At 46.1% G+C, this 72,089-nt stretch overlaps 1 protein-coding gene across 1 annotated transcript; it reads left to right on the plus strand.

Moving 5' to 3' along the window:
* The first annotated feature begins 3,748 nt into the window (after nt 1-3,748).
* On the plus strand, nt 3,749-26,639 carry trim105 (tripartite motif containing 105). The gene is made up of 6 exons (XM_067995953.1): nt 3,749-4,155; nt 11,800-11,895; nt 14,613-14,846; nt 19,442-19,461; nt 22,420-22,529; nt 25,317-26,639. The coding sequence occupies exons 1-6, from the start codon at nt 3,886-3,888 to the stop codon at nt 25,859-25,861; spliced, it is 1,275 nt and encodes a 424-aa protein (XP_067852054.1). The 5' UTR covers nt 3,749-3,885; the 3' UTR covers nt 25,862-26,639.
* Nucleotides 26,640-72,089: the final 45,450 nt, after the last annotated feature.

A 72,089-nucleotide genomic window follows, 5' to 3' on the forward strand; every position in this document is an offset into this window, starting at 1 on the left:
TTACAGGGGGTCACCGGGAGTGTGTCAGTATTTACAGGGGGTCCCCGGGAGTGTGTCAGTATTTATTGGGGATACCTGGGAGTATGTCAGTATTCACAGGGGGTCTCGGGGAGAGTGTCAGTATTTACAGAGGTTATCTGGGAGTGTGTCAGTATTTACAAGGGGTCCCTGGGTGTGTGTCAGTAATTACAGGGGGTCTCAGGGAGTCTGTCAGTAATTACAGGGGGTCCCCGGGAATGTGTCAGTATTTACAGGGGTTCCCTGGGAGTGTGTCAGTATTTACAGGGGTCCCCGGGAGTGTGTCAGTATTTATAGGGGGTCTCGGAGAATGTGTCAGTGTTTACAGGGGGTCCCTGGGAGTGTGTCAGTAATTACAGGGGGTCCCCGGGAATGTGTCAGTATTTACAGGGGTTCCCTGGGAGTGTGTCAGTAATTACAAGGGGTCCCCGGGAGTGTGTCAATATTTACAGGGGGTCCCCGGGAGTGTGTCAATATTTACAGGGGGTGCCCGGGAGTGTGTCAGTATTTACAGGGGGTCCCCGGGAGTGTGTCAGTATTTACAGGGGGTTCCCAGGAGTGTGTCAATATTTACAGGGGGTGCCCGGGAGTGTGTCAGTATTTACAGGGGGTCCCCGGGAGTGTGTCAGTAATTACAGGGGGTCTCAGGGAGTCTGTCAGTGTTTACAGGGGTTCCCTGGGAGTGTGTCTGTATTTACAGGGGTTCCCTGGGAGTCTGTCAGTGTTTACAGGGGTTCCCTGGGAGTGTGTCTGTATTTACAGGGGGTCCCCGGGAGTGTGTCAGTGTTTACAGGGGGTCCCCGGGAGTGTGTCAGTATTTACAGGGGGTCCCTGGGAGTGTGTCAGTGTTTACAGGGGTTCCCTGGGAGTGTGTCAGTATTTACAGGGGGTCCCTGGGAGTGTGTCAGTGTTTACAGGGGGTCCCCGGGAGTGTGTCAGTATTTACAGGGGGTCCCTGGGAGTGTGTCAGTATTTACAGGGGGTCCCCGGGAGTGTGTCAGTATTTACAGGGGGTCCCCGGGAGTGTGTCAGTGTTTACAGGGGGTCCCCGGGAGTGTGTCAGTATTTACAGGGGGTCCCTGGGAGTGTGTCAGTGTTTACAGGGGTTCCCTGGGAGTGTGTCAGTATTTACAGGGGGTCCCTGGGAGTGTGTCAGTGTTTACAGGGGGTCCCCGGGAGTGTGTCAGTATTTACAGGGGGTCCCTGGGAGTGTGTCAGTATTTACAGGGGGTCCCCGGGAGTGTGTCAGTATTTACAGGGGGTCCCGGGAGTGTGTCATTATTTACAGGGGGTCCCCGGGAGTGTGTCAGTATTTACAGGGGGTCCCTGGGAGTGTGTCAGTATTTACAGGGGTTCCCTGGGAGTGTGTCAGTATTTACAGGGGGTCCCCGGGAGTGTGTCAGTATTTACAGGGGGTCCCCGGGAGTGTGTCAGTATTTACAGGGGGTCTCGGGGAGAGTGTCAGTATTTACAGGGGATCCCTGGGAATGGGTCAGTATTTACAGGGGGTACCCGGGAATGTGTCAGTATTTACAGGGGGTCTCGGAGAATGTGTCAGTGTTTACAGGGGGTCCCTGGGATTGTGTCAGTATTTACAGGGGGTCCCTGGGAGTGCTTCAGTATTTATCGGGGTCCCCGGGAGTGTGTCAGTATTTACAGGGGGTCCCCGGGAGTGTGTCAGTATTCACAGGGGGTATCTGCGAGTGTGTCAGTACATATGCAGGGTCCCCGGGAATGTGTCAATATTTACACGGGGTCCCCGGGAGTATGTCAGTATTCACAGGGGGTCTCGGGGAGAGTGTCAGTATTTACAGGGAGTCCCCGGGAGTGTGCCAGTATCTACAAGGTGTCCCCGGGAGTGTGTCAGTAATTACAGGGGGTCTTGGGGAGTGCGTCAGTATTTACAGGGGGTCCCTGGGAGTGTGGCAGTAATTACAGGGGGTCCCTGGGAGTGTGGCAGTATTTACAGGGGTTCTCGGGGAGTGTGTCAGTATGTACATGGGGTCCCCAGGAGTGTGTCAGTATTTACACGGGATCCCCGGGAGTGTGCCAGTAGTTGCAGGGGGTCTTGGGGAGTGTGTCAGTAATTACAGGGGGTCCCCGGGAGTGTGTCACTAATTACAGGGGGTCTCTGCGAGTGTGTCAGTATTTTCAGGGGGTCTCAGGGAGTGTGTCAGTGTTTACATGGGGTCTCCGGGAGTGTGTCAGTATTTGCAGGAGGTCTCGGAGAGTGCGTCAGTTTTTACAGGGGGTCCCCGGGTGTGTGTCACTAATTACAGGGGGTCTCTGAGAGTGTGTCAGTATTTTCAGGGGGTCTCGGAGAGTGTCAGTATTTACAGGGGGTCTCGGGGAGTGCGTCAGTATTTACAGGGGGTCCCTGGGAGTGTGTCAGTAATTACAGGGGGTCCCTGGGAGTGGGTCAGTATTTACAGGGGGTCTCGGGGAGTGTGTCAGTATGTACATGGGGTCCCCAGGAGTGTGTCAGTATTTACACGGGATCCCCGGGAGTGTGCCAGTAATTACAGGGGGTCTTGGGGAGTGCGTCAGTATTTACAGGGGGTCCCTGGGAGTGTGGCAGTAATTACAGGGGGTCCCTGGGAGTGTGGCAGTATTTACAGGGGTTCTCGGGGAGTGTGTCAGTATGTACATGGGGTCCCCAGGAGTGTGTCAGTATTTACACGGGATCCCCGGGAGTGTGCCAGTAATTGCAGGGGGTCTTGGGGAGTGTGTCAGTAATTACAGGGGGTCCCCGGGAGTGTGTCACTAATTACAGGGGGTCTCTGCGAGTGTGTCAGTATTTTCAGGGGGTCTCAGGGAGTGTGTCAGTGTTTACATGGGGTCTCCGGGAGTGTGTCAGTATTTGCAGGAGGTCTCGGAGAGTGCGTCAGTTTTTACAGGGGGTCCCCGGGTGTGTGTCACTAATTACAGGGGGTCTCTGAGAGTGTGTCAGTATTTTCAGGGGGTCTCGGAGAGTGTCAGTATTTACAGGGGGTCTCGGGGAGTGCGTCAGTATTTACAGGGGGTCCCTGGGAGTGTGTCAGTAATTACAGGGGGTCCCTGGGAGTGGGTCAGTATTTACAGGGGGTCTCGGGGAGTGTGTCAGTATGTACATGGGGTCCCCAGGAGTGTGTCAGTATTTACACGGGATCCCCGGGAGTGTGCCAGTAATTACAGGGGGTCTTGGGGAGTGTGTCAGTAATTACAGGGGTTCTCGGGGAGTGTGTCAGTATTTACAGGGGGTCCCCGGGAGTGTGTCACTAATTACAGGGGGTCTCTGCGAGTGTGTCAGTATTTTCAGGGGGTCTCGGAGAGTGCGTCAGTTTTTACAGGGGGTCCCCGGGAGTGTGTCAGTATTTACAGGGGGTCTCGGGGAGTGTGTCAGTATTTACAGGGGGTCCCCGGGAGTGTGTCAGTATTTACAGGGGGTCCCCGGGAGTGTGTGAGTATTTACAGGGGGTCTCGGGCTGGGGGGGTTCAGTATTTCCAGAGGGGGTTTTTCACATCGAATGATGATAAACTCCTGCCCTGAGATCTCCTTCCCCTCACATGTTGATCTTCCCCTGGGTTTGAGCTCCGGTCTCTGGGCCGGGAGACCCCCCACTCTCCCATCGGGAATCCTCGCCAGACCCGCCGGCTGGTTTTTGGAGAGGCGGCGACATGTTCAGGGGGCGGGGGGCGGTGAGAATTGATTGGTTGAAGAGTGAGAAGAGAGAGAGGAAGTGATGGTGAGAGGGGAAGTGGCGGGTGGAGTTTTGGGAGAAATCGAAAGTCGTTGAGCGATAAACGGAGTGAAAAAAAAAGTTTTTGAAAGTTTGTGAAGTTGGAGGGAAGTTTTTTTTGAAGGTGGAGGGAAGTGAGTGTTTGAGGATGGAGGGGGTTGTGGAGGGTGGTCTGAGGGATGAGTTGACCTGCTGTATCTGTTGTGAGATGTTTGAGGAGCCGGTGATGTTGGACTGTATGCACCATTTCTGTAAGAAGTGTATCCTGAGATTGTGGCGCGGCCCGCGGACCCCCGTCTCCTGCCCCCAGTGTCGCCGCCAGTTCGGCTCCAAGAATTTCCGCACCAATTACCTGGTGGCCGGGGTGGTGGAGAGGGTGAGAGGGGCGAGTACCCAGGATTTCCGCCTCAAGCTGCAGGTGAGTGAGGGTGAGGAGGGAGGAGGTGGGGGTGGGTGAGGGACAGGAGGGAGGAGGTGGGGGTGGGTGAGGGACAGGAGGGAGGAGGTGGGGGTGGGTGAGGGACAGGGACAGGAGGGAGGAGGTGGGGGTGGGTGAGGGACAGGAGGGAGGAGGTGGGTGAGGGTGAGGAGGGGGGAGGAGGGTGAGGGACAGGAGGGAGGAGGAGGGTGAGGGACAGGAGGGGGAGGAGGGAGGGGGTGGGTGAGGAGGGGGGAGGTGGGGGTGGGTGAGGGACAGGAGGGAGGGGGTGGGTGAGGGACAGGAGGGAGGGGGTGGGTGAGGGACAGGAGGGAGGGGGTGGGTGAGGGACAGGAGGGAGGGGGTGGGTGAGGGACAGGAGGGTGAGGAGGTGGGTGAGGGTGAGGAGGAGGGTGAGGAGGGAGGAGGTGGGTGAGGGACAGGAGGGAGGAGGAGGGTGAGGGACAGGAGGGAGGGGGTGGGTGAGGGACAGGAGGGTGAGGGGGGAGGGAGGTGAGTGAGGTGCGGAGCCCTCAATTAATGCCCCGAGCCACAGCTCAAAGGTCTGTTCCAGTGAACTGTGCAGACGGAGAGTCTCCCAACTCCTTTCCTTATAGTTTCCCACCCCCCCCATGTGCATTTCACCCACCCCAGAATTTTAATGAACTCCTAATTTAATTTAAATTAATCCTAATGTAACCTCAGCTGTGACTCAGTGGGAAGCCCCCCCTCTCACTTCTGAGTCAGGAGGTCCTTGGTTCAGGTTCCACTCCAGAGACTTGAGCACAAAATCCACTCTTTCAGGTTGCTGCATTTGCCTTTGTGACTGAATTTCAAAATAATTAGTCTATTCTTAATCAGAATCAAGCAATGTTGAATTATCTGATGATTCAAAATCATGAGGGGTTTTGATAGAGTAAATGAGGAGAAACTGTTTCCAGTGGCAGGAGGGTCGGTGACCAGAGGACACAGATTTAAGGTAATTGGATGAAAGAACCAGAGGGGAGATGAGAACCTTTTTTTACGCAGCGAGTTGTTCTGATCTGGAACGCGCTGCCTGAAAGGGCGGTGGAAGCAGATTCAATAATAACTTTCAAAAGGGAATTGGATAAATACTTGAAGGGGAAAAATTTGCAGGGCTACGGGGAAAGGGCAGGGGGAGTGGGACTAATTGGACAGCTCTTTCAAAGAGCCGGCACAGGCACGATGGGCCGAATGGCCTCCTCCTGTGCTTTATCACACTATGATTCACTAAAATCCTGTTTTGCTATGTTATTTATGTTGCTTAACTCAAATGATTGGATAATTCTTTTAATTGTGGTAAGTGACTTTGAATTATGAGGCGGAGACTCCGACTGTTTGTAGTGGGCTGTGAGGTGGCATAAGTGTGATTTTATGAATCCAAATCTTTCTGTCAATTCTCTTGTAGAAACTCAACTCCAAAACTGATTATTTTTTGGCACAAATTATTTACAATCTGACCTATGACCTTGTGTTTAAGGGTTGTACTCGTTCTTTTTTTTAATAAATTGGCCAATAATAAAACTGGAAGACTGTTTTTCAAATCAATCTGCAGCCTTGATGAGTAGGCCGGAGTCAGTTCAATTCTTTGCCCCACCATTACCTCATCCTCGTGCTCGTACTCGGTGTGAAACCTGATTTATGGGATTGTTTTGAAGGAAAATTCCCTCTTGTATTGTGTTTTTTAAAAAAAACAATTAAGATTAAACTTTGGTTTTGTTTAAGGATGAGGCACAAGTGGCTCATTGGCTGTGGGCCTGAGCTGCGTCCACCCCTGGGTAGGCCCCAGTCAGCTGACCTCAGTTGGGACAGGAGTTGGGGGGCTGGGGGTGTGTGTGTCGGTGCGTGTGCGTGTGTGTGTGTGCACATACATGGACATCGCGTGTGGAGAGGATTGGTCTTGGCCATGATTACTGCCACTTCCCTCAGTTACCCGAGTGCCTGTTCACACTCGCTTGTCTAGTCTTGCGTGTCGGGGGGGAAATGGCCACTTGGGTGAAGTTGTATAGGAACTGGTGCCAGTGAAGTTACCCCAAGAGCGACGAGAGAGAGAGAGAGAGAGAGAGAGAAGTTGGGCGTGAAGTTAAACGGTGGAAGCTGAGATTTTGAGGCGCAAGGAAGTTGATTTCTCCCAATCCCTGACTGCCTGCGGTCCTGATGTCTGACGCTGGTGCTCAGTGAATGTTTTGCACACGGTGCAGAGAAGGGGCCTCCTCTTCCTGTAGTGGGCACTTGTTTGTGTCTTGTGTCACTCAGCAGCCTCTTAATCCAGCGACTAACAGCTGCTGATGTGTTTTGTTGTAAGGAAGTGCTACAGTGCAGCAGATCCCTCCCCTCGTCCCGGCCGCTGTTACTTTCAGTATTACCTGGAGCTGGCTGCATAGTTCCCTTTTTTGTTATTGAGTTTGTCTCCGTACAGCTGCTCACGTGGACAGTCCCCCTTGGATTGTGCAATAAGCAAATATTTCCACAATTGGTACATATTAACTCCTTGCCTCTGGGAGAGAGGGGAGACATAAGAACAGGAGGAGGCCGTTCAGCCCCTCGAGCCTGTTCTGCCATTCAGACAGATCGTGGCTGCTCCGTATCGTTGGGACAAGATTCCTGGCATCAGGAATTTACGATCTGAGAGTTTGAGGAGAGCTAATAATTCGGAGAACTCGAGTTCAAATCCCGCCGTTGGCAGTTTGAAAATTTGGATTCAGTTTTTAAAACAAAATGAACAATCTGGGAATAAAAATCTGGTCTCAGTAAAAGTGACCGTGGAACTGTCGGATTGTCTTAAAACCCAACTGGTTCACTGATGTCCTTTAGGGAAGGAAACCTGCCGTCCTTACCCGGTCTGGGCCTATATGTGACTCCAGTCCCACACCAACGTGGTTGACTCTTAACTGCTCAGCAAGAAACTCAGTTTGTATCAAACCGTTACCAGTGGTTCAAGAAGACGGCCCAGCACCACCTTCTCAGGGCAACTAGGGATGGGCAATAAATGCCGGCCTTGCCAGCGACGCCCACATCCTGAGAATGAATTTTTAAAAATAATCCAGTGAGCCTGGTGAAAACACTGAGATTGGGCGGCCTTCAGCCCAGATTGGCGTTATCACCTGTGTAGATCACTAGTCGCAATCAACGTGTCGAAGCATCGTCCCAGCGCCCCCCTCATCTTCTCTCACCAGTCGTCCCTGAGCTGGATTCTCAGCTCAGCTCAGCTCAGCTCCAGGGTGGTTTTACTCTGTGGGGTCTGTTTGTTCCGAGATGAGGTTCTCCAGATGATTTTCGCTTCTCCTCTCTCTTGCGCTCTCCAGTGTTGCAATCTGCTCATGGGACAGGCTGACGGAAAGTGCCAGACGTGGAACCCAGGCCCCAGGACCTGCCTGAAGAGAAGGTTCTCACCGACCTCCATGGGCAGCTGCCAACAAGCGGAACATCTGTTCTGGGTGCTGGTGGGCGGAGGTTGTCCTGTCCAGCTGTTAAGGCCAATGGTGGGCAATGATGTGGGCGTTGTTGGCAATGATTTGGGCATTTATCGCCCATCCCTAATTGCCCCTTGAGAAGGTGGTGGTGAGCCGCCTTATTGAACCGCTGCAGTCCGTGTGGTGAAGGTTCTCCCACAGTGCTGTTAGGAAGGGAGTTCCAGGACTTTGACCCAGCGACGATGAAGGAACGGCCGATATATTTCCAAGTCGGGATGGTGTGTGACTTGGAGGGGAACGTGCAGGTGGTGTTGCTCCCATGTGCCTGCTGCCTTTGTCCTTCTAGGTGGTAGAGGTGGCGGGTTTGGGAGGTGCTGTTGAAGAAGCCTTGGCGAGTTGCTGCAGTGCATCCTGTGGATGGTACACACTGCAGCCACTGTGCGCCGGTGGTGAAGGGAGTGGGTGTTGAGTTCAGTGGCAGGGGCACCGATTTGAAATGAAGTGCTTGGTCCCGGGCAGTGTCAAGATTCTTGTGTCGTGGTGAGTTTTCCATCACACTCCTCGCTTGAGGTTTGTAGGCGGTGGAGGGGCTTTGAGGGGGGTCAGGGAGTGAGCCACAGGGAACCCAGCCTCTGTCCTGCTCTTGCAGCCCTGGCTGGTCCAGCTCCGTTTTTGTTTGTTGGTGACCCCTGAGATGTTGATGCTGTTGAGGATCAGGGAGATGGCTGGGCTCTCTCTTGTCGGAGGTCTCCGTTAACCTGCCATTTCTCTGGTGTGGATGCTTCCTGCCACTTGTCAGCCCAAAGCCTGAATATTGGCCAGATGCTGCTGTAGGCAGTCAAGGGCTGCAGCATTATTGGAAGAATTGTGAATGGAGCTGAACACTGTGGAATCGTCAGCCCCGCTCCTGACCTTGTGACGGAGGGAAGGTCATTGGTGAAGCAGCTGAAGATGGATTGGACCAAGGATCCTCCTCGGAGTTTCACTCTGGTTGGTCCATGCAGACTCTGCCCAGATATCCGGGAAGGTGCAGACTCACAGCAACTTGCATTTATATAGCGCCTTTAACTTAGTAGAAATGTCCCAAGGCGCTTCACAGGAGCGATTATCAAACAAGAATTGACACCGAGCCAAAGAACTGGTGGCAGTGGCCTCGGTTAATTTCTATGATTCTAGGATGTCAGTTGTAACTAGAAATTAATGGTGGAAACAGCTTCCAAATGTGTGTGTAAATATACTTATCAGGAACAATTGAGCAGGCTGGAGCTCTTTTCTCTAGAAAAGAGAAGACTGAGGGGTGACCTTGCCTTTAAGATTATGAAAGGGTTTGATGGGCCGAATGGCCTGTTTCTGTGCCGTAGCTTTGATGTAAATGCCAATGGGGCAGGTCTCCCTGCCATGTGCAAGCCTGGGCAGTGAGTGCTGGCTGGCTGCTCAGCTGTGGAGGGCGTCACAGTTCACCTCAATCCTGCCCTAGTCCAAAGTCCACAGTCACATGCACGTTCCAGTAAGGATGACAGGAGCAGGGACCCTGGCTGATTCACTGCTGTCTTCACCCACTGCCTCCACCCACCTTCCCAACCCAGGGACCCTCAACCCAATACTCTGTCTGCAATCCCAGCCTGGTTGCTGCAGCTCTGCACAGGCCAGCGATGCAACTTGGCATCTTTCTGCCCAGAAACAAGCTTTGTAACAGCTGCAGACGGAGCCTTGCATTACCTCCTTGTGAGGGAACTGTTTAGGAGACTCCAAACAAGGCTTGACTGCACTGAGTTGCTGCGTTTCAGCCGTGTCTCAGTGGGTAGCACTCTCATCTGAGAGATTTACTGAGGATGAGACGTTAATCTGAGGCCCTGTCTGCCCTCTCGGGTGGATGTGAAAGATCCCACGGCCACTATTTCGAAGAAGAGCCGGGGGGAGTTCTCCCCGGTGTCCTGGGGCCAATATTTATCCCTCAACCAACATCAGTAAAAAACAGATGATCTGGTCTTTATCACATTGCTGTTTGTGGGATCTTGCTGTGCGCAAATTGGCTGCTGCGTTTCCCAGATTACAACAGTGACTGCATTTCAAAAAGTACTTCATTGGCTGTGAAGCGCTTTGAGACGTCCTGAGGGTGTGAAAGGCGCGATATAAATGCAAGTCTTTCTTTCACACAGAGAGCCAGGACAGCTGATTAGCTCCGAGTATCCAGTTCAGGAGAGCCTGTTTTCGCTCCTCACTGTCCATCCCAGTGTGATACTGATCCACACTGACCAACTGCCTTACACGTCCCATCCACGTCCTGTGCTGAGTCAGCCAATCTGAGGGTTAGGGTAATAATTGAGCTCAGCACCTCTGGGGTAGGGAACGGGCAGGGGAGGTCGGAGTGCGGGGTGGTTAGGGTGGGGGCAGAATCAGCCTGGCGTGACTGTCCTGTGACCCCCACCCCCCCACCCCGCCGGCTGCAAAGTGCAGGTGCGAGCGTCAGTCCTCGGCCACTCCGCAGCGCCGGCTTCAGTGGTCCAATAGCCTGTTTGACACTCCCAACCATCCGGTCACTCGGTCGAGGTACCAGAACCCGTGTCACTGAACCCGAGCAAGAGTCCTGATCCCCACCCCCACCCCCCCCAGAACTGGAGCAGGAGAAACTGAATTGATCTGGAGTGGGTCACACCATCCCATCATAACAGGAGGCGTTAACCAAACGATTCTGGGTGAGTGGGTTGAAGGGTCACGGGCGGGTTCCAATTGACGCAATCCGATGATGTAGAACTAGCATCACCCAATCGTGTAACTTGCAGTCTCTGGTCACATCACGGGGTTCAGGAGCTGACGCTGTGGAATTAAACTATTGTGTTATACTGTCTCCGAGACAATGCATCCTGTGCTTTTTGGTCTATGGTTGTCCATATATCTCGTGTAAAACTCGCCCTGTGGGGCTCGCACTGAGCAGCAACCTTTCACTGCGTGTGAGCTGGATACAAACACATAGAGTAGAATTTTATTCCATCAGTCTCAAAGAGCCCAGCGTGAAATGAGTTTGGCCGGTCGCAGCCTCATCTCCAGTTTCAGGGCCCACGCCCCATCTCATTCAGAGGAACCCCAGCATATTTGGGAGAAATGTCACACGGGTGCAAATGGGGACTCGCTACTGAAGTTGGGAATAAGGAACATTTTTGGGACAGTGTAGAGGGAGCTTTACTCTGTATCTAACCCCGTGCTGTACCTGTCCTGGGAGTGTTTGATGGGACAGTGTAGAGGGAGCTTTACTCTGTATCTAACCCGTGCTGTACCTGCCCTGGGAGTGTTTGATGGGACAGTGTAGAGGGAGCTTCACTCTGTATCTAACCAGTGCTGTACCTGCCCTGGGAGTGTTTGATGGGACAGTGTAGAGGGAGCTTTACTCTGTATCTAACCCTGTACCTGCCCTGAGAGTGTTTGATGGGACAGTGTAGAGGGAGCTTTACTCTGTATCTAACCCGTGCTGTACCTGTCCTGGGAGTGTTTGATGGGACGGTGTAGAGGGAGCTTTACTCTGTATCTAACCCCGTGCTGTACCTGTCCTGGGAGTGTTTGACGGGACAGTGTAGAGGGAGCTTTACTCTGTATCTAACCCTGTACCTGCCCTGGGAGTGTTTGATGGGACAGTGTAGAAGGAGCTTTACTCTGTATCTAACCCTGTACCTGCCCTGGGAGTGTTTGATGGGACGGTGTAGAGGGAGCTTTACTCTGTATCTAACCCTGTACCTGCCCTGGGAGTGTTTGATGGGACGGTGTAGAGGGAGCTTTACTCTGTATCTCACCCTGTACCTGCCCTGGGAGTGTTTGATGGGACAGTGTAGAGGGAGCTTTACTCTGTATCTAACCCTGTACCTGCCCTGGGAGTGTTTGATGGGACAGTGTAGAAGGAGCTTTACTCTGTATCTAACCCTGTACCTGCCCTGGGAGTGTTTGATGGGACGGTGTAGAGGGAGCTTTACTCTGTATCTAACCCTGTACCTGCCCTGGGAGTGTTTGATGGGACAGTGTAGAGGGAGCTTTACTCTGTATCTAACCTGTGTCGTCCCCGACTAGAATCAGTGTCCAAATTCAAGTCTTCTGATCTCAGCGCTTGGAACATCCGACTTTTGAGCACAAAAATTGTTCGAGAAACCTATTGATCTCTTTGCCTGTTTTGGTTCGACCGGAATGTTCTATACTGAGCCTCTCCCTCATCGGTATATTTCAGAAACAGCTGGGCGATGTCCTGCGATCTCACCGGGACCAACTGGATAAGTTTGTGAACATGATGAAACGGGACGAAGAAAAGATTGTGGGAATTAAGGTAACTTTCCATTAGGATCGACCTTTGACTCCTAGTCCGTGCCGTGAGCTGATTGGTATACGGGTTAGGGGGAAAATGAAAAAGAAATCATTCGTGGCTTTCAATAGTAATTTTCCAAAGGGAATTGGATAAATATTTGAAGGGGAAAAGTTTACAGGGCTATGGGGAAAGAGCAGGGGAGTGGGACTCATTGGATAGCTCTTTCAAAGAGCCGGTACAGGCATGATGGGCCGAATGGTCTCGTTATCCTGACTGATTTCCAACAGTGGACAGTGTATTTGGACGGAGATAGGATGAGGCTCGAGTGTGACGGTTAATGCAGTCAAATAGCCTGCCCACAATCATTGTTTAGAATGGCCATTGCAGCAAAATGATGCAAGGTGTCGTCGACAGTGCTATCAAGCGGCACTTACTCACCAATAACCTGCTCACCGATGCTCAGTTTGGGTTCCGCCAGGACCACTCGGCTCCAGACCTCATTACAGCCTTGGTCCAAACATGGACAAAAGAGCTGAATTCCAGAGGTGAGAGTGACTGCCCTTGACATCAAGGCAGCATTTGACCGAGTGTGGCACCAAGGAGCCCGAGCAAAATTGAAATCAATGGGAATCGGGGGAAAACTCTCCAGTGGCTGGAGTCATACCGAGCACAAAGGAAGATGGTAGTGGTTGTTGGAGGCCAATCATCTCAGCCCCAGGACGTTGCTGCAGGAGTTCCTCAGGGCAGTGTCCTAGGCCCAACCATCTTCAGCTGCTTCATCAATGACCTTCCCTCCATCATAAGGTCAGAAATGGGGATGTTTGTTGATGATTGCACAGTGTTCAGTTCCATTTGCAACCCCTCAGATAATGAAGCAGCCCGAGCCCGCATGCAGCAAGACCTGGACAACATCCAGGCTTGGGCTGATAAGTGGCAAGTAACATTCGTGCCAGGTAATGACCATCTCCAACAAGAGAGTCTAACCACCTCCCCTTGACATTCAACGGCATTACCATCGCCGAATCCCCCACCATCAACATCCTGGGGGTCACCATTGACCAGAAACTTAACTGGACCAGCCATATAAATACTGTGGCTACAAGAGCAGGTCAGTGACTCACCTCCTGACTACCCAAAGCCTTTCCACCATCTACATAGAAACATAGAAAATAGGAGCAGGAGTAGGCCATTCAGCCCTTCGAACCTGCTCCGCCATTCAATATGATCATGGCTGATCCTCTATCTGAATACCATATTCCCGCTCTCTCCCCATACCCCTTGATGCCTTTTGTGTCTAGAAATCTATCCAGCTCCTTCTTAAATATATTCAGTGACTTGGCCTCCACAGCCTTCTGTGGTAGACAATTCCACAGGTTCACCACCCTCTGAGGGAAGAACTTTCTCCTCATCTCAGTCCTAAATGTCCTACCCCGTATCCTGAGACTGTGACCCCTCGTTCTGGACCCCCCAGCCAGGGGAAACATCCTCCCTGCATCCAGTCTGTCTAGCCCTGTCAGAATTTTATACATTTCAATGAGATCCCCTCTCATTCTTCTAAACTCGAGTGAATACAGGCCGAGTCGACCCAATCTCTCCTCATACGACAAGGCACAAGTCAGGAGTGTGATGGAATACTCTCCACTTGCCTGGATGAGTGCAGCTCCAACAACACTCGAGAAGCTCAACACCATCCAGGACAAAGCAGCCCGCTTGATTGTCACCCCATCCACCACCCTAAACATTCACTCCCTTCACCACCGGCGCACCGTGGCTGCAGTGTGTACCATCCACAGGATGCACTGCAGCAACTCACCAAGGCTTCTTCAACAGCACCTCCCAAACCCGCGACCTCTACCACCTAGAAGGACAAGAGCAGCAGGTACATGGGAACAACACCACCTGCACGTTCCCCTCCAAGTCACACACCATCCCGACTTGGAAATATATCGCCGTTCCTTCATCGTCGCTGGGTCAAAATCCTGGAACTCCCTTCCTAACTGTAAACAATTTTACAACACCAAGTTACAGTCCAGCAATTTTATTTTAAATTCACAAGCTTTCGGAGGCTTCCTCCTTCGTCAGGTGAACGATGTGAAAAGGAGGAAGCCTCCGAAAGCTTGTGAATTTAAAATAAAATTGCTGGACTATAACTTGGTGTTGTAAAATTGTTTACAATTGTCAACCCCAGTCCATCACCGGCATCTCCACATCATCCCTTCCGAACAGCACTGTGGGAGAACCTTCACCACACGGACTGCAGCGGTTCAAGAAGGCGGCTCACCACCACCTTCTCAAGGGCAATTAGGGATGGGCAATAAATGCCGGCCTCGCCAGCGATGCCCACATCCCATGACCGAATATAAAAAAAGAGTAACTGTTTCCAGTGGCAGAAGGATCCGTGACCAGAGGACACAGATTTAAGATAATTGGCAAAAGAAGCAGGGTTGAGATGAGGAGAATGTTTTTTACACAGCGAGTTGTTCTGATCTGGAATGCGCTGCCTGAAAGGGCGGTGGAAGCAGATTCAATAATAACTTTCAAAAGGGAATTGGATAAATACTTGAAAAGGAAAAATTTGCAGGGCTATGGGGAAAGGGCAGGGGGAGTGGGACTAATTGGATAGCTCTTTCAAAGAGCCGGCACAGGCACGATGGGCCGAATGGCCTCCTCCTGTTGCTGTACCATACTATGAATCGATGTTGGGATTGTTTTCTGAGAATGGCTGGTTCTTTTTGCAGAGAGAAGCGGGCGATCTCCAGCGGAGGGTGAGAGGCGACTTTGAGAAAATGCACCAGATCCTGTGGAAGGAGGAGAGCCGTCTGATTGCTCAGCTCCAGCAGGACGAGGCCTCGGCCCTGGACAAGCTGCAGGAGCACGTGCAGCAGCTGAGAGCGGGGCTCGAGGAACTGGAGCAGCTTGTCAGCAGCACCCAGGGGCGCCTGGAGCAGCTCAAGAGTACGGTGCTGATCGAGGTAAACGGGCAGGGTGATTCCCGAGGCACGTTCAGCCCCCTGGGGGTGTGACTGGAGTGGCCTTGCCGGGGTGGGGGGCTGGCGGGTGCGGGGGGAGGTGGGATCTGGTGATTACCGAGCACACTGCCCTCCAGTGGGTGGAGTGTCTCTGGAGGCCGGATAAAGCGACAGGGACCCTCGGCCTAAAGCCAGAAACATTCATCAGCAGAACCGAATCGTTCTGATATTGATCGAAGATGATCGACTTTCAAGGGAGGGTTTGCTGATAGGGTCGGGGAAGGAGGGGGCAAAGGCCATGTGTCGGGGAGGAGGACGGTGGTAGGTATCGGTTCTCACTGGGGTACAGTTCCACAGACACTGACTCTCGCCGGGGGACAGTTCCACAGACACTGACTCTCACTGGGGTACAGTTCCACAGACACTGACTCTCACTGGGGTACAGTTCCACAGACATTGACTCTCACTGGGGTACAGTTCCACAGACACTGACTCTCACTGGGGTACAGTTCCACAGACACTGACTCTCACTGGGGTACAGTTCCACAGACACTGACTCTCACTGGGGTACAGTTCCACAGACACTGACTCTCACTGGGGTACAGTTCCACAGACACTGACTCTCACTGGGGTACAGTTCCACAGACACTGACTCTCACTGGGGTACAGTTCCACAGACACTGACTCTCACTGGGGTACAGTTCCACAGACACTGACTCTCACTGGGGTACAGTTCCACAGACACTGACTCTCACTGGGGTACAGTTCCACAGACACTGACTCTCACTGGGGTACAGTTCCACAGACACTGACTCTCACTGGGGTACAGTTCCACAGACACTGACTCTCACTGGGGTACAGTTCCACAGACACTGACTCTCACTGGGGTACAGTTCCACAGACACTGACTCTCACTGGGGTACAGTTCCACAGACACTGACTCTCACTGGGGTACAGTTCCACAGACACTGACTCTCACTGGGGTACAGTTCCACAGACACTGACTCTCACTGGGGTACAGTTCCACAGACACTGACTCTCACTGGGGTACAGTTCCACAGACACTGACTCTCACCGGGGTACAGTTCCACAGACACTGACTCTCACCGGGGTACAGTTCCACAGACACTGACTCTCACCGGGGTACAGTTCCACAGGCACTGACTCTCGCCGGGGTACAGTTCCACAGGCACTGACTCTCGCCGGGGTACAGTTCCACAGGCACTGACTCTCGCCGGGGTACAGTTCCACAGACACTGACTCTCACTGGGGTACAGTTCCACAGACACTGACTCTCACTGGGATACAGTTCCACAGACACTGACTCTCACTGGGATACAGTTCCACAGGCACTGACTCTCACTGGGGTACAGTTCCACAGACACTGACTCTCACTGGGATACAGTTCCACAGACACTGACTCTCACTGGGATACAGTTCCACAGACACTGACTCTCACTGGGGTACAGTTCCACAGACACTGACTCTCACTGGGGTACAGTTCCACAGACACTGACTCTCACTGGGATACAGTTCCACAGGCACTGACTCTCACTGGGGGATAGTTCCACAGACACTGACCCTCACTGGGATACAGTTCCACAGACACTGACCCTCACTGGGATACAGTTCCACAGACACTGACTCTCACCGGGGGACAGTTCCACAGACACTGACTCTCGCCGGGGGACAGTTCCACAGACACTGACTCTCACTGGGGTACAGTTCCACAGACACTGACTCTCACTGGGGTACAGTTCCACAGACACTGACTCTCACTGGGGTACAGTTCCACAGACACTGACTCTCACTGGGGTACAGTTCCACAGACACTGACTCTCACTGGGGTACAGTTCCACAGACACTGACTCTCACTGGGGTACAGTTCCACAGACACTGACTCTCACTGGGGTACAGTTCCACAGACACTGACTCTCACCGGGGTACAGTTCCACAGACACTGACTCTCACCGGGGTACAGTTCCACAGGCACTGACTCTCGCCGGGGTACAGTTCCACAGGCACTGACTCTCGCCGGGGGACAGTTCCACAGACACTGACTCTCGCCGGGGTACAGTTCCACAGACACTGACTCTCGCCGGGGTACAGTTCCACAGACACTGACTCTCGCCGGGGTACAGTTCCACAGACACTGACTCTCACTGGGGTACAGTTCCACAGACACTGACTCTCACTGGGGTACAGTTCCACAGGCACTGACCCTCACTGGGGTACAGTCCCACAGACACTGACTCTCACTGGGGTACAGTTCCACAGGCACTGACTCTCACTGGGGTACAGTTCCACAGGCACTGACTCTCACTGGGGTACAGTTCCACAGGCACTGACTCTCACTGGGGTACAGTCCCACATTGTGCTCCAGTTTAATGCTGTAGTAGAACTTCAAACCTCTGGTTGTAATTTTTTTTAAAAAGTCTGTCAAAACATGTTATAATGAACCTTTATAAATCACTGGTTCTGCCACAACTGGAGTATTGTGTCCAGTTCTGGGCACCGCACTTTAGAAAAGATGTGAAGGCCTTAGAGAGGGTGCAGAAGAGATTTACTGGAATGATTCCAGGGATGAGGGACTTCAGCTACGTGGATAGACTGGAGAAGCTGGTTGTTTTCCTTGGAACAGAGACGGTTGTGAGGAGATTTGATCGAGGTATTCAAAATCATGAAGGGTCTGGACAGAGTAGAGAGAAACTGTTCCCATTGGCGGAAGGGTCAAGAACCAGAGGACTTAGATTTAAGGTGATTGGCAAATGAGGATAAACTTTTTTACACAGCGAGTGGTTAGGATCTGGAATGCACTGCCCGAGGGGGTGGTGGAGGCAGATTCAATCATGGCCTTCAAAAGGGAACTGGATAGTTCTTGAAAGGAAAAAATTTGCAGGGCTGCGGGGATAGAGCGGGGGAGTGGGACTAGCTGGATTGCTCTTGCATACCGCCGGCACGGACTCGATGGGCCGAATGGCCTCCTTCCATGCTGTAACCTTTCTACGATTCTTTGAAAACCTGGGCTCTGATCTCTGTTATGTTTGGGCTCAGCTTCATATTTTCTTATTCTTAATTATTATTAGGGATGGGCAATAAATGCCGGCTTCGCCAGCGACGCCCACATCCCATGAACAAATAAAAAAAAAAATTCTGTGTACACGCCAGATGTTTGAGGTTTTGCATCCAGCTGCTGAGGGCATAGACGGCGCTCTGACTGGGCACTCTCACTTCCTTTATTTATTCTACTTACATAACAGTTGTACTTCAGAATAATTCATCGGTGACCTTTTGAGAAAAGAAAGAAGTTGGATTTATATCGAACTCGGGATGTCCCAAAGCGCTTTACAGACAGTGACGTGTGGTCACTGTTGTAATGTAGGAAACGCGGCAGCCAATTTGCGCACAGCAAGATCCCACAAACAGCAATGTGATAATGATCAGATAATCAGTTTTAGTGACGTTGGTTGAGGGTTAAATATTGGCCCAGGACACCAGGGAGAACTCCCCCTGCTCTTCTTCAAAATAGTGGCCATGGGATCTTTTACATCCACCTGAGAGAGCAGACGGGACCTCGGTTTAATGTTTCATCTGAAAGACGGCACCTCCGACAGTGCAGCACCCCCTCAGTACTGCACTGGGAGTGTCGGCCTGCATTATGTGCTCAAGTCTCTGGAGTGGGACTCGAACCCACGACCTTCTGATTCAGAGGTGAGAGAGTGCGACTGAGTCACAGCCGACACAAAACGATGTTCGGGAACAGGATGCAATTATTTTCTGTGATTGTAGAATTAGAGAAGCAGGGCAGTGGGATTAGTTTGGGATTGATACAGGGCTATGGGGAGAGAGCAGGGCAGTGGGATTAGTTTGGGATTGATGCAAGGCTATGGGGAGAGTGCGGGGCAGTGGGATTAGTTTGGGATTGATACAGGGCTATGGGGAGAGAGTGGGGCAGTGGGATTAGTTTGGGGATTGATACAGGGCTATGGGGAGAGAGTGGGGCAGTGGGATTAGTTTGGGATTGATACAGGGCTATGGGGAGAGAGTGAGGCAGTGGGATTAGTTTGGGATTGATACAGGGCTATGGGGAGAGAGTGGGGCAGTGGGATTAGTTTGGGGATTGATACAGGGCTATTGGGGAGAGTGCGGGGCAGTGGGAATAGTTTGGGATTGCCCTAGCAAAGAGTGATTAGAATGTGGAACTCGCTTCCACAAGGAGTAGTTGCAAATAACATTGATGCATTTAAGGGGAAGCTCGATAAACAAGAGGGAGACAGGAGTAGAAGGATATGCTGATAGGGTGAGATGAAGTAGGGAGGGAGGAGGCTCGTGTGGAGCATAAACACCAGTTGGGCCGAATGGCCTGTTTCTCTGCTGTAAATTCTGAGATACGATCACCACAGATGGGACGAGTGAGATTTCTATGGTTCAGTCCCATTCCCCGCCCGATCCCCCCCAAACAGTGTGGAGCGCTGAGAATCGAGACTTGAGGAAGTGACTGGACTGAGGTGATCAGTAAATAGCGAAGGAATCAGAGGACTGAATACACGGGCCCTCGATACAACACCTAACTCTGCCTTATTCTGTTTCTGTTTCAGACTCGGGGTTTAACACGCAGGTACGTGATCTAATCTGTCACTTCACTTATATAACCAAATGTACAAATTCCTCGGTTCTCTCCTTTAGCGACCGTGACTGTGCCACGGTCACTACTGGTTACTCAGCTGCCCCGTATCCTAACTCGCACCAAGTCCCGTTAACCCATCACCCCCTGCGCTCGCTGACCTACATCGGCTCCCGGTCCGGGAACACCTCAATTTTAAAATTCTCATCCTTGTGTTCAAATCCCTCCATGGCCCTCGGCCCTCGCCCCCCCCTCCCTATCTCTGTAACCTCCTCCAGCCCGACAACCCTCCGAGATCTCTGCGCTCCTCCAATTCTGGCCTCTTGCACATCTCTGATTTTAATCGCTCCACTGGGCAAATCTGTTAATGGGTAAAACGACTGATGATCAGTGGGAAATGTTTTAAAGAAACATTTAACGAGATACAGAACCGGTTTATACCCCTGAGGAGCAAGAACTCTACTTGCCAAAAAAAAACAGCCCTGGACAACTGAAGAGGTACGGGACAGTATAAGACATAAGGAAAGGGCATACAAAAAGGCAAAAAATGGCACAGATCCTGGCGAATGGGAAAGATACAAAGATCAACAAAAGGTCACAAAACAGATAGTAAGAGCTACAAAAAGAGAGTATGAAAAGAAACTTGCAAGGAATATCAAAACCAATACGAAGAACTTTTATAGTTATATTAGGAAAAAGAGAGTGGTCAGGAGCAGTGTTGGCCCCTTAAAAACTGAAAGTGGGGATATTGTCATTGACAATGGGGAAATGGCGGACATGTTGAATAATTACTTTGCGTCAGTATTTACAGTAGAAAAAGAGGATAGCATGCCGGAAATCCCAAGAAAACTAATATTGAATCGGGGACAGGGACTCGATAAAATTAACATAAGTAAAGCAACAGTAATGAAGAAAATAATAGCACTAAAGAGTGACAAATCCCCAGGACCAGATGGTTTCCATCCCAGGGTTTTAAAGGAAGTAGGTGAGCAGATTGCAGATGCCCTAAGTATAATCTTTCAAAGTTCTCTAGATTCAGGAACTGTCCCTCTAGATTGGAAAATTGCACATGTCACTCCGCTTTTAAGAAAGGAGAGAGAGGGAAACCGGGGAATTATAGACCAGTTAGCCTAACATATGTTGTGGGGAAATTGCTGGAGTCTATAATTAAGGATAGGGTGACTGAACACCTCGAGAATTTTCAGTTAATCAGAGAGAGCCAGCATGGATTTGTGAAAGGTAGGTCGTGCCTGACAAACCTGATTGAATTTTTTGAAGAGGTGACTAAAGTAGTGGACAGGGGAATGTCAATGGATGTTATTTATATGGACTTCCAGAAGGCATTTGATAAGGTCCCACATAAGAGACTGTTAGCTAAGATGGAAGCCCATGGAATCGAGGGAAAAGTACGGACTTGGTTAGGAAATTGGCTGAGCGAAAGGCGACAGAGAGTAGGGACAATGGGTAAGTATTCACATTGGCAGGATGTGACTAGTGGAGTCCCGCAGGGATCTGTCTTGGGGCCTCAATTATTCACAATATTTATTAACGACTTAGATGAGGGCATAGAAAGTCTCATATCTAAGTTTGCCGATGACACAAAGATTGGTGGCATTGTAAGCAGTGTGGATGAAAACATAAAATTACAAAGCGATATTGATAGATTAGGTGAATAGGCAAAACTGTGGCAGATGGAATTCAATGGAGACAAATGTGAGGTCATCCACTTTGGATCAAAAAAGGATAGAACAGGGTACTTTCTAAATGGTAAAAAGTTAAAAACAGTGGATGTCCAAAGGGACATAGGGGTTCAGGTACATAGATCATTGAAGTGTCATGAACAGGTGCAGAAAATAATCAAGAAGGCTAATGGAATGCTGGCCTTTATATCTAGAGGACTAGAGTACAAGGGGGCAGAAGTTATGCTGCAGCTATACAAAACCCTGGTTAGACCGCACCTGGAGTACTGTGAGCAGTTCTGGGCACCGCACCTTTGGAAGGACATATTGGCCTTGGAGGGAGTACAGCATAGGTTTACTAGAATGATACCCGGAGTTCAAGGGTTAAGTTACGAGGAGAGATTACACAAATTGGGGTTGTATTCTTCGGAGTTTCGAAGATTAAGGGGTGATCTGATCGAAGTTTATAAGATATTAAGGGGAACGGATAGGGTGGATAGAGAGAAACTATTTCCGCTGGTTGGGGATTCTAGGAGTAGGGGGCACAGTCTAAAAATTAGAGCCAGACCTTTCAGGAGTGAGATTAGAAAACATTTCTACACACAAAGGGTGGTAGAAGTTTGGAACTCTCTTCCGCAAACGGCAATTGACACTCGCTCAATTGCTAAATTTAAATCTGAGATAGATAGCTTTTTGGCAACCAAAGGTATTAAGGGATATGGGCCAAAGGCAGGTATATGGAGTTAGATCACAGATCAGCCATGATCTTATCAAATGGCGGAGCAGGCACGAGGGGCTGAATGGCCTACTCCTGTTCCTACGTTCCTATGTACCATTGGTGGCCGTGCCTTCAGCTGCCTAGTCCATGAGCTCTGGAATTCCCTCCCTAAACCTCTCTGCCTCTCTCTCCTCCTTTTAAGACGCTCCTTAAAACCTACCACTTTGACCAAGCTTTTGGTCACCTGTCCTAATATCTCCTTACGTGACTCAGTGTCAATCTCTGCTCTGAAGCGCCTTGGGACGTTTCACTACATAAAAGGCTCTATATAAATGCAAGTTGTTGTTGTTGATTGTTCCGCACTCCGGTTTCACTGTGTGGTGTGAATGGGGTTTGACTCTTTCTCCCCTGTTCTCTTTCTCCCGCGCGTGCGCTCATATTCCCTTTCTTTGCTCGCTCGCACTTTGTGCCTAGTTTTTCCCCCACTCTCCCCCTGTCCCCCTCCAGTAGTAGTTTACTGTCCTGCTGATGCTCTCCTCCTTTCTCTGTGCCCAGTGTGCAGGTTGACAATGAGCCAGATGTGAGTGCCCATCTCCGCAGTGCCCGCTACACAGGACCTCTGCAGTACGTCACCTGGAAGATGATGTATAAATCTCTGGAGCCAGGTAACTGTGGGCCTGTGTCCGAACCAGGGGTCTATTGAAACAAATCAGGATTACTGCTGTGATTTTATTTGCTCACTGGTGGTTTGGGTCGAGGGATCTTCACGCCGGTGAATGCAATTTTATCCATTTCGATCCCCGATCTTCCGACTTTGTGTTACCAGTCAGGATCCCTGACAGCACGGGTTAGATACAGAGTAAAGCTCCCTCTACACTGTCCCATCAAACACTCCCAGGGCAGGTACAGCACGGGTTAGATACAGAGTAAAGCTCCCTCTACACTGTCCCATCAAACACCCCCAGGGCAGGTACAGGGTTAGATACAGAGTAAAGCTCCCTCTACACTGTCCCATCAAACACTCCCAGGGCAGGTACAGGGTTAGATACAGAGTAAAGCTCCCTCTACACTGTCCCATCAAACACTCCCAGGGCAGGTACAGGGTTAGATACAGAGTAAAGCTCCCTCTACACTATCCCATCAAACACTCCCAGGGCAGGTACAGGGTTAGATACAGAGTAAAGCTCCCTCTACACTATCCCATCAAACACTCCCAGGGCAGGTACAGCACGGGTTAGATACAGAGTGAAGCTCCCTCTACACTGTCCCATCAAACACTCCCAGGGCAGGTACAGGGTTAGATACAGAGTAAAGCTCCCTCTACACTATCCCATCAAACACTCCCAGGGCAGGTACAGGGTTAGATACAGAGTAAAGCTCCCTCTACACTATCCCATCAAACACTCCCAGGGCAGGTACAGCACGGGTTAGATACAGAGTAAAGCTCCCTCTACACTGTCCCATCAAACACTCCCAGGGTCAGGTACAGGGTTAGATACAGAGTAAAGCTCCCTCTACACTGTCCCATCAAACACTCCCAGGGCAGGTACAGGGTTAGATACAGAGTAAAGCTCCCTCTACACTGTCCCATCAAACACTCCCAGGGCAGGTACAGGGTTAGATACAGAGTAAAGCTCCCTCTACACTGTCCCATCAAACACTCCCAGGGTCAGGTACAGGGTTAGATACAGAGTAAAGCTCCCTCTACACTGTCCCATCAAACACTCCCAGGGCAGGTACAGGGTTAGATACAGAGTAAAGCTCCCTCTACACTGTCCCATCAAACACTCCCAGGGCAGGTACAGGGTTAGATACAGAGTAAAGCTCGCTCTACACTGTCCCATCAAACACTCCCAGGGCAGGTACACGGGTTAGATACAGAGTAAAGCTCCCTCTACACTGTCCCGTCAAACACTCCCAGGGCAGGTACACGGGTTAGATACAGAGTAAAGCTCCCTCGACACTGTTAAACAAACCTGCCTCATTTCTCCGATCAGCCATCTGGTGAATGAGATTGTCTCTAGTCTGGCCCTGTTTGGCAGTTTGATGTTGGGCCTGTAAACCATTGTTGATAGGTTTTGCCTGTCTCAGTCCTGGGCCAATTTCACAAAAGCTCTTTACCGAGGCGACGTTGACCCCTGTCAGTCTGTGCTGAATTTGAGGACCTTCACACTGGGTGAATACAACACTCAACAACCAATCTAATGGCCGGGTCCCAGAGACGAAAGGCCAGTGTCTGAAGCATCCAGCCCATACACAATCCATCCGTGATAGGCCACAAGATGGGCCAAATTACACACGACGGGGAGAGTCTCGAGTCCCGCGCCTCGTGTTGTCCGTGTAGCACTCTGGGCAGGTCAAAGGGCAGCACTGCTGGGGTCCTGCTCCACTTTTATTATGGGATGGGTGCCATGGCACCAGACGGACAAAGCTTGCGCTGTGGTGTACCTTCAATTCATGAATCGCCCCTCGATTTGTTTCTGCTGATGTTCGGAGAGGATCGTTTGATGCGAAACTGTTTATATTTGGCGGACTGTCACCTCCTTTATTCTCCCTCCCCACCCCCTTCCCGTCACCATTCGCAACCTCAGCTTCCTATTTGACCCTGAGATGAGCTTCCGACCAAATATCCGCTCCATCACCAAGACCGCCTACTTCCACCTCCGTAACATCGCCCGTCTCTGCCCTGGCCTCAGCTCATCTGCTGCTGAAACCCTCATCCGTGCCTTTGTTACCTCCAGACTCCACTATTCCAATGCTCTCCTGCCCGGCCTCCCATCTTCCACCCTCTGTAAATTTGAGCTCATCCAAAACTCTGCTGCCCCGTATCCTAACTCGCACCAAGTCCCGTTCACCCATCACCCCCCTGTGCTCACTGACCCACGTTGGCTCCCGGTCCGGGAACGCCTCGATTTTAAAATTCTCATCCTTGTTTCTAATCCCTCCATGGCCCTCGCCCCCTCCCTATCTCTGTAACCTCCTCCAGCCCTACAACCCTCCGAGATCTCTGCACTCCTCCAATTCTGGCCTCTTGCGGATCCCCGATTTTCATCGCTCCACCATTGGCGGCCGTGCCTTCAGCTGCCTGGGCCCTAAGCTCTGGAATTCCCTCCCTAAACCTCTCCGCCTCTCTCTCCTCCTTTAAGACGCTCCTGAAAACCTACCTCTTTGACCAAGCTTTTGGTCACCTGTCCTAATATCTCCTTATGTGGCTCGGTGTCAAATTTTTGTTTGATAATCGCTCCTGTGAAGCGCCTTGGGACGTTTCACTCCGTTAAAGGCGCTGTATAAATAAAAGTTGTTCCAGTTAAACAGGGGTGCGTTGTGTTCCCGTGTAATATTGTGTGTGTCTGGACTGAACAAAGACAATTGAACGAATCCTCGTGTCTCTGTCGCTCCGAAAAGGGCCAATTTTTTTTTTTTTTGCTTTTCTTTCCCATTTCAAAATCCAGCTCCAGTCCAATTGACCTTCGACCCGAACACGGCTCACCCCAACCTGACCCTATCCGAGGACCTGACCTGCGTGACGGAGGTCAACGAGCAGCGACCTGTGCCCAACAACCCCGAACGGTTCGACAAGTGCGTCAATGTCCTGGCCGCCCAGGGCTTCTCCAGTGGGAGGCACTACTGGGAGGTGGGAGTGGGCAGGAAGACCAAGTGGGACGTGGGGGTCGCCAAGGAATCCGTCAACCGCAAGGTTCTGGTCAAGGTGAATCCTCCCAACGGCTACTGGACCCTCCGCCTGAGGGACGGCGACCAGTACTGGGCTGGCACGCTGCCGTGGAAGCGCCTACCCGTCCAGAAGAAGCCCCAAAGGATCGGGGTGTACCTGGATTTTGCGGACGGACGGCTCTCCTTCTACGATGCCGAGGATATGTCCCACCTGCTCACCTTCCGCCAGGTTTTCAGCGAGAGGCTCGTCCCTTTCTTCAGCACCTGCTTCAACGAGGGAGGGGTGAACTCCGAGCCCCTCCGACTCTTCCACGTCAACCCGTAGTGGTGGTGGGGGGGGGCCTGAGAAAGGGTTCGACCCCAGTGGTAACTCCCAACAATGCAACCCTCCAGCTCCCTGCTGCCCCCCCCCCCCCACCCCCCCTGTAGTTAGACGTCTTCCCCCCTCCCTTCGCCCAACACAGATCTTGCAATCAGTTCGGCAGCAAATCCTTTAATTCCCTCCCCCTAAAGAAAATAGCTGATTGATTCTAATGTTCTCTGATAGCTGCATTAATGTGTTTTTGATTTAAAATGACAAGTGGAATCATTCCTGTTTTAAATTCTACTATTTGAAGGCAAATAATCGAACAACCTCCGAGCTTTAGTGAAGCAAACAATCAACGTTCTTTTTTATTTAGTCCGCAATGTGTATTTTTGGAAAACTGCTTAAATCACTGACACTTTCTGTGCTGCCGTCCACCACTGACTGTCCCCTGCTGTAGTTCACTCCGGACCCCGGCCCGCTCCAGCCCCCCCGCCACCCCGGGCGCCGCCGCCCCACCCCGGGCCCCGGCCCCCACCCCGGGCCCCGGCCCCCCACCCCGGGCGCTGGACCCCGGTCCCTGACTTTGTGTAAATAGCGGTGAACCCAGCAGAGGGCAGCAGCACCCACTGAATGTCGCAGGGTTTGGAATAAAATCGCAGGAAGATGAACTTTAATCATCAGAACAAGATGTTCACACACTCTGCTTATATTCTGTCTCTGATTTCAGTACAAACTGTTCACTGAAAATTTGCTGTATTGATTTTTTTTTAAATTAAAACTTGCTGCATTGTGAAAATCAGGTTACTCTGTGTGAGATGTGATGGTTTGATTTAGTTTTAAATAATTTCTCTGACTGTAAACCAAGTGCAGTGACCGTTCCTAAACCAAGGACTATTGTTGCTTTCATTTTTCCCTCTCTTTTTCTCTCTTTTCTTTGCTCTCTTTTCCTGCTCTCTCTCCCTGCCCCAACTCTCGGGGGGGTGCAATTCCTACATGTTCTTTTGTCAATTACCTTAAATCTGTGTCCTCTGGTTACTGACCCTCCTGCTAGTTTCTCCCCATCTATTCAAAACCATTTCATGATTTTTGAACACCTCTATTAAATCTCCCTTTAACCTTCTGTGTTCTAAGGAGATCAATCCCAGCTTCTCCAGTCTCTCCGCATAACTGAAGTCCCTCATCCCTGGAACCATTCTAGTAAATCTTTTCTGCACCCTCTCTAAGGCCTTCGCATCCTTCTTAAAGTGCGGTGCCCAGAACTGGACACAATACTCCAGCTGGGGCCGAACCAGTGTTTTATAAAGGTTTAACATAACTTCCTTGCTTTTGTACTCTGTGCCTCTATTAATAAAGCCCAGGATCCCGTATGCTTTTTTAACCGTTCTCTCAACCTGCCCTGCCACCTTCAACGATTTGTGTACATATACCCCCAGGGCTCTCTGTTCCTGCACCCCCTGAATTCTGTAGCATTGTCAGTGAACAGTCCCCCTCCCGACCTCATGAAGCAGCGGCTGTAATTGGGAAATTAATTTCAATATTGATAAGTGTGAGGTGGTGCATTTTGGTAGGAAGAATAAGGAGGCCACACACTGCTTGGATAATAAGAGTCTAAATGGGATAGAGGGATTTAGGGAACAGATACACAAATCACTAAAAGTAGCGACACAGGTTAATAAAGCTATTTAAAAAAAAAATTCAAACCAAGCACTGGGATTCATTTCTGGAGGGATAGAATTGAAAAGCAGAGAAGTTATGTTAAACTTGTATCGAACCTTGGTTAGACCACACTTGGAGTATTGTGAACAGTTCTGGTCTCCATATTATAGAAAGGATATAGAGGCACTGGAGAAGGTGCAAAAAAGATTTACAAGGATGATTACAGAAATGAGAGGTTATACCTATTAGGAAAGATTGAACAGGCTGGGGCTCTTTTTTTTTCTCTAGAAAAGAGAAGACTGAGGGGTGACCTGATGGAGGTCTTTAAGATTATGAAAGGGTTTGATAGGGTAGACGTAGAGAAGATGTTTCCACTTGTGGGGGAGACCAGAACTAGAGGTCATAAATATAAGATAGTCACTAATAAATCCAATAGGGAATTCAGGAGAAACTTCTTTACCCAGAGAGTGGTGAGAATGTGGAACTCACTCCCACAAGGAGTAGTTGAGGCGAATAGTGTAGATACATTTAAGGGGAAACTAGATAAACACATGAGGGAGAAAGGAATAGAAGGATATGCTGATAGGGTGAGATGAAGTAGGGAGGGAGGAGGCTCGTGTGGAGCATAAACACCAGTTGGGCCGAATGGCCTGTTTCTGTGCTGTTTGTTCTTTGTAAGATGGTTGGGATGAGGAAGTTTCCGTGGGGAACTCCTGCAGCGATGTCCTGGGACTGAGATGATGGGCCTCCCAACAACCACAACCACCTTCCTTTGCATCAGATGTGACCCCAGCCATTGGAGGGTTTTCCCCCAAAGTGCCACTAAACAATGTCTAGTCACCAATAACCTGCTTGTTGATGTTCTGCCAGAACCTCTGGGCTCCAGATCCTGATCCAGACATGATGCGAGAGTTGCTGCCCTCGACATCAAGGCAACACTTGACCAAGTATTAAACCCAAGGAACCCTAACAAAACTGAGGTCAATGGGGGGGGTCAAGGAAAACCCCTCCAATGGCTAGAGTCCCACCTGACTCAAAAGGAAGATGGTTGTGTTTATCAGAGGCCAATCATCTCAGCCCCATGGCATTGCTGTAGGAGTTCCTCATGGGAGCTTCCTCACCCCAACCATCTTCAGCTGCTTCATCGTAAGGTCAGGAGTGGAGCTGTTCACTGACCATCCTACGGTTCCCTGCCCCATTTGCAACTCCTCTGATAATGAAGCAGCCCGTGCCAGCTGACAGCAGGCTCTGCTGAACCTGTCAGATTTGGGCTGGTAACATCTGTGCCAAGTGAAGAACATCACCATCACCAGGACCCCATCTACCCGCCATTGACATCTTGGGGACCATCACTGACCAAAAGGTGAACTAGACCAGACCTATCAACACCATGGTTACAATAGCAGGGCAGAGGCCGGGTGCCCTGTGGTAAGTAGCTCAATTCCTGACTCCCGTCTAAAGCTTCTCCAATATCATCTACAAAGCTCATCAGGAGGGTGATGAAATACCTCCGCACGGAAATTGATGGGCAGGAACAGACCAATACCTGGCCAAATGGTCCATCAAGCCTGCCCCTCACACCAAGATGGCCAGAGCATCATAACTAGACACTGCCCCCCTCCGACCCTCCCACCACCCCCCACACCCCCCCACAGTCATGTAATCTCCTGGGAGAGGCGAATAAAACAAGACAAATCCCAGGGCCAAGAAGGGAAACATTAGGTACAGTGGAAGCTCGACACAGTCCAGGATGGAGCAGTGCAACGGATCAGTGCCCCTGTCGCTGGACTCAATGAGGGTGATTTTAACCCCCAAGAACGGGTGGGTTGGGGACGGGTGGGAGTTGAAAATAGTTGTTTTTTTGGGTCGCAACCACAAAGTTTTTAGACTTTGCGTTCCCAGCGGGAAGCCTGGACTTTTCTGCGCTGACGTTAAACCCGGAAATAAACCGGGTTGTGGTCACGACCCAAAAAACTATTTTCAACTCCCACCTGCGCCCAACCCACCTGTTTTTGGGGTTTAAAATCACCCCCAATGGGTCAGATTTTGCTCTGAGCGGTGAACAAGCGGTCCCCGCCATTCATTGGACTGGGACTTGCCCATAGACTTTTCATGGATTTTTGCACAGCAAGTTCCTCTTATTAGGGCCTCAATCCAGCGTGGCCCCCTCTCCCCTTCTCCCGGCCACTCTCTCCTCCCTCCCCCTCTCCTGGATCCCTCCCATGGCTCGCTCCCTCTCCCCCCTCACCCTTTCTCCCCCTCCCCTCCCCCTTCCCAGCCCCTCTCCCCCTCCTCTCTCCCTCCACCTCTCCTCCCTCTCCCCCTCTCCCCTCACTCCCTCCACCCTGTCACACTTCCCCTCTCCCTCTCCCCCTCTTTCTCTTTCCCCCTTTCCCTCCATATCCTTTCTCTCCCTCTCGCCTCTCCCTCCATCTCTCCCCTCCCCTCTCCCCACCCCCTCTCCCCCTCCTCTTTCGCTCCCTCTCTCCCCCTCCCCCTCCCTCCCTCTCCCCCTCCCTCCCTCTCCCTCCCTCCCTCTCTCCTCCCCCGTCACTCTCACTCTCCCCCTCCCCTCCCTCCCCCCTCTCCCTCCCCCCTCTCCCTCCCCCCTCTCCCTCCCCCTCCCTCTCCTCCACCCCCTCCCCCTCCTCCTCCCCTCCCCCTCCTCCTCCACCCCCTCCTCCTCCCCCTCCTCCTCCTCCTTCCCCTCCCCCTCTCTATCCTTTCTCCCCCTCCCCTCCTCCCTCCCCTCCTCCCTCCCCCCTCCCCCCTCTCCCTCCCCCCTCCCCCCTCCCCCTCCCCCCTCTCCCTCCCCCTCCCCCTCTCCCTCCCCCCTCCCCCCTCTCCCTCCCCCCTCCCCCCTCTCCCTCCCCCCTCCCCCCTCCCCCTCCCCCCTCTCCCTCCCCCCTCCCCCCTCTCCCTCCCCCCTCCCCCTCATGCCCCCATCCCCCTCTCCCCCTCATCCCCTCCCCCTCCCCTCCGATATCAGTACCGCACAGGGTACTCAGCTGTTTATCCCCTTAACCAATCGGATTGAAGCATTGTTAATGAGCGCAGAGCCTGAACCAGGAAGTGTGAGTTGGAAATGGTGAATTCAGGGACAGAGAGCAACAGAAAGAGAGGGTGAGAAATATTGAATTAAGAGACAGAAAGAAAATGTAAAAAACTTAAAATAAATGTTTTTTTTTATTGTCCAACAACAATTAAAACCTGAGGGAATGAGACTCCACACTTGATAAAGTGAATTTTCAGAGCCAGAGAGGTTGTTTGGCCGTCATTAAGATTTACCACACTGTTAAAAGTTTGCTTGGTCTTAAATAACTTGACGTACCTTTTTCTGGCGCGATTAGTCCGTGTCCATCAGGTCAGTGCAGGAACTGCGGGCCGTTCCGTTCAGTCGATCGGAGAGCCAGCCGGTGAGATGTCGTTCCCACCGAGCTTCCGGAGGAGCAGGGCAGCTGGTCGAGAAACTTCCGGAGTTCCGCGTGTGTGGGGTCACTGGAAGTTGCTGCACCAGATGCACAGAAATAACGCTGAGCCCTGTTAGACCCGCTGTTATTTTCAGATTAAAATCCGGCCCAGTATCCAGTCTCTCCACCACAGTGGCTGCAGTGTGTTCTATCCACAAGATGCACTGCAGCAACTCGCCAAGGATTCTTCAATAGCACCTCCCAAACCCCACACCCTCTAAGTTGTCAAATAAGAAACTTGTTACAAAAATTAAAGCAGGTGGTGTTAAAGGCAATGCAGGACTGAGGGAGTGCTGCACTGTCAGAGGTGCCGTCTGTCGGGCGTTGGACCAAGGAACCGTCTGCCCTCTCAGGTGAGCGTAAAAGATCCCAAGGTCACTATTTGAAGAAGAGTTCTCCCGATGACCTGACCAATATTCATCCCTAAATTAACATCACTAAAAAACAGATGAGCTGCTCATTTATCTAATTGCTGTTTGTGGGATCTTGCTGTGCAGAAATAGTCTGCCGTGTTCCCTTCATTGCGACGGTGACCACACTTCAAAGAGGGACATTTAATGGTATCGGGAGTGAACAGAAGAGTATGATCAGATTGGATGGAAAAAAACACGGGTGAAGATTCAATGGGCTGAATGGTCTATTTCTGGGGAAAGGGCAGCGAAATGGGATTGAAACAGACAGTTCCAGTTATTGAGCTAGTATTGGAAATGGCACTTAGGTTTGAATGGCCTCCTTCCGTGCTGTAACAAAATACAAGGTTCAAGCTGAATATAGGAGATTTATTTCTTCCATTATGGCAAAAGAACCAGAAGGGGAGATGAGGAGAATTATTTTTACGCAGCGAGTTGTTCTGATCTGGAATGCGCTGCCTGAAAGGGCGGTGGAAGCAGATTCAATAATAACTTTCAAAAGGGAATTGGATAAATACTTGAAAAGGAAAATTTGCAAGGCTACAGGGAAAGAGCAGGGGAGTGGGACTAATTGGATAGCTCTTTCAAAGAGCTGGCACAGGCACGATGGGCCGAACGGCCTCTTTCTGTGCTGTATGATTCTAGTATGCAGATGTTAGCTGCTTGAGTTGGTACAGTGCTGCCCCCACCCGGTGCCTGTCCTTTGTCTCAGGTGTGTGGCATCGAACCTACCGCCCCTTCAGGGCGACTCGCTGGCAGCTTCCTGGGTTTCTGTTGGCCTGAGACTGCCCAGGGCTCGGTCTCTGAATGTCGTTCAGCCAGGGACAGGACTGTGGCGGCCTGGTTGTCGCTGCCTGCCTCCTGCGTCAGGTTCTGTGAGGAGTGTGTCCCTTCTCTCCCTGAGTCTTTGCAAAAGGGGCCTGCATCTCCTGACCAATCACATTGGGATTTCTTAACCATCGATGACGAGATCTACAGCAACTTGCTGCGTAGTCGGCGAGCTTTGCCTTTCCAGTGCTATTCCAGGTGTTTGATTGGATCCTCAATGCAGCGACAAGGTGATTTAGAGCAGTTATCAGTGCTCCATTGTTACTGGCTGGCTCACTCTTACGGAGCTTTTGCACATTTTACCACACTTAGAATATTGTGCACGGTTCTGGCTCCATATACCTTAGTTAGACCACACTTGGAATACTGTGTACAGTTCCAGTCTCCATATACCTTAGTTAGACCACACTTGGAGCACAGTGCACAATTCTGGTCTCCTTATACCTTACTTAGACCACATTTGGAGTGCTGTGCCGAGTTCTGGTCTCCATATTTTTTTTCTTCGTTCATGGGATGTGGGCGTCGCTGGCGAGGCCGGCATTTATTGCCCATCCCTAATTGCCCTTGAGAAGGTGGTGGTGAGCCGCCTTCTTGAACCGCTGCAGTCCGTGAGGTGAAGGTTCTCCCACAGTGCTGTTAGGAAGGGAGTTCCAGGATTTTGACCCAGCAACGATGAAGGAACGGCAATATATTTCCAAGTCGGGATGGTGTGTGACTTGGAGGGGAACGTGCAGGTGGTGTTGTTCCCACGTGCCTGCTGCTCTTGTCCTTCTAGGTGGTAGAGGTCGCGGGTTTGGGAGGTGCTGTCGAAGAAGCCTTGGCGAGTTGCTGCAGTGCATCCTGTGGATGGTACACACTGCAGCCACTGTGCGCCGGTGGTGAAGGGAGTGAATGTTTAGGGTGGTGGATGGGGTGCCAATCAAGCGGGCTGCTTTGTCCTGGATGGTGTCGAGCTTCTTGAGTGTTGTTGGAGCTGCACTCATCCAAGCAAGTGGAGAGTATTCCATCACACTCCTGACTTGTGCCTTGGAGATGGTGGAAAGGCTTTGGGGAGTCAGGAGGTGAGTCACTCGCCGCAGAATACCCAGCCTCTGACCTGCTCTTGTAACCACAGTATTTATATGGCTGGTCCAGTTAAGTTTCTGGTCAATGGTGACCCCCAGGATGTTGATGGTGGGGGATTCGGCGATGGTAATGCCGTTGAATGTCAAGGGGAGGTGGTTAGACTCTCTCTTGTTGGAGATGGGCATTGCCTGGCACTTGTCTGGCGTGAATGTTACTTGTCACTTATCAGCCCAAGCCTGGAAGTTGTCCAGGTCTTGCTGCATGCAGGCTCGGACTGCTTCATTATCTGAGGGGTTGCGAATGGAACTGAACACTGTGCAATCATCAGCGAACATCCGCATTTCTGACCTTATGATGGAGGGAAGGTCATTGATGAAGCAGCTGAAGATGGTTGGGCCTAGGACACTGCCCTGAGGAACTCCTGCAGCAATGTCTTGGGGCTGAGATGATTGGCCTCCAACAACCACTACCATCTTCCTTTGCGCTAGATATGACTCCAGCCACTGGAGAGTTTTCCCCCTGATTCCCATTGACTTCAATTTTACTTGGGCTCCTTGGTGCCACACTCAGTCAAATGCTGCCTTGATGTCAAGGGCAGTCACTCTCACCTCACCTCTGGAATTCAGCTCTTTTGTCCATGTTTGGACCAAGGCTGTAATGAGGTCTGGAGCCGAGTGGTCCTGGCGGAACCCAAACTGAGCATCAGTGAGCAGGTTATTGGTGAGTAAGTGCCGCTTGATAGCACTGTCGACGACACCTTCCATCACTTTGCTGATGATTGAGAGTAGACTGATGGGGTGGTAATTGGCCGGATTGGATTTGTCCTGCTTTTTGTGGACAGGACATACCTGGGCAATTTTCCACATTGTCGGGTGGATGCCAGTGTTGTCGCTGTACTGGAACAGTTTGGCTAGAGGCGCAGCTAGTTCTGGAGCACAAGTCTTCAGCACTACAGCTGGGATGTTGTCGGGGCCCATAGCCTTTGCTGTATCCAGTGCACTCAGCCGTTTCTTGATATCACGTGGAGTGAGTCGAATTGGCTGAAGACTGGCTTCTGTGATGGTGGGGATATCGGGAGGAGGCCGAGATGGATCGTCCACTCGGCATTTCTGGCTGCAAATGCTACAGCCTTGTCTTTTGCACTCACATGCTGGACTCTGCCATCATTGGGGATGGGGATGTTTACAGCGCCTCCTCCTCCCGTTAGTTGTTTAATTGTCCACCACCATTCACGACTGGATGTGGCAAGACTGCAGAGCTTTGATCTGATCCGTTGGTTGTGGAATCGCTTAGCTCTGTCCATAGCATGTTGCTTCCACTGTTTAGCATGCATGTAGTCCTGAGTTGTAGCTTCACCAGGTTGGCACCTCATTTTTAGGTACGCCTGGTGCTGCTCCTGGCATGCTCTTCTACACTCCTCATTGAACCAGGGTTGATTCCCTGGCTTGTTGGTAATGGTAGAGTGAGGAATATGCCGGGCCATGAGGTTACAGATTGTGCTGGAATACAATTCTGCTGCTGCTGATGGCCCACAGCGCCTCATGGATGCCCAGTTTTGAGCTGCTAGATCTGTTCTGAATCTATCCCATTTAGCACGGTGGTAGTGCCACACAACACGTTGGATGGTGTCCTCAGTGCAAAGTCAGGTCTTCGTCTCCATGAGGACTGTGCGGTGGTCACTCCTACCAATACTGTCATGGACAGATGCATTTGCGACAGGTAGATTGGTGAGGACGAGGTCAAGTAGGTTTTTCCCACGTGTTGGTTCGCTCACCACCTGCCGCAGGCCCAGTCTGGCAGCTGTGTCCTTCAGGACTCAGCCAGTCGTGGTGCTACCGAGCCACTCTTGGTGATGGACATTGAAGTCCCCCACCCAGAGTACATTCTGTGCCCTTGCTACCCTCAGTGCTTCCTCCAAGTGGTGCTCAACGTGGAGGAGGGCTGATTCGTCAGCTGAGGGAGGACGGTAGGTGGTAATCAGCAGGAGGTTTCCTTGCCCATATTTGGGCTGATGCCATGAGATTTCAGGGCGTCCAGAGTCAATGTTGAGGACTCCCAGGGCCACTCCCTCCTGACTGTATATCACTGTACCGCCACCTCTGGTCAGTCTGTCCTGCCGGTGGGACAGGACATACCCAGGGATGGTGATGGAAGAGTCTGGGACGTTGGCTGAAAGGTATGATTCTGTGAGTATGGCTATGTCAGGCTGTTGCTTGACTAGTCTGTGGGACAGCTCTCCCAATTTTGGCACAAGTCCCCAGATGTTAGTGAGGAGGACTTTGCAGGGTCGACTGGGCTTAGTTTGCCTTTGTCGTGTCCGGTGCCTAGTGGTCTGATGCCGGGTGGTCCGTCCGGTTTTATTCTTATTATGATTTTTTTTAAGCAAGATTTTACAACTGAGTGGCTTGTTCGGCCATTTCAGAGGGCAATCAAGATTCAACCACATTGCTGTGGGTCTGGAGTCACATGTACTCCAGACCGGGTAAGCACGGCAGGTTTTCTTCCCCTAAAGGGCAGTAGTAAACCAGATGGGTTTTTACGACAATTCGGTAGTTTCATGGCCACCATTACTGATACTAGTATTTTAATTCCAGATTTTATTTAATTAATTGAATTTAAATTCCCCAGCTGTCATGGTGGGATTTGAACTCATGACTCAGGATTATTAGTCTGGGCCTTTGGATTACTAGTCCAGTAACATAACCACAATGCTACCGTACCTATGCTATATACCTTGGTTAGACCATACTTGGAGCACGGTGCACAATTCTGGTCTCCATACACCTTGGTTAGACCACACTTGGAATACTGAGCACACTTCTGGTCTCCATATACCTTGGTTAGACCACACTTGGAATACTGTGTACAGTTCCAGTCTCCTTAGACCTTAGTTAGACCACACTTGGAGCACTGTGTACAGTTCTGGTCACCCTATTATAGAAAGGATATTATTAAACTAGAAAGAGTGCAGAAAAGATTTACTAGGATGCTACCGGGACTTGATGGTTCGACTTATAGGGAGAGGTTGGATAGACTGAGACTTTTTTCCCTGGAGAGTAGGAGGTTAAGGGGTGATCTTATAGAAGTCTATAAAATAATGAGGGGCATAGATAAGGTAGATAGTCAAAATCTTTTCCCAAAGGTAGGGGAGTATATAACGAGGGGGCATAGATTTAAGGTGAGAGGGGAGAGATACAAAAGGGTCCAGAGGGGCAATTCTTTCACTCAAAGGGTGGTGAGTGTCTGGAACGAGCTGCCAGAGGCAGTAGTAGAGGCGGGTACAATTTTGTCTTTTAAAAAGCATTTGGACAGTTACATGGGTAAGATGGGTATAGAGGGATATGGGCCAAGTGCAGGCAATTGGGACTAGCTTAGTGGTATAAACTGGGCGACATGGACATGTTGGGCCGAAGGGCCTGTTTCCATGTTGTAAACTTCTATGATTCTATGATTCTAGATAGACCACACTTGGAGCACTGTGCACAGTTCTGGTCTCCTTTCCCTTAGTTAGACCACACTTGGAGTGCTGTCCACACTTCTCGTCTCCATATACCATGGTTAGACCACACTTGTAATATTGTGCACGGTTCTGGTATAAAAAGGATATCGAGGCATTGGAGAAGTTGCAAAAGAATTTATAAGGATGATACCAGAACTGAGAGGTTATAACTATCAGGAAAGATTGAGCAGGCTGTTGCTCTTTTCTTTAGAAAAGAGAAGACTGATAGAGGTCTTTAAAATTATGAAAGGGTTTAAGAACAGGAGGAGGCCATTCAATTAGATCATGGCTGATCTGTATCTTAACTCCATTTACCCACCTTGGTTCCAAAACCCTTAATACCCTCACCCAACAAAAATCTATCTCAGTTTTGATATTTTCAATTGACCCCCAGCCTCAACAGCTTTTTGGGGGAGAGAGTTCCAGATTTCCACTCCCCTTTGTGTGAAGAAATGCTTCCTGACATCACCCCTGAACGGCCTAGCTCTAATTTTAAGGTTATGCCCCCTTAAAATTATGAAAGGGTTTGATAGGGTAGACGTAGAGAAGGGGTTCAGGTGCATAGATCATTGAAGTGTCATGAACAGTCGCAGAAAATAATCAAGAAGGCTAATGGAATGCTGGCCTTTATATCGAGAGGACTGGAGTACAAGGGGGCAGAAGTTATGCTGCAGCTCTACAAAACCCTGGTTAGACTGCACCTGGAGTACTGTGAGCAGTTCTGGGCACCGCACCTTCGGAAGGTCATATTGACCTTGGAGGGAGTGCAGCGTAGGTTTACTAGAATGATACCCGGACTTCAAGGGTTAAGTTACGAGGAGAGATTACACAAATTGGGGTTGTATTCTCCAGAGTTTCGAAGGTTAAGGGGTGATCTGATCGAAGTTTATAAGATATTAAGGGGAATGGATAGGGTGGATAGAGAGAAACTATTTCCGCTGGTTGGGGATTTTAGGAGTAGGGGGCACAGTCTAAAAATTAGAGCCAGACCTTTCAGGAGCGAGATTAGAAAACATTTCTACACACAAAGGGTGGTAGAAGTTTGGAACTCTCTTCCGCAAACGGCAGTTAATACTAGCTCAATTGCTAAATTTAAATCTGAGATAGATAGCTTTTTGGCAACCAAAGGTATTAAGGGATATGGGCCAAAGGCAGGTATATGGAGTTCGATCACAGATCAGCCAAGATCTTATCAAATGGCGGAGCAGGCACGAGGGGCTGAATGGCCTACTCCTGTTCCTATGTTCCTATGTTTCCACTTGTTGGGGAGACCAGAACTAGGGGCCATAAATATAAGATAGTCACTAATAAATCTAATAGGAAATTCAGGAGAAACTTCTTTACCCAGAGAGTGGTGAGAATGTGGAACTCACTCCCACAAGGAGTGGTTGAGGTGAATAGTGTAGATACATTTAAGGGGAAACTAGATAAACACATGAGGGAGAAAGGAATAGAAGGAAATGCTGATAGGGTGAGGTGAAGGTAGGGAGGGAGGAGCATAAACATCGGCATGGACCTGTTGGGCCGAATGGCCTGTTTCTATGCTGTCCATTCCGTAACAGACTGAAAACTACAAAATCACCAGTGAACCTGCAGGCAGGGAATCCTCCCCCCCCAAGAATTTTAGTAACCCACAGTTAACCCCCCCCACCCCGAGTTAGTGCAAACACACACACTGCAATTTCCGGTCTCAAATGACGGAGACCCAGTGATCGGGAGATGACAGAGAATAAAGAGGTGGGACCTGGAGAAGGCGGAGTGACAGGGAGAGGGAGTGGGGAGAATAACTCTTTGAGTGAAACCTTAAGATCAGAGTTGGAGTCTCGGCATTGAACACTCAGCTGATCAGAGATGGAACGTAGTCTCAAGGTAGCCATTTGGTTTGGATGAACAGTGGAGCATTAATCTCTCCAAAGAACCATTAGTTGACAATTCTGTTCTGGTTTTCCACCCTGAAGTTTTCAAGATGAACTCAATTTATTTTCCAAATTATTTCGATCTGATCAGAATCTCTGACGTTGAGCTTGTGGTTTTGAAGTCTCGGCTTGGCTTAGCTGGTAGTTTCTCACCTCCGAGTCAGGAAATTTTGCGAGGGGTGGGGTGGTTTGGGGGGTCTTCAGGCCGCACTATGGAATTCAACAACCACTTGCGTTTATATATTTTTAAAATTTTTTTATTCGTTCACGGGATGTGGGCGTCGCTGGCAAGGCCGGCATTTATTGCCCATCCCTAATTGCCCTTGAGAAGGTGGTGGTGAGCCGCCTTCTTGAACCGCTGCAGTCCGTGTGGTGACGGTTCTCCCACAGTGCTGTTAGGAAGGGAGTTCCAGGATTTTGACCCAGCGACGATGAAGGAACGGCGATATATTTCCAAGTCGGGATGGTGTGTGACTTGGAGGGGAACGTGCAGGTGGTGTTGTTCCCATGCGCCTGCTGCCCTTGTCCTTCTAGGTGGTAGAGGTCGCGGGTTTGGGAGGTGCTGTCGAAGAAGCCTTGGCGAGTTGCTGCAGTGCATCCTGTGGATGGTACACACTGCAGCCAAAGTGCGCCGGTGGTGAAGGGAGTGAATGTTTAGGGTGGTGGATGGGGTGCCAATCAAGCGGGCTGCTTTATCTTGGATGGTGTCGAGCTTCTTGAGTGTTGTTGGAGCTGCACTCATCCAGGCAAGTGGAGAGTATTCCATCACACTCCTGACTTGTGCCTTGTAGATGGTGGAAAGGCTTTGGGGAGTCAGGAGGTGAGTCACTCGCCGCAGAATACCCAGCCTCTGACCTGCTCTCGTAGCCACAGTATTTATATGGCTGGTCCAGTTCAGTTTCTGGTCAATGGTGACCCCCAGGATGTTGATGGTGGGGGATTCGGCGATGGTAATGCCGTTGAATGTCAAGGGGAGGTGGTTAGACTCTCTCTTGTTGGAGATGGTCATTGCCTGGCACTTATCTGGCGCGAATGTTACTTGCCACTTATCAGCCCAAGCCTGGATGTTGTCCAGGTCTTGCTGCATGCGGGCTCGGACTGCTTCGTTATCTGAGGGGTTGCGAATGGAACTGAACACTGTGCAGTCATCAACGAACATCCCCATTTCTGACCTTATGATGGAGGGAAGGTCATTGATGAAGCAGCTGAAGATGGTTGGGCCTAGGACACTGCCCTGAGGAACTCCTGCAGCAATGCCCTGGGGCTGAGATGCTTGGCCTCCAACAACCACTACCATCTTCCTTTGTGCCAGGTATGACTCCAGCCACTGGAGAGTTTTCCCCCTGATTCCCATTGACTTCAATTTTACTAGGGCTCCTTGGTGCCACACTCGGTCAAATGCTGCCTTGATGTCAAGGGCAGTCACTCTCACCTCACCTCTGGAATTCAGCTCTTTTGTCCATGTTTGGACCAAGGCTGTAATGAGGTCTGGAGCCGAGTGGTCCTGGCGGAACCCAAACTGAGCATCAGTGAGCAGGTTATTGGTGAGTAAGTGCCGCTTGATAGCACTGTCGACGACACCTTCCATCACTTTGCTGATGATTGAGAGTAGACTGATGGGGCGGTAATTGGCCGGATTGGATTTGTCCTGCTTTTTGTGGACAGGACATACCTGGGCAATTTTCCACATTGTCGGGTGGATGCCAGTGTTGTAGCTGTACTTGACGTAGTAAAAACTTTCCAAGGCGCTTCACAGGAGCGATTATCAAACAAAATTTGCCGCCGAGCCGCATAAGGAGATATTAGGACAGGTGACCAAAAGCTTGGTCAAAGAGGTAGGTTTTAATGAGCGTCTTAAAGGAGGAGAGAGAGACGGAGAGGGCGGAGAGGTGTAGGAAGGAAATTCCAGAGCCTAGGGCCTAGACAGCTGAAGGCACGGCCGCCAATGATGGGGCGGAGAGTGGGAGGGGGGATGTGCAAGAGGCCAGAATTGGAGGAACGCAGAGATCTCGGAGGATTGTGGGGCTGGAGGAGGTTACAGAGAAAAAGAAAGATTGGAATAGTCGAGTCTAGAGGTTAAAAAACATGAACAAGGGTTTCAGCAGCGGATGGGCTGAGGGAGGGGTGGCGACGGGTGATATATAAGATCAACACTGTCACCTTTTGGGATTTAAAAAAAACTATTTTTCCAAAGGAAGAATTTGGAGGAAAAGAGTTGCATTTAAATGTTGGACTTTTAAAGCAAAGTGTATTCACACAAATTTTTTAAAAAAAAGGACTGAGGTGAAAAGTGGTTGAAATGATAATGAGCTAGTCATAGAAGTGATTTCACCAATGACCGAAGACATTAAGCAATTTGTTAACCTGTCTCAGTAATCACTAAACACCTCACGCCCATTGTGTTGGAAAGTCCCTGGTCCTGGCCCCATGGGTTGTGAACACAGGGAGTTTAAAAACAACGGCAGAAGCACTCAATGACGGTTAGGTTTTTAATCAGAAAGGTGCTTCCTACATTACAACAGTGACTACTCTTCAAAAAATATTTAATTGGCTGTAAAGCGCTTTGGGACATCCTGAGGTCATGAAAGGCGCTATAGAAATGCAAGTCTTTCTTTGGGTAGGTTTTCTCCGGATTGAGAAGGTTAGAATGCGGGAGTGTAATTAGACGTTATTTTGTGTAAATCAAGCAAGATAACCCACAGATGTGGGGAAGTGTAGCGTCTTCATTATTTGTATTATGTTTGGACAAAGTGGATTAAGCGAGCCTGATCATAACTATTACTGATCGCTTTCTGAGAAAGAAAGCAGCTCAACTACCCGTACGCAACCTCATCTTACCAAATGTTTTGTGGTCTGCCTTTAAAAGGATTGAATAGGAACACATGCAAACACCATGACATGTGGTTCAGATCACAAGGGGGCACCATTGTTGCACTGTTAGACATTGGAAGAGCACAGTCCGAAACAGAATCTGCAGTTTCAAGAATTTGCAAGTCAAACTATGGAGAGGGTGCAGAGGAGATTTACCAGAATGGTACCAGGGATGAGGGACTTCAGTTATGTGGAGAGACTGGAGAAGCTGGGGTTGTTCTCCTTAGAGCAGAAAAGGTTAAGGGGAGATTTGATAGAGGTGTTCAAAATCATGAGGGGTTTTGAGAGAGTAAATAGGGAGAAACTGTTTCTATCGGCAGGAGATTCGGTAACCAGAGGACACAGATTTAAGGTAATTGGCGAAAGAACCAGAGGGGAGATGAGGAGAATTTTTTTTTACGCAGCGAGTTGTTCTGATCTGGAATGCGCTGCCTGAAAGGGCGGTGGAAGCAGATTCAATAATAACTTTCAAAAGGGAATTGGATAAATACTTGAAGGGGAAAAATTTGCAGGGCTGTGGGGAAAGAGCAGGGGGAGTGGGGCTAATTGGATAGCTCTTTCAAAGAGCCGGCACAGGCACGATGGGCCGAATGGCCTCCTCCTGTGCTGTAAGAGTCTGTGATTCTATGAAATGATTCTCCACGACTCAGTAGCCCAGATGAGTCTCCCGGAGGCCGGCAGTCAGGGCCCGAATCAAAATGTGAAAGCCGGGACCGGATGATGTGATCAGCGACACGATGTTGTCTTGATATCGGAACGAGGTTCGCTCAGCGCCAGATCCCGCCAGCGATACCCGATGGGAGCAGCGGAACGGCCAGAAGGGGCAGCGAGGATTCGTTGTGGGAGAGCAGGCGAGCTCCTCCAGGCCCCCGCAAGGAACCCTTTGGCTTCTGGCTTCCTTCTCCCTTACCCACCATCGGCATCTTTGCAAACCCCCACCCCCCCCCCCCCCACAGCCCCGCCCCCAGCGCTAACTTTAAGCCGGGGGCCGTTCCCTTGGGTCCCCAGTGGTGTCGGCCTCTCGCCCGGTTTCCTGGTCTCGCTTCCCCTGGTTCTGTCTTCGTTAACCGGATCCGGGCGGGCGACACGTTTAATTGAGACCAGGGAGTTGACGTGACCTGGGCCTCACATCGAGGAATCCAACCCCAGGTTAAAATGGAAGGCCCTGGACCCTGCGATGATTGTAGAACTTCACTGAGTCGTAAGTTCACACTCTCACTCAGAGAAGTCGCTGACCTAAGACGTGGAAGAAATGTCTCAGTGTTGCCCTAGGATGGGGCTGGAGGTTGTTGTTGGGGGAGCGTAGAGGGAGTTTTACTCTTCACCTCAGCCGTGGTGTTCCTCACTCTGGGTGGCTGAAATGGAAATAATGCCATTCACCGGCATTAAAGTCCTGACAACAAAAACTTGCATTTATATAGCACCTTTAACGTAGTAAAACGTCTCAAGGCACTTCGCAGGAGCGATTAACAAACAAAATGTCACACCGAGCCACATGAAATACTCGGACAGGCGACCAACAGCTTGCTCAAAGAGGTAGGTTTTAAGGAGCGTCTTAAAGGAGGAGAGAGAGCCGGAGAGGTTTAGGGAGGGAATTCCAGAGCTTAGGGCCCGGGCGGCTGAAGGCACGGCCGCCAATGGTGGACCGATGGAAATCGGGGGTGTGCGAGGCCAGAATTGGAGGAGCGCAGAGATCTCGGAGGGTTGTAGGGCTGGAGGAGGTTACAGAGATAGGGAGGGGCGAGGACATGGAGGGATTTGAAAACAAGGATGAGAATTTTAAAATCGAGGCGTTGCCGGGCCGGGAGCCAATGTAGGTCAGCGAGCAGGACAGGCATGAAACTCACAACAAAGTAGAATCAAGTGGTTGTTTACGACCATGAACAACGAAGGATTGGGTGGTGATGAGCTGGACTATGCTGAGTTATTGAAGGTTCCTCAGAGCAGGGCTGACAGGATGTATCTCCATCCTGTGGCCCACTCAACACCTCATCTGGTGCAAAGAGGATTAAATTTAACCAAGATCAAGAAAATGTTGAGTCGGCCGGCCGGCCGTCACCTGGATTTCAATCTTTAAAAATGCTTTTAGTTCCATCGTAGTTAACTGGACAGCAATGTTGAAAGAAAAGACCTGCATTTATATAGCGACTTTCACAACCTCAGGACATCGCAAAGCGCTTTACAGCCAATGAAATACTTTTTAAGCATAGTCACTGTTGTAATGTAGGAAACGCGGAAGCCAATTTGCACACAGCAAGATCCCACAAACAGCATTGTGATAATGACCAGATAATCTGTTTCAGTGAAGTTGGTTGAGGGATAAATATTGGCCCAAGTCACTGGGGAGAACTCCCCTGTTCTTCTTTGAATAGTGCCATGGGATCTTTCACATCCACCTGAGAGCGCAGATTTAGCCTCGATTTTAATATTTAATCCAAAAGACGGCACCTCCGACAGTGCAGCACTCCATCAGTACTGCACTGGGAGTGTCGGCCTGGAGAGGTGTGAGAGAGAAACCAGGAAATTATAAACCTGTTAGTCTAATGTCTGCTGTGTGGAAGGACAGGGAGACTGAGCTCTTAGAGAAATTTGAGCTGATTGAAGAGAGCAAATGTGGATTTGTAAAGGGTAGGTCATGTCTAATGAACCTAATTGAATTTTTTGGGGAAGTAACTAAAGTAGTAGACAGGGGAATGTCCATGGATGTAGTTTATATGGACTTCCAGAAGGCATTCGATAAGGTTCCACATAAGAGACTGTTAGCTAAAATTGAAGCTCATGGAATTGAAGGCAAATTATTGACCTGGTTAGGAGATTGGTTAGGCGGTAGAAGACAGAGAGTAGGGATAATGGGTATGTACTCGAATTGGAAGGAAGTGACTCGTGATGTCCCACAAGAATCTGTGCTGGGGCCTCAACTATTCACTATATTTATTAATGATTGAGATAACACAAGAGAGAGCCAGATATCCAACTTTGCCGATGATGCAAAGATTGGTGACACAGTAAGTATTGTAAATGGGAGCATAAAATTATAAAGAGACGTTGATAGATTGAGTGAGTGAGTGAGTAAGAGTACGCTAGAATAGCGGTTATCTTACTGGGCTAATAATCTGGAGACATGAGTTCAAATCCTGTCGCGGCAGCTGGGAAATTTAAATTCAGTTAATTAAATAAAATCTGGAATAAAAGATAAATACGCTGCCGTGGGATCTTTTACGTCCACCCGAGAGGGCAGATGAGGCCTCGGTTCAACGTCTCATCCAAAAGACGGCACCTCCAACAGTGCAGCATTCCCTCAGTACTGCGCTGGAGAGTCAAACTGGATTATGTGCTTAAGTCTCTGGAGTGAGGGCGTGAATACACAATCTTCTGACTCAGAGGCGGGAGAGCTACCCGCTGACCTAAGATGGCACCCTTTCTGTTTTCTTTTTAAATTTCTTTTCACACGCTGACCTGAATTTGCTGAACAAACGGGAAGTGGAGCTGTGAATTCTGATAAACGTGAGTCTCATAGTTGACCAGTGTAGGACCCTGAGATGTCCAGGGAAGAAAGCTCCCAGGTTTGATCCGAGGTCCGTGTTACACAATAACATAAGAACATAAGAAATAGGAGCAGGAGTAGGCCATTCGGCCCCTCGAGCCTGCTCCGCCAATCAATAAGATCATGGCTGATCTTCTACCTCAACTCCACTTTCCCACCCTGTCCCTATATCCCTTCATTCCCCTAGAGTCCAAAAGATCTCAGTCTTGAATATTCTCAACGACTGAGCACCCACAGCCCTCTGGAGTAGAGATTTCCAAAGATTCACAACCCTCTGCGTGAAGAAATTTTTTCTCATCTCGGTCCTAAATGGCCGACCCCTTATCTTGAGACTATGACCCCTAGTTCTAGACTCTCCAGCCAGGGGAAACAGCCTCTATATACCCTGTCAAGCCCTCTAAGAATTTTATATGTTTCAATGAGATCACCTCTCATTCTTCCAAACTCCAGAGAGTATAGGCCCATTCTACTCAATCTCTCCTCATAGGACAACCCTCTTATCCCAGGAATCAATCTAGTGAACCTTTGTTGCACCGCCTCTGAGGTAAGGAGAACAAAACTGTACACAGTTCTCCAGGTGTGGTCTCACCAGAGCCCTGTATAATTGCAGCAAGACCTCCTTACTCTTGTACTGCAATAAAGGCGAACATACCATTTGCCTTCCTAATTACTTGCTGTACCTGCATGTTAACTTTCTGTGATTCATGTACAAGGACACCCAAATCTCTCTGAACACCAACATTTAATAGTCTCTCACCTTTTAAAAAATATTCTGCTTTTCTATTTTTCCTACCAAAGTGGGTAATTTCACATTTCCCCACATTATACTCCATCTGCCACCTTCTTGCCCACTCACTTAACCTGTCACTTTGCAGACTCTTTGTGTCCTCCTCACAGCTTACTTTCCCACCTAGCTTTGTATTGTCAGCAAACTTGGATACATTACACTCGGTCCCTTCATCTAAGTCATCAATATAGATTGTAAATAGCTGAGGCCCAAGCACCGATCCTTGCGGCACCCCACTAGTTACAGCCTGCCAACCTGAGAATGACCCGTTTGTCCCTACTCTCTGTTTTCTGTCCGTTAACCAATCCTGGATCCATGGTAATATATTAACCCCTATCCCATGAGCCCTAATCTTGTGCAACAACTTTTTATGGGGCACCTTATCGAATGCCTTTTAAAATCCAAATATTTTTTTTTATTCGTTCACGGGATGTGGGCGTCGCTGCTGAGGCCAGCATTTATTGCCCATCCCTAATTGCCCTCGAGAAGGTGGTGGTGAGCCGCCTTCTTGAACCGCTGCAGTCCGTGTGGTGACGGTTCTCCCACAGTGCTGTTAGGAAGGGAGTTCCAGGATTTTGACCCAGCGACAATGAAGGAACGGCGATATATTTCCAAGTCGGGATGGTGTGTGACTTGGAGGGGAACGTGCAGGTGGTGTTGTTCCCACGTGCCTGCTGCTCTTGTCCTTCTAGGTGGTAGAGGTCGCGGGTTTGGGAGGTGCTGTCGATGAAGCCTTGGCGAATTGCTGCAGTGCATCCTGTGGATGGTACACACTGCAGCCACAGTGCGCCGGTGGTGAAGGGAGTGAATGTTTAGGGTGGTGGATGGGGTGCCAATCAAGTGGGCTGCTTTATCTTGGATGGTGTCGAGCTTCTTGAGTGTTGTTGGAGCTGCACTCATCCAGGCAAGTGGAGAGTATTCCATCACACTCCTGACTTGTGCCTTGGAGATGGTGGAAAGGCTTTGGGGAGTCAGGAGGTGAGTCACTCGCCGCAGAATACCCAGCCTCTGACCTGCTCTCGTAGCCACAGTATTTATATGGCTTGTCAAGTTAAGTTTCTGGTCAATGGTGACCCCCAGGATGTTGATGGTGGGGGATTTGGTGATGGTAATGCCGTTGAATATCAGGGTGAGGTGGTTAGACTCTCTCTTGTTGGAGATGGTCATTGCCTGGCACTTATCTGGCGCGAATGTTACTTGCCACTTATCAGCCCAAGCCTGGATGTTGTCCTTGCTGCATGCGGGCTCGGACTGCTTCATTATCTGAGGGGTTGCGAATGGAACTGAACACTGTGCAATCATCAGCGAACATCCCCATTTCTGACCTTATGATGGAGGGAAGGTCATTGATGAAGCAGCTGAAGATGGTTGGGCCTAGGACACTGCCCTGAGGAACTCCTGCAGCAATGTCCTGGGGCTGAGATGATTGGCCTCCAACAACCACTACCATCTTCCTTTGTGCTAGGTATGACTCCAGCCACTGGAGAGTTTTTCCCGTGATTCCCGTTGACTTCAATTTTACTAGGGCTCCTTGGTGCCACACTCGATCAAATGCTGCCTTGATGTCAAGGGCAGTCACTCTCACCTCACCTCTGGAATTCAGCTCTTTTGTCCATGTTTGGACCAACGCCGTAATGAGGTCTGGAGCCGAGAGGTCCTGGCGGAACCCAAACTGAGCATCGGTGAGCAGGTTATTGGTGAGTAAGTGCCGCTTGATAGCACTGTCGACGACACCTTCCATCACTTTGCTGATGATTGAGAGTAGACTGATGGGGCGGTAATTGGCCGGATTGGATTTGTCCTGCTTTTTGTGGACAGGACATACCTGGGCAATTTTCCACATTATCGGGTAGATGCCAGTGTTGTAGCTGTACTGGAACAGCTTGGCTAGAGGCGCAGCTAGTTCTGGAGCACAAGTCTTCAGCACTACATCTGGGATGTTGTCGGGGCCCATAGCCTTTGCTGTATCCAGTGCACTCAGCCGTTTCTTGATATCACGTGGAGTGAATCGAATTGGCCGAAGACTGGCTTCTGTGATGGTGGGGATATCGGGAGGAGGCCGAGATGGATCATCCACTCGGCACTTCTGGCTGAAGATGGTTGCAAATGCTTCAGCCTTGTCTTTTGCACTCACGTGCTGAACTCCGCCATCGTTGAGGATGGGGACATCCACTAGTTCCACTTTATCTACCCTGCTAGTTAGGAACATAGAACATAGGAACACGTGCCTGCTCCGCCATTTGATAAGATCATGGCTGATCTGTGATCTCGCTCCATATACCTGCCTTTGGCCCATATCCCTTAATACCTTTGGTTGCCAAAAAGCTATCTATCTCAGATTTAAATTTAGCAATTGAGCTAGTATCAATTGCCGTTTGCGGAAGAGAGTTCCAAACTTCTACCACCCTTTGTGTGTAGAAATGTTTTCTAATCTCGCTCCTGAAAGATCTGGCTCTTATTTTTAGACTGTGCCCCCTACTCCTAGAATCCCCAACCGGCAGAAATAGTTTCTCTCTATCCACCCTATCCGTTCCCCTTAATATCTTATAAACTTCGATCAGATCACCCCTTAACCTTCGAAACTCCAGAGAATACAACCCCAATTTGTGTAATCTCTCCTCGTAATTTAACCCTTGAAGTCCGGGTATCATTCTAGTAAACCTACGCTGCACTCCCTCCAAGGCCAATATGTCCTTCCGAAGGTGCGGTGCCCAGAACTGCTCACAGTACTCCAGGTGCGGTCTAACCAGGGTTTTGTATAGCTGCAGCATAACTTCTGCCCCCTTGTACTCTAGTCCTCTAGATATAAAGGCCAGCATTCCATTAGCCTTCTTGATTATTTTCTGCACCTGTTCATGACACTTCAATGATCTATGTACCTGAACCCCTAAGTCCCTTTGGACATCCACTGTTTTTAACTTTTTACCATTTAGAAAGTATCCTGTTCTATCCTTTTTTGCTCCAAAGTGGATGACCTCACATTTGTCTACATTGAATTCCATTTGCCACAGTTTTGCCCATTCACCTAATCTATCAATATCGCTTTGTAATTTCATGTTTTCATCCACACTGCTTACAATGTCACCAATCTTTGTGTCATCGGCAAACTTAGATATGAGACTTTCTATGCCTTCATCTAAGTCGTTAATAAATATTGTGAATAATTGAGGCCCCAAGACAGATCCCTGCGGGACTCCACTAGTCACATCCTGCCAATGTGAGTACCTACGCATTATCCCTACTCTCTGTCGCCTTTCGCTCAGCCAACTTCCTAACCAAGTCCATACTTTTCCCTCGATTCCATGGGCTTCTATCTTAGCTAACAGTCTCTTATGTGGGACCTCATCAAATGCCTTCTGGAAGTCCATATAAATAACATCCATTGACATTCCCCTGTCCACTACTTTAGTCACCTCTTCAAAAAATTCAATCAGGTTTGTCAGGCACGACCTACCTTTCACAAATCCATGCTGGCTCTCTCTGATTAACTGAAAATTCTCGAGGTGTTCAGTCACCCTATCCTTAATTATAGACTCCAGCATTTCCCCCACAACAGATGTTAGGCTAACTGGTCTATAATTCCCTGGTTTCCCCCTCTCTCCTTTCTTAAAAAGCGGAGTGACGTGCAATTTTCCAATCTGGAGGGACAGTTCCTGAATCTAGAGAACTTTGAAAGATTATAGTTATAGCATCTGCAATGTGCTCACCTACTTCCTTTAAAACCCTGGGATGGAAACCATCTGGTCCTGGGGATTTGTCACTCTTTAGTGCTATTATTTTCTTCATTACTGTTGCTTTACTTATGTTAATTTTATCGAGTCTCTGTCCCCGATTCAATATTAGTTTTCTTGGGATTTCCGGCATGCTATCCTCTTTTTCTACTGTAACTACTGACGCAAAGTAATTGTTCAACATGTCCGCCATTTCCCCATTGTCAATGACAATATCCCCACTTTCAGTTTTTAAGGGGCCAACACTGCTCCTGACCACCCTCTTTTTCCTAATATAACTATAAAAGTTCTTCATATTGGTTTTGATATCCCTTGCAAGTTTCTTTTCATACTCTCTTTTTGTAGCTCTTACTATCTGTTTTGCGACCCTTTGTTGATCTTTGTATCTTTCCCATTCTCCAGGATCTGTGCTATTTTTTACCTTTTTGTATGCCCTTTCCTTATGTCTTATACTGTCCCTTACCTCTTTACTTGTCCATGGCTTTTTTTTTGGCAAGTAGAGTTCTTGCCTCTCATGGGTATAAACCGATTCTGTATCACATTAAATGTTTCTTTAAACTTTTCCCACCGATCATCAGTCGTTTTACCCATTAACAGATTTGCCCAGTTTACTGTGGACAGTCTCTGTCTCATCCCATTGAAGTCGGCCTTACCCAAGTCTAGAATCTTAGCAGCTGACTCACTTTTTTCCCTTTCAAACACTACCTTGAACTCGATCATGTTGTGATCACTATTGGAAAGATGTTCACGCACAGTTAAGCCGTTATCTAAATCTGGTTCATTACTCATTACTAAATCTAGTATGGCTTGCCCCCTTGTTGCCTCCAGGACATACTGCTGTAGAAAACTATCCCGGACACACTCAAGAAATTCACTACCTTTCTGACAGTTGCTGGTCTGCTTTTCCCAATCTATGTGAAGGTTAAAGTCCCCCATTAAGACCACTATGCCTTTCTTACACGCTTGTCTAATCTCTGCATTTATACAATCTAGCACTTCAGAGTTGCTGCCAGGGGTCCTATACACAACTCCCACTATAGTCTTAGATCCTTTCCTATTTCTCAATTCAACCCATAAGGTCTCTGTTGGCTGCTTACCTCTCGTTATATCCTCCTTTATCATTGAATTGATTTCATCTCTAATCACTAAGGCTACTCCTCCACCTCTTCTATTTTCCCTATCTCTCCTGTTGACCTTATAACCCGGTATATTTAGTTCCCAATCCTGACCATCCTGCAGCCATGTCTCAGTAATAGCTATCATGTCATACCCTCCAATTTGAATTTGAACCTGTAGTTCATTTAATTTATTCCTTATACTCCGTGTATTTGTATATAGAACTCTGAGTTGGGCCACACACCCTAGACTGACCTTCAGCTTTGATGCTGGGTTAATCGCCTTACGCCTTCTAGTTTTCACTTTATCTGTAGTGTCTGAAGTACACTTTCTTTCTGCTGCTCTACGCTTTTCCCTTTCACTTGTTCTTGAACAACTGTTTGTCCTATTTGTATTGTAGATTTCCCCTGGATCTTCCCCTCTCTTGCTGCTCTCAACTTTATTCTCTTCTGACACCCCGCTCAGGTTCCCATCCCCCTGCCACTCTAGTTTAAACCTTCCCCAACAGCACTAGCAAACACCCCCGCGAGGACATTGGTCCTGGTCCTGCTCGGGTGTAACTCGTCCCGCTTGTACAGGTCCCACCTTCCCCAGAACAGGTCCCAATGTCCCAGGAATCTAAATCCCTCCCTCCTACACCATCCCTGCAGCCACGCATTCATCCTGCCTATTCTCCTGTTCCTATACTCACTAGCACGTGGCACTGGTAGTAATCCTGAGATCACTACCTTTGAAGTTCTTCTTTTAATTTATCTCCTAACTCCTTAAATTCACTTTGCAGGACCTCATCCTTTTTTTTTACCTATGTCGTTGGTACCGATATGGACCACGACTACTGGCTGTTCACCCTCCCCCTCCAGAATGCCCTGCAGCCGCTCCGCAACATCCTTGACCCTAGCACCAGGGAGGCAACATACCATCCTGGAGTCACGTTTGCGGCCACAGAAACGCCTATCTGTCCCCCTTACAATTGAATCCCCTATCACTATAGCCCTGCCACTCTAATAGATTTGTCAAACACAATTTCCCTTTTGAGTCAGCCGATCTCCATTGGGGCAATGGCGGAGTTGCTTCAATTGGCCTCAGTGCCCCTGGACTGGGGAGGGGATGTCTCAGGTGTGGCCCCACCCTCATGATCTTTATCCTGCCATCAAAGTCCTGAGCGAACAATCATTCCCTTCCATTTAACATCGGCAAACCCAAAGCCATTTCCCTCAGCTCCCGCCACCTCCTACGTGCCTTTGGCCTTCACTCAATTAACCTGCAGACCCTCTGCCCACCTCAGCCTGAGCTGGAAGGTTTGGGGCTTCATTGTGCTGCTCCATCATGACCTCTTCGTCCACATCTCCCCTGTAGCCAAGACTGGTGTCATCCACCTCCGCACCATCGCCCACCTCCGCATCTTCCTCCCTCACCTTCTCCCACCACCGCTGACAACCGAGTCCATGCTGGACAAAACATGGGAACTCCTGCACCCCCACTGGGGGAGTCACAGGGGGTATGGGTCGGGGTGGTTAGGGTCCGCAGTGTTGTCGCCTGTCTCTGACCCCCGGAGCTCAGGATCGGAGTGTTGCACCAAACGTGCCAATTGTGGTCTAGTGAATGATATTTACGATGAGTCCGGCCGGTTGTGTAGCTAAAGAAGGAAACATCTGACATCCATACAGGGCCAGTGGATGGTGATCAGGAACAGCAACTCTGGCTCGGCAGAGCGGCCTAGTGTGAAAGTCATTAATTCCAGAATAATTTCATCGTATCATGTACATGTTTGTGAGGTAGAGTCCGTGATAGGGGAGAGTGTACATGGGCTGTGGGAGGAGATTAAATGGGTGGGGAGAGTCCGTGAGAGGGGAGAGTGTACATGGGCTGTGGGAGGAGATTAAATGGGTGGGGAGAGTCCGTGAGAGGGGAGAGTGTACATGGGCTGTGGGGGGAGATTAAATGAGTGGGTAGAGTCCGTGAGAGGGGAGAGTGTACATGGGCTGTGGGAGGAGTGGGATTGATGGGCCCAATGGCCTTTTCTTATTTGGTGCTTTCTCATGTTCTTTGTTTTCGGTGGCAGGGTAAGATTAATCCGTTGCTCCGAGCAATCATTGTACCCCTTTAAAATGCTACTCCAAATCTGACAGAACCAGCCAGTAGCAGCAAGGATTTGACATGTACTATTCGCTGCAGTCGATGCACAGTAATAAACATTAAATATAGACTAGGCCACTCTGCCAAGCCAGAGTTACTGTTCCTGATCACCATCCGCTGGCCCTGTATGGATGTCAGATGTTTCCTTCTTTAGCTCCACAACCGGCCGGACTCATCGTAAATATCATTCACTAGACCACAATTGGCACGTTTGGTGCAACACTCCGATCCTGAGCTCCGGGGCTCAGAGACAACCTGAGGGAGGGTTGGATGCGATCCAGATGTGAGACTAGGATGTTTAAGGATGATTTTGATGTAATTCTCAGCTCAACTCTATTCAGTTGAGAAAGTTAAAAGAAGTTTGAAGTTTTGTTTTGATGAGCGATCTTTAAACTTGTTGCATTCAGTGTTGGTTTATCCTCCGACCCGATTCCTGTTTCCTGTTTGGCGAGTTTTAAAAGTGCTTCCAATTATTCAGATATCTAAACAGAAACAAGTACGAGATCTTAGTCACAAGTTTAATCATTTGAGTTCGGACTTTAAGAAGTTGGGATTCACCCCGTTTATCGACAATGAATATTCGACAGGAATCATAGAAAGGTTACAGCATGGAAGGAGGCCATTCGACCCATCGAGTCCATGCCGGCTCTCTGCAAGAGCAATCCAGCCAGTCCCACTCCCCCGCCCTTTCCCCGTAGCCCTGAGAATTTTTTCCCTTCAAGTACTTATCCAGTTCCCTTTTGAAGGCCATGATTGAATCTGCCTCCACCACCCCCTCGGGCAGTGCATTCCAGATCCTAACCACTCGCTGTGTAAAAAAGTTTTCCTCATGTCACCTTTGGTTCTTTTGCTAATCACCTTAAATCTGTGTCCTCTGGTTCTTGACCCTTCCGCCAATGGGAACAGTTTCTCTCTATCTACTCTGTCTAGACCCTTCATGATTTTGGATACCTCTATTACTATGGGTATGGTAGCGTAGTGGTTATGTTACTGGGCTAGTAATCCAGAGGCCTGGACTAAAATCCAGAGTCATGAGTTCAAATCCCACCATGGCGGCTGGTGAATTTAAATTCAATTAATTAAATAAAAAATCTGGAATTAAAATACTAGTATCAGTAATGGTGGCCATGAAACTACCAGATTGTCGTAAAAACCCATCTGGTTCACTAATGTCCTTTAGGGAAGGAAACCTGCCATCCTTACCCGGTCTGGCCTATATGTGACTCCAGTCCCACAGCAATGTGGTTGATTCTGAAATGGCCGAGCAAGCCACTCAGTTGTAAAAAAAAAATCTTGCTCGGGATGGGCAATAAATGCCAGCCTTGCCAGCGATGCCCACATCCCGTGAACGAATAAAAAAAAAAAAAAATCTCCTCGCAACCTTCTCTGCTCAAAGGAGAACAACCCCAGCTTCTCCAGTCTATCCACGTAACTGAAGTCCCTCATCCCTGGAATCATTCTAGTAAATCTTTTCTGCACCCTCTCTAAGGCCTTCACATCCTTCCTAAATTGCAGTGCCCAGAATTGGACACAATACTCCAGTTGTGGCCGAACCAATGTTTTATAAAGGTTCATCATAACTTTCTTGCTTTTGTACTCTATGCCTCTATTTATAAAACCCAGGATCCTGTATGCTTTTTTAACCACTTTCTCAACCTGTCCTGCCACCTTCAAAGATTTGTGCACATATATCCCCAGATCTCTCTGTTCCTGCACCCCTTTAGAATTGTACCCTTTAGTTTATATTGCCTCTCCTCGTTCTTCCTAACAAAATGCATCACTTCGCACTTTGCATTAAATTTCATCTGCCACGTGTCCGCCCATTCCACCAGCCTGTTTATATCCTCTTGAAGTCTATCACTATCCTCCTCACTGTTCACTACACTTCCAAGTTTTGTGTCATCTGCAAATTTTGAAATTGTGCCCTGAACACCCAAGTCCAAGTCATTAATATATATCAAGAAAAGCAGTGGTCCCAGCACCGACCCCTGGGGAACACCACTGTACACCTCCCTCCAGTCCGAAAAACAACCTTTCACCACTACTCTCTATTTCCTGTCTCTTAGCCAATTTCGTATCCATGCTGTCACTGCCCCTTTTATTCCATGGGCTTCAACTTTGACGACAAGTCTATTATGTGGCACTTTATCAAACGTCTTTTGAAAGTCCATATACACATCAACCCCATTGTCCTCATCAACCCTCTCTGTTACCTCATCAAAAAACTCAATCAAGTTAGTTAAACATGATTTGCCTTTAACAAATCCGTGCTGGCTTTCCCTAATTAATCCACACTCGTCCAAGTGACTTATTCTGTCCCGGATTATCGTTTCTAAAAGTTTCCCCACCACTGAGGTTAAACTGACTGGCCTGTAGTTGCTGGGTTTATCCTTACACCCTTTTTTGAACAAGGATGTAACATTTATAATTCTCCAGTCCTCTGGCACCATCGCCTATAACTAAGGAGGATTGGAAGATTATGGCCAGTACCTCCGCAATTTCCCCCCTTACTTCCCTCAGCAACCTAGGATGCATCCCATCCGGACCGGGTGACTTATCTACTTTAAGTACAGCCAGTCTTTCTAGTACCTCCTCTTCATCAATTTTTAGCCCATCCAGTATCTCAACTACATCTTCTTTTATTGAATATCCCATCCTTTAATTTTAAGAAACTAGATGTGTGTGCGTTAGTGTGTGTGTGTGCGTTAGTGTGTGTATGTGTGTGTGTGTGCGTTAGTGTGTGTGCGTTAGTGTGTGTGTGTGTTAGTGTGTGTGCGTTTGTGTGTGTGTGTGTTAGTGTGTGTGTGTGTGTTAGTGTGTGTGCGTTTGTGTGTATGTGTGTGTGTGTTAGTGTGTGTGCGTTTGTGTGTGTGTGTTAGTGTGTGTGTGTTAGTGTGTGTGCGTTTGTGTGTGTGTGCGTTAGTGTGTGTGTGTGTGTTAGTGTGTGTGCGTTTGTGTGTGTGTGCGTTAGTGTGTGTGTGCGTTAGTGTGTGTGTGTGCGTTAGTGTGTGTGTGTGTGTGTGTGTGAGGGAGGGAGGGAGGAGAGTTTTAAACACCATGTGGGTTGTATTTGAGGCCGGTGTAGGTTAAGTCCTTGGGTGGAACTTTACAAATGCACAGACACTTCCTCGCTGCGTACCACTAACTCCCCGAGAGATTACAAGCGCCCCAGACAGGGTGCATGCATGGCATTGAGATGTTCTAAATGATTGTACGGGTGAGGAGCAGGGTACGAGGCTACAGTGCCCTCAATATCAATCTGCAATTATGAGTCGATTTGTAGAAGTGACAGATTTCAAGCCAGAATTGTTTTTGCAATCTCTGGATTCGGAAATGTTCCCATTTTTCCTCTCCCGATTTTTTTTTCAGGAGCATCCTCAGGGACATTGTCTGTGTACAGTCAGGAAGTCCTTGTTGTTTCTCTATTTCATCCTTTGGGTCAGGAGGTTAGGAAACAGATCAGTGACCAAATAAACACTTCCGCATCAGCAAGGACAAGGACAGCTCCAGGATACAGGAGAGGAGGAAAAGTCACTTTGTACTTTTCGGTCCATGTGTTCCTTTGTCCATTTTATAAAACCTGGGGTTTATGGTCTTAAAAGTGAAGAGAGATTTTACGAACATTAGGAACAGAGGCCTGGACTAATAATCCAGAGAACAAATCCCACCACAGCAGTTTGAGGATTTGAACTCAGTTTAAAAAGTCTGGAAATAAAAAGTTGGTCTCAGTAAAGGTGAACATGAGGCTTTCGGATTGTCATAAAAACCCAACTGGTTCACTAATGTCCCTTCGGGAAAGAAACCTGCCGTCCTTACCCGGTCTGGGCCTATAGGTGACTCCAGTCCCCACACCAATGTGATTGACTCTTAACTGCCCTCTGAAGTGGCCCAACAAGAAAATCAGTTGCATCAAGAAGGCCCACCATCACCTTCTCACGGCAACTAGGGATGGGCAATAAATACCGACCTGGGCTGGTCCCTCACTGACTGAGCTGGGATTCAGGGCTGGTCCCTCACTGACTGAGCTGGGATTCAGGGCTGGTCCCTCACTGACTGAGCTGGGATTCAGGGCTGGTCTCTCACTGACTGAGCTGGGATTCAGGGCTGGTCCCTCACTGACTGAGCTGGGATTCAGGGCTGGTCCCTCACTGACTGAGCTGGGATTCAGGGCTGGTCCCTCACTGACTGAGCTGGGATTCAGGGCTGGTCCCTCACTGACTGAGCTGGGATTCAGGGCTGGTCTCTCACTGACTGAGCTGGGATTCAGGGCTGGTCCCTCACTGACTGAGCTGGGATTCAGGGCTGGTCCCTCACTGACTGAGCTGGGATTCAGGGCTGGTCTCTCACTGACTGAGCTGGGATTCAGGGCTGGTCCCTCACTGACTGAGCTGGGATTCAGGGCTGGTCCCTCACTGACTGAGCTGGGATTCAGGGCTGGTCCCTCACTGACTGAGCTGGGATTCAGGGCTGGTCCCTCACTGACTGAGCTGGGATTCAGGGCTGGTCCCTCACTGACTGAGCTGGGATTCAGGGCTGGTCCCTCACTGACTGAGCTGGGATTCAGGGCTGGTCTCTCACTGACTGAGCTGGGATTCAGGGCTGGTCCCTCACTGACTGAGCTGGGATTCAGGGCTGGTCCCTCACTGACTGAGATGGGATTCAGGGCTGGTCCCTCACTGACTGAGCTGGGATTCAGGGCTGGTCCCTCACTGACTGAGCTGGGATTCAGGGCTGGTCTCTCACTGACTGAGCTGGGATTCAGGGCTGGTCCCTCACTGACTGAGCTGGGATTCAGGGCTGGTCCCTCACTGACTGAGCTGGGATTCAGGGCTGGTCTCTCACTGACTGAGCTGGGATTCAGGGCTGGTCCCTCACTGACTGAGCTGGGATTCAGGGCTGGTCCCTCACTGACTGAGCTGGGATTCAGGGCTGGTCCCTCACTGACTGAGCTGGGATTCAGGGCTGGTCCCTCACTGACTGAGCTGGGATTCAGGGCTGGTCCCTCACTGACTGAGCTGGGATTCAGGGCTGGTCTCTCACTGACTGAGCTGGGATTCAGGGCTGGTCCCTCACTGACTGAGCTGGGATTCAGGGCTGGTCCCTCACTGACTGAGCTGGGATTCAGGGCTGGTCCCTCACTGACTGAGCTGGGATTCAGGGCTGGTCTCTCACTGACTGAGCTGGGATTCAGGGCTGGTCCCTCACTGACTGAGCTGGGATTCAGGGCTGGTCTCTCACTTATTAAAAGTGAAATATTTAATAGAATGATTGAGCCTGGAGTTTTTTCCAATTGTCCACTATTTCTCTTGACCATCCTGAAGATTTTAGCTTTACGGTTGCAATGGTCACTCTGCCAACCTCACTGTAGTCTTGAGAAAGAGAGAGAAAGAGAGAGAGACAGAAGGTGAGAGAGAGAGAGGTTTGGTAGTAAGTGTTGGCCAATCATTCACCATGGGAGCATTGCTTTTCCTTGTCTCCCAGTTGGGAAAAGCCTGCTCTTTGTTTTGCACCTGGTAAGATTGAAATTAGGAGCTCTCCGAGTGTGGGAACCATGAGAACTGACACCCCCCCCGCTCCGTCCCATCACTCCACGGGGCGACATTTCAGAGTGTCTCTTGAGAAGGTCACTTGGATTGGATAAAGATATCAGTGAGTGACGCTGCCTCAAATTAAAGTGTTAAAACCATTAGTGGTCCGCGTACCATCTCCTGACTTACAGAGAATGTACAGCACAGATACAGGCCATTCGGCCCACTAGGTCTATTCCAGTGTTTATGCTCCACACGAGCCTCCTCCCTCCCTACTTCATCTCACCCTATCAGCATATCCTTCTATTCCTTTCTCCCTCATGTGTTTATCTAGATTCCCCTTAAATGTATCTACACTATTCACCTCAACTACTCCTTGTGGGAGCGAGTTCCACATTCTCACCGCTCTCTGGGTAAAGAAGTTTCTCCTGAATTCTCTATTGGATTTATTAGTGACTATCTTATAATTATGGCCCCTAGTTTTGGACTGTGCATTCTGTTAAAGCACACAAATGAAATAATGAGTAATTCTCGGGACAATAGCATACAGGACATCCTATTGCAAGGACACAAGGCCAGACGTCCTCCCTATGGCCTTGCACAGAACACCATCAAAGGACGACTTCCCGCAATGGACCGACAGCTAACAGCAGAAAGGGATCAGGGCACTTCCCTGGTCTTATTTTCCTCCTCAGTTATTTTTAAGCACCTGAGCTGTTAAGAGCAAGGAGGGAGGGACGGAGGGACTCAGTTCTGGGAATGTCTGTAGGAAAACTATCGGCAGTTAAATTTCTGGGAATTACATCGAAATTATGACACAGAAGGAGGCCGTTCGGCCCATCGTGCCTGTGCCGGCTCTTTGAAAGATCTATCCAATTAGTCCCACTCCCCTGCTCTTTCCCCATAGCCCTGCACATTTTTCCTTTTCAGTATTTATCCAATTCCCTTTTGAAAGTTATTGTTGAATCTGCTTCCACCGCCCTTTCAGGCAGCGCATTCCAGATCAGAACAACTCGCTGCGTAAAATAATTTCTCCTCATCTCCCCTCTGGTTCTTTTGCCAATTACCTTAAATCTGTGTCCTCTGGTCACCGACCCTCCTGCCACTGGAAACAGTTTCTCCTTATTTACTCTATCAAAACCCCTCATAATTTAGAACACCCGGTAAATCTCCCCTTAACCTTCTCTGCTCTAAGGAGAACAATCCCAGCTTCTCCAGTCTCTCCACATAACTGAAGTCCCTCATCCCTGGTATAATTCTAGTAAACCTGCTCTGCACCCTCTCTAAGGCCTTGACATCATTTTGTGATGGTCCGTGTTGGGGTTTATCCTCTACATGAGCAGTGGTCCTAATCCAGTGTGCCGGACCTGTTCCCCGATCCCTTTATCCCTGCAATTCTTCGCAAGGTGTGAGACAGGGATGTGGTGGAAAGTGTTGAATAAATAATCCTGTTATGTTTGAGCCCAATGGTCAAGGGGCTACTGTGATATTTACCATAAAACAACCAGACCATTTAGGGACACCCAACCCATCGACTCACAGTGTTCAGAACTCTTGGGCGATGCTATGTTACATATGAACAGTTCTTTTTTTAAGGATTCTGCAGGAATATATTTGAGGTGTTCGACATTAGTTCTGTTGTCAGAAATAGACATATTATAGAGGCAGTGTTCTGAGGAGTGTTTGGTGGGTGATCTGGAATGCGCTGCCTGAAAGGGCGGTGGAAGCAGATTTAATAATAACTTTCAAAAGAGAATTGGATAAATACTAGAAGGGGAAAAGTTTGCAAGACTATGGGGAAAGAGCAGGGGGAGTGGGACAAATTGGATAGCTCTTTCAAAGAGCTGGCACAGGCACGATGGGCCTAATGGCCTCCTTCTGCGTCGTGTGGTTCTATAAAATTGGTCTTGAATTCAATGGAAAATAAAATCGGTCAGCGTGTGAAACGGGCTGGGGGTTCGCTATCGCAGCGACCAATCTGACCCCCAGTGTCTCCCGGGACTGGCTGATTTTGTTTGCTTTTGGTTCACTGAAAAAATGCACCAAATTCTAAAGCAAGAAAAACTCTCAGATAACAGTGATATGTTTATTACTGACATAGTGATCTGTAACTAGAATCATGGAATCATAGACTGGTTACAGCACAGAAGGAGGCCATTCGGCCCATCGAGCCCATACCAGCTCCATGTAAAGCAGTCCAGAGACTGACATAAATATTTAAACCAGAGTTTTACCATCAGATAGAAATATCTTGACACTTCACTGGGCTCAATCTGAAGTTCATTTCTTCTTCCAGTCACTCTGTTTGTATTTTAAATTTAACTCTATTTTACAGGTCCTGTCTATTTCATCTCTATTCCAGCACCGTTCTAACTCGACTCACGATCTATTCGATGTCTACTCATTTTCTGTATGCTCTCTCGAAATACTATCTCTATATTCTATCTCTCTATTCTATCTCTGTATTCTATCTCTCTATTCTATCTCTATATTCTATCTCTCTATTCTATCTCTATATTCTATCTCTCTATTCTATCTCTGTATTCTATCTCTCTATTCTATCTCTATATTCTATCTCTCTATTCGATCTCTATATTCTATCTCTCTATTCTATCTCTCTATTCTATCTCTATATTCTATCTCTATATTCTATCTCTGTATTCTATCTCTCTATTCTATCTCTCTATTCTATCTCTGTATTCTATCTCTCTATTCTATCTCTCTATTCTATCTCTATATTCTATCTCTCTATTCTATCTCTCTATTCTATCTGTGTATTCTATCTCTCTATTCTATCTCTGTATTCTATCTCTCTATTCGATCTCTATATTCTATCTGTGTATTCTATCTGTGTATTCTATCTCTGTATTCTATCTCTCTATTCTATCTGTATATTCTATCTCTCTATTCTATCTCTCTATTCTATCTGTGTATTCTATCTCTCTATTCTATCTCTGTATTCTATCTCTCTATTCTATCTGTATATTCTATCTCTATATTCTATCTCTATATTCTATCTCTCTATTCGATCTCTCTATTCTATCTCTATATTCTATCTCTGTATTCTATCTCTCTATTCTATCTCTATATTCTATCTCTCTATTCTATCTCTATATTCTATCTCTCTATTCTATCTCTATATTCTATCTCTGTATTCTATCTCTCTATTCTATCTCTCTATATTCTATCTCTATATTCTATCTGTGTATTCTATCTCTCTATTCTATCTCTGTATTCTATCTCTCTATTCTATCTGTGTATTCTATCTCTCTATTCTATCTCTGTATTCTATCTCTCTATTCTATCTGTGTATTCTATCTCTCTATTCTATCTCTGTATTCTATCTCTCTATTCTATCTCTCTATATTCTATCTCGATATTCTATCTCTCTATTCTATCTCTGTATTCTATCTCTCTATTCTATCTGTATATTCTATCTCTCTATTCTATCTCTCTATTCTATCTCTCTATTCTATCTCTCTATTCTATCTCTCTATTCTATCTCTATATTCTATCTCTCTATTCTATCTCTATATTCTATCTCTGTATTCTATCTCTCTATTCTATCTCTCTATATTCTATCTCTATATTCTATCTGTGTATTCTATCTCGAAATTCTATCTCTCTATTCTATCTCGATATTCTATCTCTGTATTCTATCTCTCTATTCTATCTCTCTATATTCTATCTCTATATTCTATCTGTGTATTCTATCTCGAAATTCTATCTCTCTATTCTATCTCTATATTCTATCTCTGTATTCTATCTCTATATTCTATCTCTCTATTCTATCTCTATATTCTATCTCTCTATTCTATCTCTATATTCTATCTCTATATTCTATCTCTCTATTCTATCTCTCTATTCGATCTCTCTATTCTATCTCTATATTCTATCTCTGTATTCTATCTCTCTATTCTATCTCTATATTCTATCTCTCTATTCTATCTCTATATTCTATCTCTCTATTCTATCTCTATATTCTATCTCTGTATTCTATCTCTCTATTCTATCTCTCTATATTCTATCTCTATATTCTATCTGTGTATTCTATCTCTCTATTCTATCTGTGTATTCTATCTCTCTATTCTATCTCTATATTCTATCTCTATATTCTATCTCTCTATTCTATCTCTATATTCTATCTGTGTATTCTATCTCTCTGTTCTATCTCTGTATTCTATCTCTCTATTCTATCTCTATATTCTATCTCTATATTCTATCTCTCTATATTCTATCTCTATATTCTATCTGTGTATTCTATCTCTCTGTTCTATCTCTGTATTCTATCTCTCTATTCTATCTCTATATTCTATCTCTATATTCTATCTCTCTATTCTATCTCTATATTCTATCTCTGTATTCTATCTCTCTATTCTATCTCTCTATATTCTATCTCTATATTCTATCTGTGTATTCTATCTCTCTATTCTATCTCTGTATTCTATCTCTATATTCTATCTGTGTATTCTATCTCTCTATTCTATCTCTGTATTCTATCTCTCTATTCTATCTGTATATTCTATCTCTCTATTCTATCTCTCTATTCTATCTGTGTATTCTATCTCTCTATTCTATCTCTGTATTCTATCTCTCTATTCTATCTCTCTATATTCTATCTCGATATTCTATCTCTCTATTCTATCTCTGTATTCTATCTCTCTATTCTATCTGTATATTCTATCTCGATATTCTATCTCTCTATTCTATCTCTCTATTCGATCTCTCTATTCTATCTCTATATTCTATCTCTCTATTCTATCTCTCTATATTCTATCTCTATATTCTATCTGTGTATTCTATCTCTATATTCTATCTCTATATTCTATCTCTCTATTCTATCTCTCTATTCGATCTCTCTATTCTATCTCTATATTCTATCTCTGTATTCTATCTCTCTATTCTATCTCTATATTCTATCTCTCTATTCTATCTCTATATTCTATCTCTCTATTCTATCTCTATATTCTATCTCTGTATTCTATCTCTCTATTCTATCTCTCTATATTCTATCTCTATATTCTATCTGTGTATTCTATCTCTCTATTCTATCTCTCTATTCTATATCTATATTCTATCTCTATATTCTATCTCTCTATTCTATCTCTATATTCTATCTCTCTATTCTATCTCTCTATTCTATCTCTCTATATTCTATCTCTATATTCTATCTGTGTGTTCTATCTCTATATTCTATCTGTGTATTCTATCTCTCTATTCTATCTCTGTATTCTATCTCTCTATTCTATCTCTATATTCTATCTCTATATTCTATCTCTCTATTCTATCTCTCTATATTCTATCTCTCTATTCTATCTCTATATTCTATCTGTGTATTCTATCTCTCTATTCTATCTCTGTATTCTATATCTATATTCTATCTCTCTATTCTATCTCTATATTCTATCTCTCTATTCTATCTCTATATTCTATCTGTGTATTCTATCTCTCTATTCTATCTCTATATTCTATCTCTATATTCTATCTCTCTATTCTATCTCTATATTCTATCTCTATATTCTATCTCTGTATTCTATCTCTCTATTCTATCTCTCAAAATTCTATCTCTCTATTCTATCTCTATATTCTATCTGTGTATTCTATCTCTCTATTCTATCTCTATATTCTATCTCTATATTCTATCTCTCTATTCTATCTCTCTATTCTATCTGTGTATTCTATCTCTCTATTCTATCTCTATATTCTATCTGTGTATTCTATCTCTCTATTCTATCTCTATATTCTATCTCTATATTCTATCTCTCTATTCTATCTCTATATTCTATCCCTATATTCTATCTCTGTATTCTATCTCTTTATTCTATCTCTATATTCTATCTCTCTATTCTATCTCTATATTCTATCTGTGTATTCTATCTCTCTATTCTATCTCTGTATTCTATATCTATATTCTATCTCTCTATTCTATCTCGATATTCTATCTCTCTATTCTATCTCTATATTCTATCTGTGTATTCTATCTCTCTATTCTATCTCTATATTCTATCTCTATATTCTATCTCTCTATTCTATCTCTATATTCTATCTCTGTATTCTATCTCTCTATTCTATCTCTCAAAATTCTATCTCTCTATTCTATCTCTATATTCTATCTGTGTATTCTATCTCTCTATTCTATCTCTATATTCTATCTCTATATTCTATCTCTCTATTCTATCTGTGTATTCTATCTCTCTATTCTATCTCTATATTCTATCTGTGTATTCTATCTCTCTATTCTATCTCTCTATTCTATCTTTATATTCTATCTGTGTATTCTATCTCTCTATTCTATCTCTCAATTCTATCTCTCTATTCTATCTCTATATTCTATCTCTATATTCTATCTGTGTATTCTATCTCTCTATTCTATCTCTATATTCTATCTCTCTATTCTATCTCTATATTCTATCTCTATATTCTATCTCTGTATTCTATCTCTCTATTCTATCTCTATATTCTATCTCTCTATTCTATCTCTATATTCTATCTCTATATTCTATCTCTCTATTCTATCTCTATATTCTATCTCTATATTCTATCTCTATATTCTATCTCTATATTCTATCTCTCTATTCTATCTCTATATTCTATCTCTCTATTCTATCTCTATATTCTATCTGTGTATTCTATCTCTATATTCTATCTCTATATTCTATCTCTCTATTCTATCTCTCTATTCTATCTCTATATTCTATCTCTATATTCTATCTCTGTATTCTATCTCTCTATTCAATCTCTCTATATTCTATCTCTCTATTCTATCTCTATATTCTATCTGTGTATTCTATCTCTCTATTCTATCTCTATATTCTATCTCTCTATTCTATCTCTATATTCTATCTCTATAGTCTATCTCTATATTCTATCTCTGTATTCTATCTCTCTATTCTATCTCTCTATATTCTATCTCTCTATTCTATCTCTATATTCTATCTGTGTATTCTATCTCTCTATTCTATCTTTATATTCTATCTGTGTATTCTATCTCTCTATTCTATCTCTCTATTCTATCTTAACATTCTATCTCTCTATTCTATCTCTATATTCTATCTCTATATTCTATCTCTCCATTCTATCTCTATATTCTATCTCTCTATTCTATCTCTCTATTCTATCTCTCTATTCTATCTCTATATTCTATCTGTGTATTCTATCTCTCTATTCCATCTCTATATTCTATCTCTCTTTTCTATCTCTATATTCTATCTCTCTATTCTATCTCTATATTCTATCTCTCTATTCTATCTCTCTATTCTATCTCTCTATATTCTATCTCTCTATTCTATCTCTATATTCTATCTGTGTATTCTATTTTCTATTCTATCTCTCTATTCTATCTCTCTATTCTATCTCTCTATTCTATCTCTATATTCTATCTCTGTATTCTATCTCTGTATTCTATCTCTATATTCGATCTCTGTATTCGATCTCTCTATTCTATCTCTCTATTCTATCTCTCTATTCTATCTCTCAATATTCTATCTCTCTATTCTATCTCTATATTCTATCTGTGTATTCTATCTTTCTATTCTATCTCTGTATTCTATCTCTCTATTCTATCTCTCTATTCTATCTCTATATTCTATCTCTGTATTCTATCTCTGTATTCTATCTCAATATTCGATCTCTGTATTCTATCTCTCTATTCTATCTCTATATTCTATCTCTCTATTCTATCTCTATATTCTATCTGTGTATTCTATCTCTATATTCTATCTCTCTATTCTATCTCTCTATATTCTATCTCTCTATTCTATCTCGATATTCTATCTGTGTATTCTATCTTTCTATTCTATCTCTGTATTCTATCTCTCTATTCTATCTCTATATTCTATCTCTGTATTCTATCTCTGTATTCTGTCTCTATATTCGATCTCTGTATTCTATCTCTCTATTCTATCTCTATATTCTATCTCTCTATTCTATCTCTATATTCTATCTGTGTATTCTATCTCTATATTCTATTTCTCTATTCTATCTCTATATTCTATCTCTCTATTCTATCTCTATATTCTATCTCTGTATTCTATCTCTGTATTCTATCTCTATATTCGATCTCTGTATTCTATCTCTCTATTCTATCTCTATATTCTATCTATCTATTCTATCTCTATATTCTATCTGTGTATTCTATCTCTATATTCTATCTCTCTATTCTAACTCTATATTCTATCTGTGTATTCTATCTCTCTATTCTATCTCTATATTCTATCTCTATATTCTATCTCTATATTCTATCTGTGTATTCTATCTCTATATTCTATCTCTCTATTCTATCTCTATATTCTATCTGTGTATTCTATCTCTATATTCTATCTCTCTATTCTATCTCTATATTCTATCTGTGCATTCTATCTCTCTATTCTATCTCTATATTCTATCTCCATATTCGATCTGTGTATTCTATCTCTCTATTCTATCTCTATATTCTATCTCTCTATTCTATCTCTATATTCTATCTCTCTATTCTATCTCTATATTCTATCTCTATATTCTATCTCTATATTCTATCTCTCTATTCTATCTCTCTATTCTATCTCTATAGTCTATCTGTGTATTCTATCTCTCTATTCTATCTATATATTCTATCTCTCTATTCTATCTCTATATTCTATCTCTCTATTCTATCTCTATATTCTATCTCTACATTCTATCTCTGTATTCTATCTCTCTATTCTATCTCTATATTCTATCTCTCTATTCTATCTCTATATTCTATCTCTCTATTCTATCTCTCTATTCTATCTCTCTATTCTATCTCTCTATTCAATCTCTATATTCTATCTGTGTATTCTATCTATCTATTCTATCTCTCTATTCTATCTCTATATTCTATCTCTCTATTCAATCTCTATATTCTATCTGTGTATTCTATCTATCTATTCTATCTCTCTATTCTATCTCTATATTCTATCTCTCTATTCCATCTCTATATTCTATCTCTATATTCCATCTCTATATTCTATCTCTATATTCTATCTCTATATTCTATCTGTGTATTCTATCTCTCTATTCTATCTCGATATTCTATCTCTATATTCTATCCCTCTATTCTATCTCTCTATTCTATCTCTATATTCTATCTCTATATTCTATCTCTATATTCGATCTGTGTATTCTATCTCTCTATTCTATCTCTATATTCTATCTCTCTATTCTATCTCTATATTCTATCTCTACATTCTATCTCTGTATTCTATCTCTCTATTCTATCTCTGTATTCTATCTCTCTATTCTATCTCTATATTCTATCTCTCTATTCTATCTCTCTATTCTATCTCTCTATTCTATCTCTCTATTCAATCTCTATATTCTATCTGTGTATTCTATCTCTCTATTCTATCTCTCTATTCTATCTCTATATTCTATCTCTATATTCTATCTCTCTATTCTATCTCTATATTCTATCTGTGTATTCTATCTCTCTATTCTATCTCTCTATTCTATCTCTATATTCCATCTCTCTATTCCATCTCTATATTCTATCTCTATATTCTATCTCTATATTCTATCTGTGTATTCTATCTCTCTATTCTATCTCTCTATTCTATCTCTCTATTCAATCTCTATATTAGATCTGTGTATTCTATCTCTCTATTCTATCTCTCTATTCTATCTCTATATTCTATCTCTATATTCTATCTCTCTATTCTATCTCTATATTCTATCTGTGTATTCTATCTCTCTATTCTATCTCTCTATTCTATCTCTATATTCTATCTCTCTATTCCATCTCTCTATTCTATCTCTATATTCTATCTCTATATTCTATCTGTGTATTCTATCTCTCTATTCTATCTCTATATTCTATCTCTATATTCTATCTCTCTATTCTATCTCTATATTCTATCTCTCTATTCTATCTCTCTATTCTATCTGTGTATTCTATCTCTCTATTCTATCTCTCTATTCTATCTCTATATTCTATCTCTATATTCTATCTCTCTATTCTATCTCTATATTCTATCTCTATATTCGATCTGTGTATTCTATCTCTCTATTCTATCTCTATATTCTATCTCTATATTCTATCTCTATATTCGATCTGTGTATTCTATCTCTCTATTCTATCTCTATATTCTATCTCTCTATTCTATCTCTCTATTCTATCTCTATATTCTATCTCTATATTCTATCTCTCTATTCTATCTCTATATTCTATCTCTCTATTCTATCTCTACATTCTATCTGTGTATTCTATCTCTCTATTCTATCTCTATATTCTATCTCTATATTCTATCTCTATATTCTATCTCTATATTCTATCTCTGTATTCTATCTCTCTATTCTATCTCTATATTCTATCTCTCTATTCTATCTCTATATTCTATCTCTCTATTCTATCTCTATATTCTATCTCTATATTATATCTGTGTATTCCATCTCTCTATTCTATCTCTCTATTCTATCTCTATATTCTATCTCTGTATTATATCTCTATATTCTATCTCTCTATTCTATCTCTATATTCTATCTGTGTATTCTATCTCTCTATTCTATCTCTCTATTCTATCTCTATATTCTATCTCTCTATTCCATCTCTCTATTCTATCTCTATATTCTATCTCTATATTCTATCTGTGTATTCTATCTCTCTATTCTATCTCTATATTCTATCTCTATATTCTATCTCTCTATTCTATCTCTCTATTCTATCTCTATATTCTATCTCTATATTCTATGTCTCTATTCTATCTCTCTATTCTATCTGTGTATTCTATCTCTCTATTCTATCTCTCTATTCTATCTCTATATTCTATCTCTATATTCTATCTCTCTATTCTATCTCTATATTCTATCTCTCTATTCTATCTCTATATTCTATCTCCACATTCTATCTCAGTATTCTATCTCTATATTCTATCTCTATATTCTATCTCAAAATTCTATCTCTCCATTCTATTTCTATATTCTATCTCTCTATTCTCTCTCTATATTCTATCTCTCTTTTCTATCTCTATATTCTATCTCTCTATTCTATCTCTCTATTCTATCTCTCTATTCTATCTCTCTATTCTATCTCTATAATCTATCTCTCTATTCTATCTCTATATTCTATCTCTATATTCTATCTCTCTATTCTATCTCTCTATTCTATCTGTGTATTCTATCTCTCTATTCTATCTCTCCATTCTATCTCTATATTCTATCTCTATATTCTATCTCTCTATTCTATCTCTATATTCTATCTCCATATTCTATCTCAGTATTCTATCTCTATATTCTATCTCTATATTCTATCTCTATATTCTGTCTCTCCATTCTATCTCTATATTCTATCTCTCTATTCTCTCTCTATATTCTATCTCTCTTTTCTATCTCTATATTCTATCTCTCCATTCTATCTCTATATTCTATCTCTCTATTCTATCTCTCTATATTCTTTCTCTCTATTCTATCTCTCTATATTCTATCTCTCTATTCTATCTCTATATTCTATCTCTCTATTCTATCTCTCTATTCTATCTCTATATTCTATCTGTGTATTCTATCTTTCCATTCTATCTCTGTATTCTATCTCTCTATTCTATCTCTATATTCTATCTCTGTATTCTATCTCCATATTCTATTTCTTTATTCTATCTCTATATTCTATCTCTCTATATTCTATCTCTCTATTCTATCTCTATATTCTATCTGTGTATTCTATCTTTCCATTCTATCTCTGTATTCTATCTCTCTATTCTATCTCTATATTCTATCTCTGTATTCTGTCTCCATATTCTATTTCTCTATTCTATCTCTATATTCTATCTCTCTATTCTATCTCTGTATTCTATCTCTGTATTCTATCTCTGTATTCGATCTCTGTATTCTATCTCTCTATTCTATCTCTATATTCTATTTCTCTATTCTATCTCTATATTCTATCTGTGTATTCTATCTCTATATTCTATCTCTCTATTCTAACTCTATATTCTATCTCTATATTCTATCTCTATATTCTATCTGTGTATTCTATCTCTGTATTCTATCTCTGTATTCTATCTCTATATTCGATCTCTGTATTCTATCTCTCTATTCTATCTCTATATTCTATCTCTCTATTCTATCTCTATATTCTGTCAGTGTATTCTATCTCTCTATTCTATTTCTCTATTCTATCTCTATATTCTATCTCTCTATTCTATCTCTATATTCTATCTCTGTATTCTATCTCTGTATTCTATCTCTATATTCGATCTCTGTATTCTATCTCTCTATTCTATCTCTATATTCTATCTATCTATTCTATCTCTATATTCTATCTGTGTATTCTATCTCTATGTTCTATCTCTCTATTCTAACTCTATATTCTATCTGTGTATTCTATCTCTCTATTCTATCTCTATATTCTATCTCTATATTCTATCTCTATATTCTATCTGTATATTCTATCTCTATATTCTATCTCTCTATTCTATCTCTATATTCTATCTGTGTATTCTATCTCTATATTCTATCTCTCTATTCTATCTCTATATTCTATCTGTGCATTCTATCTCTCTATTCTATCTCTATATTCTATCTCTATATTCTATCTCTATATTCGATCTGTGTATTCTATCTCTCTTCTATCTCGATATTCTATCTCTCGATTCTATCTCTATATTCTATCTCTATATTCTATCTCTATATTCTATCTCTATATTCTATCTCTCTATTCTATCTCTCTATTCTATCTCTATAGTCTATCTGTGTATTCGATCTCTCTATTCTATCTCTATATTCTATCTCTCTATTCTATCTCTATATTCTATCTCTATATTCTATCTCTCTATTCTATCTCTCTATTCTATCTCTATATTCTATCTCTCTATTCTATCTCTATATTCTATCTCTATATTCTACCTCTCTATTCTATCTCTCTCTTCAATCTCTATATTCTATCTGTGTATTCTATCTCTCTGTTCTATCTCTCTATTCTATCTCTATATTCTATCTCTATATTCTATCTCTCTATTCTATCTCTATATTCCATCTGTGTATTCTATCTCTCTATTCTATCTCTCTATTCTATCTCTATATTCTATCTCTCTATTCCATCTCTATATTCTGTCTCTATATTCTATCTCTATATTCTATCTGTGTATTCTATCTCTCTATTCTATCTCGATATTCTATCTCTATATTCTATCCCTCTATTCTATCTCTCTATTCTATCTCTATATTCTATCTCTGTATTCTATCTCTCTATTCTATCTCTATATTCTATCTCTCTATTCTATCTCTATATTCTATCTCTCTATTCTATCTCTATATTCTATCTCTATATTATATCTGTGTATTCCATCTCTCTATTCTATCTCTCTATTCTATCTCTATATTCTATCTCTGTATTATATCTCTATATTCTATCTCTCTATTCTATCTCTATATTCTATCTGTGTATTCTATCTCTCTATTCTATCTCTCTATTCTATCTCTATATTCTATCTCTCTATTCCATCTCTCTATTCTATCTCTATATTCTATCTCTATATTCTATCTGTGTATTCTATCTCTCTATTCTATCTCTATATTCTATCTCTATATTCTATCTCTCTATTCTATCTCTCTATTCTATCTCTATATTCTATCTCTATATTCTATGTCTCTATTCTATCTCTCTATTCTATCTGTGTATTCTATCTCTCTATTCTATCTCTCTATTCTATCTCTATATTCTATCTCTATATTCTATCTCTCTATTCTATCTCTATATTC

The sequence above is a fragment of the Heptranchias perlo genome, chromosome 14, assembly GCF_035084215.1.
Source record: "Heptranchias perlo isolate sHepPer1 chromosome 14, sHepPer1.hap1, whole genome shotgun sequence".
Classification (NCBI taxonomy): domain Eukaryota; kingdom Metazoa; phylum Chordata; class Chondrichthyes; order Hexanchiformes; family Hexanchidae; genus Heptranchias; species Heptranchias perlo.

What these genes read in the sequence shown, in the direction of transcription:
- trim105 (XM_067995953.1), top strand. Translation starts at nt 3,886, where the DNA reads ATGGAGGGGGTTGTGGAGGGTGGTCTGAGGGATGAGTTGACCTGCTGT. An exon ending in ATTTCCGCCTCAAGCTGCAG is followed by an intron (nt 4,156 to 11,799) that starts GTGAGTGAGGGT and finishes GGTATATTTCAG; the next exon opens with AAACAGCTGGGCGATGTCCT. An exon ending in GTATAAATCTCTGGAGCCAG is followed by an intron (nt 22,530 to 25,316) that starts GTAACTGTGGGC and finishes TTCAAAATCCAG; the next exon opens with CTCCAGTCCAATTGACCTTC.